This window comes from Somniosus microcephalus, chromosome 5, assembly GCF_052327205.1.
Source record: "Somniosus microcephalus isolate GS21.2 chromosome 5, FLI_Smic_1.0, whole genome shotgun sequence".
NCBI lineage: Eukaryota > Metazoa > Chordata > Chondrichthyes > Squaliformes > Somniosidae > Somniosus > Somniosus microcephalus.
In genome coordinates, this window is record NC_140991.1 from 57881219 (window position 1) to 57953307 (window position 72089).

The 72089-nt window shown below is 46.6% G+C and overlaps 1 long non-coding RNA gene across 1 annotated transcript; it reads left to right on the forward strand.

Annotated features, from left to right (window-relative positions):
• The first annotated feature begins 26630 nt into the window (after positions 1–26630).
• On the forward strand, positions 26631–32994 carry LOC147117054 (uncharacterized). The gene is made up of 2 exons (XR_015078353.1): positions 26631–27234; positions 29052–32994. It is a non-coding gene; the product is annotated as an uncharacterized LOC147117054 (long non-coding RNA).
• The last annotated feature ends 39095 nt before the right edge of the window (positions 32995–72089 follow it).

The following is a 72089-nucleotide window of genomic DNA, read 5'->3' on the forward strand; positions in this document are numbered from 1 at the left end:
CACCTCAGCTCAGCTCCCGCTCGGCAGTTTGAAGGCTTAGGCCCCGCCCACAAACACCATGAAACACCCCCCAATTGGTCAACCATCACATCACTCAACGCTAATGAGCGGTAGGATTGGTCAACCGCTAATGAGCGGATTTTGTCCGTTGTTTGAATGTTTTTTGTATACTGTCCGAACAATTTTTGTCTGACCAAAAAGTAAATACACCTATGAGACTCCCCTAATCATAAGCTTTCTTTTGATATAACATATGTGTAGTTACGCTCTATAACTTTTGAGTGATGCCCCGGACAGACAGACAGACAGACAGACAGACAGACACCACGATTCTTTTATACATATAGATGTTGCATTTCTTGTGAACTGTTCAAATATGTAACATCACCATAGAGTCATAGTCATAGAGTTATACAGCACAGAAAGAGGCCCTTCGGCCCATCGCGTCCGCGCCGGCCATCAAGCCCTGTCTAATCTAATCCCATTTTCCAGCATTTGGTCCGTAGCCTTGTATGCTATGGCATTTCAAGTGCTCATCCAAATGCTTCTTGAATGTTGTGAGGGTTCCTGCCTCTACCACCCTTTCAGGCAGTGAGTTCCAGATTCTAACCACCCTCTGGGTGAAAAAGTTTTTCCTCAAATCCCCTCTAAACCACCTGCCCCTTACCTTGAATCTATGCCCCCTTGTTATTGACCCCTCTACTAAGGGGAAAAGTTCCTTTTTATCTACCCTATCTATGCCCCTCATAATTTTGTACACCTCAATCAGGTCCCCCCTCAGCCTTCTCTGCTCCAAGGAAAACAACCCCAGCCTGTCCAGTCTTTCTTCATAGTTGAAGCGCACCAGCCCAGGTAACATCCTGGTAAATCTCCTCTGCACCCTCTCCAAAGCAATCATATCCTTCCAATATAATACTCATAATATTTTTTAAATAAAACTCATTTTAATAAGTTTATATTTTAATATATCTTACATTGCCACAGAGAGTATCAGAAATGTGGGTGTACACTAGTGGCATTGTGTGCCTGAATCTCTGATACATGCCCTTGGTGGGCAAGGCTCCCTGCTGGGAGTGTTAAATCCGAATATCACCACTATCATGATTTCACAATGAAATATGTTAATTTAGTGTCATTCTTGAAATGAGGTTTAATACAGGATCATAAGAAAATCTTTGCACATCACCATGAAAGTGCAGGAACAGCAAATGCATTAACCAAGATCTGCTATGAAAGAGCTGGTAGAATGGGAATGTGAGTGCATTATCTCCAATAACACAATCTCTATCAAATTCCAACAATACTTGTAAAACGTTTTCCATTGGATGCCAAATATGATGTATCTTTCCTATAAAGATAAGCTTTTACATTCTACATTTTGTGCTAAAATCATTATTAACACTAAAAGAGAATGACTTTGTTCAGTGAGTGAGTTTGTGGAGATGAGGAGAACTGGCCAGTGTTCATTGTCCAACCATATCTTGGCCCTTTATGTGAGACGGCAGATATATCCTTGGAAATACAGAGCCCCCTCTTGGGTAAGTTGGGATTTTCTCAATTTTTGTCGAGCGATTTCGCACTACAGTGTACACTTTTCAACTGGATTAATGAACTTTCCAACATTTATAACCTTCCAGTGGCTTGTTGCCAGCTTGAGCTGTGTTAAAGGCTCACTGTTACAGATACACGATGGGGCTGATTCTTTTCAATCCTGTTAATGAAATTATGTTCTCAGGAAGCGCGCATTTCAACATTGCCCATTCCTGTGATGTCATTAGCAGGTGCAAAATAACAAAGAAAAGTGTGTTTTGCTCCCATTTTTTATCAACAGTAGTAAACTTAAAATGACCATATCTCTCTGCTGTGATGATAACTAATTACAGGAAAGTTTAACAAACTGTTATGTATACTGAATACATGCTATGTGTGATTACACGGGGTCAAAATTTAATGAATAGTAGGGTAGCTTATCCAAACCTAAGGATAAAAACAGGTGCTGGGGAATAGGAAAATCTGGCTAAGATCCACATGTCTGGATCAGAACACTTTCATGCTGAATGCAATTTTCCAGCAGGCCCTTTAGGAGTTGAAAGAGCACTATATAGAATCATAGACTGGATACAGCACAGAATGCAGCCATTCGGCCCATCGAGCCCATGCTGGCTCTCTGCAAGATCACTTCAGCTGGTTCCACTCCCCCGCCTTTTCCCCGTAGCCCTGCAAATTTTTTTCAGGTACTTACCAATTCCATTTTGAAAGCCATGATTGAGTCTGCCTCCACCACCCTTTCAGGCATTGCATTCCAGATCCTAACCACACACTGCGTAAAAAAGTTTTTTCTTATGTCACCTTTGGTTATTTTGCCAACCACCTTAAATCTGTGTCCTCTGGTTCTCGACCCTTCCGTCAATGGGAACAGTTTCTCTCTATCTACTCTGTCCAGACCCCTCATGATTTTGAACACCTCTATCAAATCTCCTCTCAATCCTCTCTGCTGTAAGGAGAACAACCCCAGCTTCTCCAGTCTATCCACGTAACTGAAGTCCCTCATCCCTGGAATCATTCTCGTAAATCTTTTCTGCACCCTTGCTAAGGCCTTCACATCCTTCCTAAAGTGTAGTGCCCAGAATTGGACATAATACTCCAGTTGAGGCCAAACCAATGTTTTATACAGGTTTATCATAATTTCCATGCTTTTGCACTCTATTCATGAAGCCCAGGATCCGGTAAACTTTTTTAACTGCTTTCTCAACCTGCCCTGCCACCTTCAATGATTTATGCACACATACCCCCAGGTCTCTCTCTTCATGCACCCCCTTTAGGATTGTACCCTTTAGTTTATATTTCCTCTCCTCATTCTACCAAAATGTATCACTTTGCATTTTTCTGCGTTAAATTTCATCTGCCACGCGTCCGCCCATTACATAGAAACATAGAAGATAGGAGCAGGAGTAGGCCATTCGGCCCTTCGAGCCTGCTCCGCCATTCAATGAGATCATGGCTGATCATTCAAATTCAGTACCCTGTCCCTGCCTTCTCCCCATATCCCTTTAGCCTTAAGAAATATATCCAGCTCTTTCTTGAATATATTTAATGAACTGGACTCCACTGCCCTCTGTGGCAGAGAATTCCACAGGTTCACCACTCTTTGGGTGAAGAAATTCCTCCTCATTTCAGTCCTAACTGTCCTACCCCTTATCCTTAGACTATGACCCCTGGTTCTGGACTCCCCGACCATCGGGAACATCCTTCCAGCATCTAGTCTGTCCAGGCCTGACAGAATTTTATAGGTTTCAATGAGATCCCCTCTCAATCTTCTAAACTCCAGTGAGTATAAGCCCAATCGATGCAATCTCTCCTCATACGTCATTCCTGCCATCCCAGGTATCAGCCTGGTGAATCTTCGCTGCACTCCTTCCATGGCAAGAACGTCCTTCCTCAGATAAGACGACCAAAACTGCACACAATACTCAAGGTGCGGTCTCACCAAGGCCCTGTATAACTGTAGCAAGACATCCTTGTTCCTGTACTCGAACCCTCTTGCTACGAAGGCCAACATACCATTTGCCTTCTTAACCGCCTGCTGCACCTGCATGCTTACCTTCAGCGACTGCTGCACAAGAACACCCAGGTCTCTTTGCACTTCCCCTTCTCCCAATCTATTGCCATTCAAATAATAATCTGCCTTCCTGTTTTTGCCACCAAAGTAGATAACCTCACATTTATCCACATTGTAGTGCATTTGCCATGTTTCTGCCCAATCACCTAACCTGTCCAAATCGTACTGGAGTTTCATGACATCCTCCTCACAGCATACCCTCCCACCCAGCTTTGTGTCATCTGCAAATTTGGAGATATTACATCCAATTGTGGAACAGATCATCAGGCATCTCTTTCTGGCATGCGTACTGGGACCACATACCTGGTTTTGTTGTTCTCGCATCTTCACACTCTACCCTTGAGGGACTAGTGGAAGAATTCACAGTCTGACAGGCCATGATGTGAACGCTCCTGCCATGACTGTAATCATCTTTATAACCAGCCAATAGGGTCATTACTCCTATACGGTAGGAGGGTTTTAAGGGCTTCCACAACCCATATGATGAGGGGGCGGGGGCCACCCACACCCACAGGGCGCGTGCATCCTGCTGGATGTTCCCCCAGAATTCAGAGCTGGAGCTCCGGCCTCCACTCGACAGGATTGTCTAAAGCAGGATTTGAACCCTGGCTCAGAGGCAGAGCTGCTAACACTAAGCCAAAGGCTCGCTCGCTCTCTATATATATCTGGTAAATGATACTGTTGAGTAGTGTGACATTGGCAGCTTTCTTTAGCTGTGCCATTTTCCTGTGCGTCTGGTGTGCAGGTTATGTGGGCAGTGTACAGAGCACAGAGCTGGGCTTCCACATCCTCAAACCCTATGCAGCAGTGCCTCCCCATTGCCAGTCATCAAACACGAGGTTTGGGTGCTGAACTGTTTGCTTACTTGCCAGCAGATACCATTCTATGAGAAAAGTATGGGCAAACAATACAGATTTTTTTTTAAAGGCATTTTTTTAAAAATGCCCAAAAAAATGAATAATGTAACAAAGTACTAAAATGCATTACAAGAATGGAAGTTAAAAAAATACCTTAATAGTCTCTGCACTTGGTGAAGCTTTACTGTACCTGACTTGTACCTTCTGACTTCAAGGCGAGAGTGCCACCAATGAGATCTGCATGCATTTCCCGTCCACGGGCTCAAGTCAGGAGTGTGATTACTCACCACTTGTCTGAAAGGGGGCAGCCAAAACAACACTTGGAGGTTGACACCATTCAGGACAGAGCAGTTCACTTAATTGGTGCCCCTTCCCCTCGACTCAATATTCACCTCCTCTAGTACTGGCGCACTGTGCCCGCGATATGTATAATCTACAGGATGCAATGCAGCAACTCACCAAGGTTACTTCGACAGCACCTCTCTCCCCTGTAACCTCTACCACCGAGAAGGATAAGGACAGCAATGTCATGGGAACACCATCATCTCCAACTCAAATCTCCACTGTGTTGAAGTCATTGCACAGTATCCTACTCTAACTCATTGGGGGTGAAATTATACCTTGTTGCGTCCATTATCCGATTGGAAAATGGGGGCACAGAGGTCCAATTTAGGGGGCCAACCTCCCATATCCGAACAGCATTGGCAACACATTCGAGGCATATTGGTTCGGGTGCCGTGGCGGTGTCCCCGGTGACCGCCTAAAACAGGTATTACGGGCTAGAAATTCGTGGCCTTAGTGCCACTCTGTAAATGATGTCTGCCGCTCTTTCGCCAGCTGCTGGTGGTTCCCGCAGCAGCCGCCATTTTCATGCTTACCTTTGCACTGCCGGTAACTGGGAGCGCCATGCTGGAGTAAATAGCAGCGTTGTGACATAAATTGGTGTACAACGCTGACTTTACATCACAAACGTAAACTTTGACCCGAGCACTGAATTCAAGCAAGCTGACAGTGGCGATATCTGCACCTCTTAAAGGGACAGACACATCATTCATGGAGGGTTTTTTTGATTTTATTGAACAGGTGGCTTGCTGCAATAGATGTGAAAAGTTTTTTTAAGTGTGTAGGGAGTGCTGTTGGATGCTTGCAAGGGCTCGGGTGGTAAATGAAGGCCTTTGGGAAGACAGAACATGCTGCAAATACTCAGGAGGTCAGGCATCATCCGTGGAGAGAAAAACAGATTTCATGTCTCAGGTCGAGAAGCTGCCTGACCAGCTGAGTCTTTCCAGCATTTTATGCTGTCATTTCACATTTACAGCATCCGCTTGCAGAGAGAAGAGGAAGACACAGAAGAGGAGGAAGCAGAAGAGGAGGAATCAGATGGAAGGATGCATCCCAGACAGCCCCTTTGTGGCTGGGATATCCAGGATGGAATCGTCCGCCTGCGGTCCCAGGCCTAGAAATTCAGTAGCGTTCGCCAGCCGTTAACGCCTTAAGAGGGGTAGATTTCCAGCGCTAGGCACTTAGCGCCCGGGCGCAGTCCGATCTGCGCCTACGCCCAACTTCAGTTGACATTTAGCGCCGGCGCAAAGTGTTTGCGCCCGCTCAGCTGCGCGCGCAGCTTATGACGTCATTTCGTCGTGCAACGCTGTTTGTGCGCCCCAAACCGGAAATTCAGTGGCGCCCGCCCAATGTGGGCGTGGCGCTGTTAAGAACTGTGAACTGGAACGCAGCAGAGGCCCTGCGGGCCTCGGGGAGCGCTAATTAAAGGGCACTTAGACTGAACTATAAAGGCCAGCCATTTTGCTGCAATGACTTTAGTGCTTTGGATTTCTGGACAGAGACCAAGGAACAGACCTTACTGATTTGGGACAACATAGGAGAGGTATTTTTGGCTTTTGGCCAGAGCTTGGAAATTTGACTCATTGTGATTTCACTGTTTGCAAGTTTATTATGGGGGCTGCATGGGGTTCCAACCCTCAGTTCCAGCATTATGTGCGAAGGGCTCGCAGACGCTGTGTGAGAGGGCCAGCCATGCCTAGACGCAGAGGGGCCATCAGGCGTCGGCAACGTAGGTCTTACCCACTCAGGGAATACCGGCAGCAGGTGTCCTATCTCACCATGACTGCCGCGCATTGTGTTAAGAGGCTGCGCTTCAGAAGGGAGGTGGTTGCAGAGATCTGCCAGCTGCTTCACAGAGATCTGCGTCCACAGCTGATGTGCAGGACGTCTCTGTCGGTGGAAGTGAAGGTCACGGTGGCTTTGAACTTTTATGCAAGCGGCTCCTTCCAAGCCGCTGCTGGGGACATAGCGAACATCTCCCAGTTCGCCGTGCATCGCTGCATCCGGCAGGTCACCGATGCCCTTTTCGCAAGGAGACACCAATTCACCTCCTTCCCCATGACCCTAGAGAGGCAGGAGCAGCGTGCAGTCGGATTTGCCAGGATCGCCGACTTCCCCATGGTGCAGGGCGCCATTGACTGCACGCATGTGGCAATGCGGGCACCTATCGACAATGCCGAGGATTACCGCAACCGGAAGGGCTACCATTCCCTCAATGTACAGCTGGTGTGTGACCACAGGCAGCGCATCCTAGCTGTCAATGCCCGCTTTCCAGGAAGCAGCCACGATGCATTTATCCTGCGCCAGACTACTGTGGCTGACATGTTCGAGGCACAGCCTCCACCAAGGGGATGGCTTATTGGGGACAAGGGCTACCCTTTGTGTACATGGCTCATGACCCCGCTCCGCGCGCCCAGGACCCCTGCGGAGGAGGCATACAACGAAAGCCATCAAGCCACAAGGAACATCATAGAGCAAACGATTGGCGTCCTCAATCAACGGTTCCGCTGCCTGGATCGTTCCGGCGGATCTCTCCAGTATTCGCCGGATAGATTCTCCCAGTTCGTCGTCGTTTGCTGCATGCTGCACAACCTGGCTATCCGCAGGACTCAGGCACTGCCACCTCGCGTTGGACCACCACCTCAGGAGGACGAGCAGGAGGACCATGAGGAGGAGGAGGAGGAGTACCAGCCCAGGAGGGAGCCACAAGGTCCAAGGGCTGTCCGCCGGCGGCTTATTGAATGACACTTCTAGGCCCCCTGTCAGGGAATGGCTTGTGGCAATGAACGCACCTGAATGCAGCCGCTCCGCAAGCCCTCAGCCGGTTAACGCAACAACCACTTGAAACATGACACCTGGACAAGCTGAATAAATAAAAAGCTTTATTTAACAAACTCAGGGCCCTTCCCACATGAAACAGAAAAACAGACAAGACCCCCAAAAAACAGTCAAAAACATATCTCACTCCCACAACCTGGGGAGGAATAACAAAAATTGTCCTTCCAGTTGGCCTTCATCCTCGGCCTTACCAAAATAAGCTCCCCCCCTCCAGAACACAAACACCCCCATATAAAAAAACATTTGCCTTCATCTTCGGCCTTACCAAAATAAGCCCCCCTCCCTCCAGAGCACAAACACCCCCATATAAAAAAAACAGTTGGCAACACACTCTACTTGGTGTGCCGAGAGGGCGAGTCCTTGTGCAGGCTTCTCCGGCCCCTGCCCGACCTGTTGCTCCGCCTCAACCTGGGCCCTGTGGGTGTTGCAAGGCTGGGGGAAGGCTCCTGAGGGGCACAATGCGTGACGGCAGATGCCCTTGGGGGTCGGCCTAGACGAGGTCCGGCCCTGGAGGGGCAGGCTGCTGACTGCTGCAGCTGTGGCTGGCCAGCATCAGTCTCTCCAGCAGCTCGTCGCACCTTGGCTGGGGGAGTGGCAGTGGCAGCTGCAGCAATGGGGGCAAGCTGGCTGATGCCAGGCGCTCGCTGGTCGCCAGAGACACTGGCACTCGGCCGGCCTGGCACTGCAGCAAGCGCTGCAATCTGGTGAAGGCCAGACCGCTGTGCTGCAGCAGGGCGGCGGGTGCCCTGGCAATGCTTCCGTGACACAGCGAGTGTGGCAGAAGTGAGTGCGCGAACTGCCCTGGTCTGTGCCCGCATCAGATCAGCCAGTGTCTGGACAGCACCACTCATGAACTCGCGACTCGCGTCCTGTGCTGCCGCGAGTTGCTCGACACCCCTGGCCTGTGCTGCCGCGAGTTGCTCGACACCCCTGGCCTGTGAGTCCCCGAAATTGGCCACACTATGAGCCAGGGACTCAATGGCCTGAGGCAACTGTCCCACAACCCCCATGAACTCGTTGTGGCGCCGCTCCGAGGCCGCGGACATTTCATCAAGGAGGCGCACCTCCTGGGCGAGGACCGTCTCCGGACTGGAGGGCGGACTCTCCCTCTGGGGAGAAGGCCGCCGTGCTGCCCGACCCTTCCCGCGTGCCTGGACGCCACTGGGCCCAGCAACTGCCCTCCCCTGCAACACTTCCCCCCTCTGGGGAGAAGGCAGCCGTGCTGCCCGACCCTTCCCGCGTGCCTGGACGCCACTGGGCCCAGGAGCTACACCTCCCTGCAACACTTCCCCCTGGCTCTCCTCCAGGCAAGACGTGTCCCCTCCATTGCCATCCCCTGGCGCGGATGAGGGTTCCCCCGATGTGCCGCCTTCCTCTTGGTCCTCATCGTCCTCCTCTTCCGAGGGACTGACATTCGCAGCTTCAGGGACCTCCTCCTCACCAGCTGAAAGCAGGAAGGCACAAGAGTAGCTTTAGAGTGAGGACAGGGCGTCAGCGAGGGAGGCATGAGTGGTGCCATTATGCGCATTGGTGGGACAGTGGCAAAGGATGTAGATCTGAAGCGCAAGGGGAACCAGAGAGGTCCAAACGGTCATGTCCTTACCATTGGGTCCCAGCACAGGGTCGGCATCTCCAATAGCAACGGGGCCAGTCACCCGGCCACGCACGAGTCGAGCCACGCTCTCCTCCAGCTGACTGAGCTGCTGGAACTGGGGACGGCCTCCCCCGGTGACAGTCTAGCTCTTCAAATTCCGCGCCAGCTTGGCCTGCAAGAGAAAGGACGGCCTCTAAGTACAGTGTGGTGCCCTGTTGTTGTGTGCGCTGCCTCCCATGGTCGAATAGCTTGGCCAGTGTGTTAAGTGCAGAGAGTGCTATTGATGATCATGCCAGTGCCATAGCTGCGGGAGGAGGGCTGGCCATTAGGCCTTTGAGGTCCCTTTGCCCATAATGTGAGGTGCACATGCAAGGATGAGGAGGACACTGGAAAGGGTACTCACCCTGACCAACCGACTGAGGTCGTTGTACTTCTTGCGGCATTGGTCAGCAGTCCTGGGGACATCGCTGTTGGCTGACACCCTCAGGGCAATTTCCCTCCAGGCTCTCCTGTACTGCCTCCTGGGAGCCTTCTTGCCACTGTCCGGGCACAAGATCTCTCTGTTCTTTTCCAACCCCCTAAGCAGCACCCTCAAAGCATGCTCTGAGAAGCGCTGCGCTCGTTCACGGGCCTTCTGCATGGCTTCAGGCGCTATTTGGGTCCACCAGCAGTGTTCAGGCCTAGCTGCAGGGCTCCACTATCCAGGGCGTGGCTGCAGACAAAGTCGACCCTTCCCCCTTTAAGAGCTGGCCGGCGTCAGGGTGTCTGCTGTCAATCAAAACATGACCGCACCTGCGCTGCGCCCGGCCTTGGCGTTATCAGTCCGCACCGCCGGCTTAGCGCCTAAAGACAGGAGTGCAACGCCAGTTTCAGCGCTCGCCCAAACTCCTTGGCCAAAGCTACTGAATTTCGGCGAAGTGGCCTCCACTTTCCGGCGGGCGCTAACTTTAGCGCCCGCCCGACTTTACCGCCCCAAAAGTGGCTATACTGAATTTCTAGGCCCCAGTGTCCACAACCCCAATTCCCCTTTCAACAATAGTCCCACACCTTACCTTCCTTCTGTTACTGACCATCACAGTGTCCTCTTGCCCATGATGCTGAAATAAAAGCCGCCACAAAGCAAACTTTCCAATCCAACTTTATACGTCTATCCATCCAATGTGACACCAAGAAATCAACTCATCACCCGTATGCATTCCCATAGTGAGTGTCTTGTGTGTGCCTTTGCCTATCCTATTGATGTCACTCAGTGCTACCCCAGTGGCTGCAGCATGGCTGGTGGAAGGCTGCTGACTTTCAGTGGGGGACACTGCAAATGGCCTTGCTGGTTGACCTTGAGGAGCTGGTGGCTGGGTGTGGCAAATCAATCTTCTTCTTCTGGTTCTTCTTCACTCTCCTCTCCCTCTTTTTGTCACCCATTGGCTGGGCAGGCTGCATTTCTTGGTTGTGTGAAATGAGGAGGGCACAAGGGTGGAGTTGTGGTGATGGGAGGGCGGGATGAGGATAGCAGCATCTTGTATCCTTTCAGCCCTGCCGTTGGTCAAGGGCTCACCCGTGCCCCTGCCAAGAATGGCCTGCACTGTCTCCTCCAAGGGGGTGAGGTTCGGCTAGGAATGGGAGATGTGCCTCGTGATTGGTGCAGATTGTTGGTAGGTGAGTGATTGGGGGTGGAGGTCGTGCGCTGAGCAGTGTGAGAGGCTAGTAGTGCAGTTGGTAGGAGATGGCTTTTGAAGATGCATTCACTGATACTGACCAGTGGTCTGAGGTCATGAAGCTTCTTTGGGTACTGGAGCCAGGTGGTGGGGGGTGACCGTGTGCTGCGTGTGAGACCCTGGGTGCCCCTTCCCTGGCTTGCTGAGCCATTTGTTTTAGTGCTGAGGCATTTTTCCCATTTTCTGAGGTTAGGAAGGTAATTCAGCTTTAAGAGCTGAATATTCACATTTGGGACTTCTTTTTAATGTTAAATATTTTTGAAAGGGCTGAAAACTGCATTGTTTCACTTCATTTTAATTTGTATTGCTTCAGTGTGCGTGGCCCCTTTAATTCTCAGACCTCTTCATTGCCCACAATTCCTTGCGAGCTTCACAGCCTTGCTTCCAGAGGCTGTGCGAAGCTCCAACGCCGCTCCTGAACAGGAACTTCATCTCGGATGCCTCCAGTAACGCCACCGGGACAGCGTTGCATGGAAGGTAAGCACGGCGCCAACAATCTCCATCCCCCCAGATCAATTCTGCTCCGTTAGCGTTGCGGCCAATTTCAGCGGCCGTTAACTTTACTGGCTAATGTAAATTTCTCCCCCTATGCCTCTTACCTATGTAAATGAAGGGCCTAAGACCTGTTTTAGGACTCCTTTCCTGAAGTGTCAGGTGCTGAGCAGAGCAGGCGGTCGCTGTGGTTAAGCAGCAGCTGCCAACAAAAAAAAAACAACCTATTTTTCGAATGTTTGATGTGGATCCAGGAGGAGCAGGAGTGCACTCATGAGGGCCTGTGATCACCACCGGCTGTCTTTCCCTCCTACACCCCGGGATTTACCTGAGGGGCCCAGCCAATGAGGCAAGTGGTCTAGAATTGATGCATTTGGAATAGGTGAGCTGCCTCCAGAGGAGCGACAGGCAGCAGCAGGATGCCCAAATGATTGAAATGAGGCCTCAAGCCCAATTTCAGGTTAGCCTCTGTCCTCCCCAAAAATGGGCCACAACCAATTTCTGTTTTTTCCCTGGGACCTCAGATCTGCTGAATTCATCCACCCTCCCATCAGTAAAATAAAACTACTAGACATGAAAACATGTTGCTCCGAACGCTGGCAGGAGCTCGAATAATTTGGCTGAGGCTTTAAGTAGAATGTCTTTCTGTGATGAGGTGCCGGAGGCATCATTAGCACAGTGATGTCTGCACTAACCATTAGAGCAGTACAGAGTTCAGATAATGGAGGGTTTGAACATGCAATTGTGGGCTTTTCTGAAACCCAGTATAATTATTACATCGTCATTTGAAAGGAAATCTTTCCAAGAGCTTGCCAATATTCTGGGACATTTAAACACAGCAGATCTCAGGAAAAGCACTCTCAATCTACAATAAACACCGTGTCACAATTCATTTATAATTTCTCTTCCCCAGAGTAGAAATTGTACCTTTTCAATGTGAAATTCAGGGCTGGAAATCCACCATATCTCCCCACTAGAAATGATCCACTTGAGTGATGCAAGTGGTCGGCCCACCTTTGGCTGCCTCTTACTGAATATAAAATGGTCATCCTTCCCAGTGCTGGGATCCAAGGCAATAAAAAACAATTCAGTACTGTCTGGGACAAGTGTGAAATTCAACTGGATAATTGTTATTAAGACCAATGAATGTTCTTTATTTAAATCACTGCTTATCTGTAATTTTCACGCCAGTGGTTTGGCAGTTCTGCTAGCCGGCACCATTCTGGTCCCAAAGTTCAGAACCGTGCCCCACCTTCTCCTAGACTTTTGGCCGATTGTAAGGATGGTAACAACAGGCACTACTCTGTTCCCTTAAAAATAATTGGATTTTTAAAATTCATTCATAGGATGTGGGCATTGCAGGCAAGGCCAGCATTTATTGCCCATCCCTAATCCACCTGAGTGGCTTCCTAGATCATTTCAGAGGAGCAATTAAGAGTCAACCACATTGCTGTGGGTAGGCCAGACTGGGTAACAATGGCAGATTTCCTTCCTGAAAGGATACTAGTGAACTAAATGGGTTTTTTACAATCTGGTAGTTTTATGGTCACCATTACTGATACTAGCTTTCCTATTCCAGATTTATTTAATTAACTGAATTTAAATTCCCCAGCTGCCGTGGTGGGAGTTGAACTCACGTCTCCGGATCATTACTTTAGGCTAGTACCCTAACCACTATGCTACCATATCTCATTGTAGGGCACTGTCATGCACAGTGTCAAAAGGGCTAACAGGTGACTTGCTCCCAAGTCTCAGTTCTGAGTTCACGACCTGGGTTTGTGTGAGAGAGTGGAACCGGCTGAGTTTTCTACCAATATTTCCCTCCCAGTAGGAAAGCACCTGGTTCAGTGCTTCACAGAAAATCATTGCACATTCTTCTTCGAGGGCTAGATTATTATCAAGTATGTCAAAACCAGCCTTTATTACACCTTGGACTGTGGCCCTCAACACCTCACAGCATCTATAAAAGCATTCCTGGGGGATTTGCCAACTGTACTCATGACTTGCATGCCTGCCAAATGCTGTAACTGCTTCCAGCAGATGTCAATGATGCTATATGCTTCCCTCAGCAGATGTCAATGATGCTATATGCTTCTCTCTGCAGATGTCAATGATGCTATATGCTTCTCTCTGCAGATGTCAATGATGCTATATGCTTCTCTCTGCAGATGTCAATGATGCTATATGCTTCTCTCAGTAGATGTCAATGATGCTATATGCTTCTCTCAGCAGATGTCAATGATGCTATATGCTTCTCTCTGCAGATGTCAATGATGCTATATGCTTCCCTCAGCAGATGTCAATGATGCTATATGCTTCTCTCAGCAGATGTCAATGATGCTATATGCTTCTCTCAGTAGATGTCAATGATGCTATATGCTTCTCTCAGCAGATGTCAATGATGCTATATGCTTCTCTCTGCAGATGTCAATGATGCTATATGCTTCTCTCTGCAGATGTCAATGATGCTATATGCTTCTCTCTGCAGATGTCAATGATGCTATATGCTTCTCTCTGCAGATGTCAATGATGCTATATGCTTCTCTCTGCAGATGTCAATGATGCTATATGCTTCTCTCTGCAGATGTCAATGATGCTATATGCTTCTCTCTGCAGATGTCAATGATGCTATATGCTTCTCTCAGCAGATGTCAATGATGCTATATGCTTCTCTCAGCAGATGTCAATGATGCTATATGCTTCTCTCTGCAGATGTCAATGATGCTATATGCTTCTCTCTGCAGATGTCAATGATGCTATATGCTTCTCTCTGCAGATGCAATTGCAATGCTAGGGCTCCAGTCAGCAGAAGCCAGTCCTGTTTCAATCCCTACCTCTGCCCCCCCCCACACCCATTTGAAATGATTCACTCTGTGCTTCTTCTTCTAAATCATTTAATTCTCCCCCCCCCCCCCCCCCCACAAGAATGTGTTTCTGGGCTAATGCCTGCCGTAAGAGGTGACGCCATTGAGTGTTGCACTGGCGCTTGCTCCTAACTGATGTCCTGCTGGAAGAAGTAATGGTAAAGTTTCCTGAGAAGTCTGAAGAACGCCTGCTTGTGATTCAACTTGCTTGCTTACCTCTAGGTGCTGTTTACAGAGCTTGCCTTATTGAACCAGTGGCATATGTGTAACAAGAAGAAAGGTCACGTGACACTTATGGATACTAAGGCATGCACAGACAATATATTGCACATTTTGTCGCACACCATTGTTAAACTCCGGCAAAAAAACAACTGCACAGATATGATGTGCCGTTCCAATTCCACCAACTAGGAGCATGTTTCTCTCCTCCAACTTACCAGCTACCCACACCGTATATTGCCTCCGGCTGATGACTTCTAATAATGCCCTATTTGTAGGGGTGAAGGATATACCGTGATGGGTCCCCCTGCCCTTTGTTCCTTCTATTGCGTGCCCCCTTATTCTGCTACGAGGCAAGCATATGCATTGAATAAGGAGGGTATTTTGTGCTGTGCACTTTAAGCTGTAGCACAGTTTTATGCATTGCTTTTTATAAAGTACCTTGGCTGCAGAATGTCTTACAGAATGTTTACGAGCTGACTAAGTGCGTTTTATGTGAGAACAATTATAGTCAGTTTTCAATCTTCATCAGCTGCATCTCTCTTCATGATCCTTTTTTTGGCCTGCTGTGCTAATTCTCAACCATCTTCATTACTTCCCTTTGTGTTGCACTTATAGTAGGTTACTGGGTCAATAACGAAGTTAAAAACACTAAAGTACTCAAACAAACTCATATGATACTGGAACTTACTTTGATTTTATTAATGGATTCATACATTTATGGCGTCCGACATTTTTTTCACAGTCATCCTCATTTCTCATCGCGCCACTTTTTTTTTCCAATCCAGTCACCTTCTTGCCAATATCTGTCCAGCTTCTTCAGTTACGTGACCAGCTACAACAATGGTCTGCCACATCTGCTTGGCCCTCTGATTGTTGGTGGTTTGCCCCTCTGCACCTTATTGTTGACCTATGACCTGTAGAACTGTGTCTACAAATTGGGGTTTCAAGAAGTTATTATCTCCACTATGTGAACATCACAAAATCAAACTCAGTCTTTTCAGACACATAATACGGTAATGAACCAGGTGAGTGGCCAGTATTAGCATAAACTCAATAATCTAGTCAGATGTCTCACTCCCCTTGTAGCAACTGTTAATAACTATTAATCTCCATATGTCATATGCTGCAAAAAGATGTCTCTATTATGTTGTGCTTCTCCTCTAAATGAAAAGAATCAGGAAACATAGATCTTGGATATTGTGGGATGTGAGCACACTAAAGATATGACAGCATGATACAAGCAAGAGATACACCTATATACAAGAACAAAACTGTTTTTCAAATAGTAACAATAAAGGTTATTTACTTCTGTTTGGGGTTTAATTAATATTTTCTCTATATGCTCAGTGAGAGATTTGCCATCAGATGCTCTGTTCTTCTTGTCCTTAGATTTAGTTCCAGGGATTAAAAACTGATTTGGATCTGCTGACATCCTTCTTCTTCCACAGTCTCCATAGAGCCAGCGACTCTACATTAACAAATCCAAAGGTTAGTATGTTAGTTTGTCTTGACTGTAAACAGGAAGAAGTTTGTAAGCTAGTTACACAAAGCAACAATACCATGTGGAGACTGCTGTAAATATTCTCATCAAGTTTAGCTCATTGAACTTTATTGGCTTTTCGTTTGTTAAAGCATATTGGGCTTCCAAATGCATGAAAGCGTTAAGAGGAACGCCCTTGAATAACTTAACAAAGGATTCAAGCTTTGATGTGATTGTCAATCCAAAGAAAGAACTTTGTAGCTCATTTTGCTCTCTGGTTGTCTGTCTTTCGGATCTGGTTATGGTCTCTGGCCAATTTGTTGGAATGGAAAAGAGATGTGATGGGCTGCTTTGGGTTTCATTGATCTTGTATTATCTCATGAACCACTTCGTTTATCCTCAGTCCAACCATGGCATATATATGAAAATACAATGAATTGATTATCTCTTACCACCTGAGTGTCTAACTCCAGTATCCTTCATTTAGCTTCCATCAGATTCTCATTGCAGGAGCAATAATTGTTGTCAGTTTAATTCAAATCAATAAAATACCAAAAATATTGACTTCAAGAAAAATTGACTGTTTAAAGAATTCCATTCACATGGGAGAGATAACACCACACCAGAAATAGTCCTTACTTGTCTTTATCTTTACAATGACAGCACCATCATCAAATGATTTCCTCGATTGTGAAAGAACACTGAGATCTATACCATGATGAGAATATTCATCAAAGGTATCAGACGAATCCTTAACCCTTCACCTTAACACCTTGTCAAGGAACCATCTGAGGTTTATCACCCAGTCTATGCCGAGGAGTGAATGACACCTAAATTTGGCTCCCCGAACTGTCTTATATCAACCAGTTTGGATTATATCAGCACTTACACTACCAACCTCCCATCATGATCCACGCAAGCTACTGAGTAAATTAACTAACACTTTCTTGTCAATTATCAAAGAGGAAGTCAAGCAACAAATCATGAACTAACAATTGTTTATTAACCTTAGCATTATAGTTAGCGGCCCTTCAACTTAAACACTGAATATGAAAATAATTAGTAGATAGGGTTAATTGATGAAACAAACAACAGGTTACAAGGACAGAAAATGCTGGAAATACTCAGCAGGTCAGGCAGCATCTGTGGAGAGAGAAACAGAGTTAACATTTCTGGTCAATGACCTTTTGTCAGAGTATTTCCAGCATTTTCTGCTTTTATTTCAGATTTCCAGCATCAGCAGTATTTTTGTATTAAGGTTACAAGGACAGTTCAGTTATGTCATAGTAATTCAGCAGCAACTGCTTGCTGATTATACATTTACAGCTGACATCACTGTCTGGGATTGATATCAATTTGGTGAGATTAATATAGGATTAGATGCCTTAGATAGTTGACAGGATAACAGCATTAGCTAGCCAGTCTATTGAAAAGATTAAAATCTATATGCTTGCACTGTAGCAATATTTCTAGAATTTAAGCAACATAGTCCTTATGAGCTGGTGTGGATGATCTGATTGCCTTGACTTCCTCTGGCAGGGTGGTGTTAGCCTTCTGATAAATGCTGAACTTCCGTCCATTCCTCCTGGATCTTCTGCTCCTGGGTAAATTTGGCTTCTGCGCTCGCTGGTAGCTGTGTCTGGGCTAGGTGACTTAAATCTCATCTCAGGGAAACTTGTATATTTAAGTGAAACAATTATATCTGCTGTATCTGGCTGGTATAGCCATACAATCATAACTTCTGTAACCTTTCTCTGTCAGAGATGCACTTTCCAATTTTATAGAGACTTCTTTTGCATATACTAGGCAAAGACTCCTACACCTTCTACTACAAAGACTACCAAAAGAACTAGAATTAAACTAAGACCTAAGTTGGAGAACTAAAACTAAGGGCTATTTTATATATCCTTAATTTCCAAAGCAACCTCCTCAATTCTACTGATCCACCTGAGTGGTACATGTTTTAGAAGATTCAGTCCTTCTGATGCCAATCACCTCATACAGTGTTGGCACACTTGATGACCTCCAAATCAATGAAGCACTGTCATCTAGACATGTCAGGTCACTTGTTAATTTCCTAGCTTCCCAGGTCTTTGCTAACAAAGACGTCACACACAATTCCAGATAAGGCAAGACATCTATATCACGAGCCATCTCCTGGCCTTTGATCTTGATGGCTTGCTTTCTATTCCTGATTTGTATTTGTTTTTTTTGTATAGGCTTTCATGGTTTAATTAGTGTTAGCTCCTTCCTTTAAATCGTCTTTGCAGTAACTTCATGCATGTCATTTAAGAACATAAGAAGTAGGAGCTAGTGTAGGCCATTTGGCACTTCGAGCCTGCGCCACCATTCAACAAGATCATGGCTGATCTTCTACCTCAACTCCACCTTCCCACACTATCCCCATATCCCTTAATTCCCTTTGTTCCCAAAAATTTATCGACCTCTGTCTTGAATATACTCAATGACTGAGCATCCACAGCCCTCTAGGGTAGAGAATTCCAAAGGTTCACAACCCTTTGAGTGAAGACATTTCTCCTCATCTCAGTCCTAAATGGCCTACCCCTTATTCTATGACTGTGACCCCGTGTTCTAGATTCCCCAGCCAGGGGAAACATTTTCCCAGCTTTAACCCTGTCAAGCCCCTTAAGAATTTTATATGTTTCAATTAGATCACCACTCATGCTTCTGAACTCTAAGGAATATAGGCCTAGTTTACTCAATCTCTTCTCATAGGCAATCCCCTCATCCCAGGAACCAGTCTAGTGAATCTTCGCTGCACTCCCTCTAAGGCAAGTATGTCTTTCCTTAGGTAAGGAGACCAGAACTGTACACAGTACTCCAGGTGTGGCCTCACCAATGCCCTGTATAATTGTAGTAAGACTTCTTTACTCTTAGACTCTAATCCCTTTGTAATAAAAGCTAACATACCATTTGCGTATCTAATTGCTTGCTGTACCTGTATGTTAACTTTCTGTGATCCATGTACAAGGACACCCAGGTCCCTCTGAGTGCAAACATTTTCCAGTCTCCCACCATTCAAAAAATATTCTGCTTTTTTGTTTTTCCTACCAAAGTGGATAATTTCACACTTCCCCACATTTCTTCCGTCTTAGTGGTGTTTCCTTTATGCGCCCACATAAACTGAGCAAGGGTTGCTAGGCACTGAGCTAGATATAACAGTAATTTTAAAATGTGTAGCAAGAAAATTGACAAATTATCTGGCCATTTCTGAACCAGTCTTCTTGCCTTTATTTTCACTTAGGTTTTCAGTTGCATTTTGTGACAATTGTTGAAGCACTGCCTTTTTTTCCCAATAGTTCTACGATGGGATTTGTGCTTTTCGGAAAAAGAAGAGGGATGTCAGGTAGGTTGGACTGCACCAGAGGTGCTCTGCCCCAACTTGCTAGCATCCCCAAATCTAGAATCTATGGCTAGAGGTGTGCATAACCTCCATTTGCTGGAGGAGCACTGCCTGCGGCGACTGTGATGTACAAGTTTACAAGGGACACCATGACACAGAGTTATGCTGCAATCTCCAAACAGACCTGCAGCCAAACTCTTCTGCAGGCACAGAGCTGCTCGTGGCTGTCAAGGTCGCAACTGCCCTGAACTCTTATACTTTTCAGTTTTCCACTGGGGACATCAGCAACATAAGGAAATCAGCTGTCCATAGGTATGTAAAGCAAGTGATGAAGTCCTTATTAGCTTCAGCAAGCAAATTCATTTGGTTCTGCATGGACAACTGTTCGCAGGATGAGATAACTGCGCATTTTTTAGAATGGCAGGATTTCTGAAGATCGAGAGTGTTTTACATTGACCGCGTGCGATACTTGTCACAATTTTGGGCTTTGTACAAGGTATTCTCAGGCTTAGCATTATCGGTCACTCCCGTTAGTGGACACCATGACCTCTACAATCTGCAGTGCACCTCACAAGGCTGATCCCTGGGATGGCAGGAATGACGAATGAGGAGAGATTGGGTCGATTGGGATTATACTCGCTGGAGTTTAGAAGAATGAGAGGGGATCTCATCGAAACTTATAAAATTTTGACAGGTCTGGACAAACTAGATGCAGGTAGAATGTTCCCGATGGTCGGAGAGTCCAGAACCAGGGGTCATAGTCTAAGGATAAGGGGTAAGCCATTTAGAACAGAGACGAGGAAGAATTTCTTCACCCAGAGAGTGGTGAACCTGTGGAATTCTCTACCACAGAAGGCGGTTGAGGCCAAGTATTTAAATATATTCAAGAAGGAGTTAGATATATTTCTTAGAGCTAAAGGTATCGAGGGATATGGGGAGAAAGCAGGGACAGGGTACTGAGTTTGGATGATCAGCTATGATCACATCGAATGGCGGAGCAGGCTCGAGGGGCCGAATGGCCTACTCCTGCTCCTATCTTCTATGTCTATGTTTACTGTCTAATATCTGGTTACGTGACAGCATGACCCAGGGATCATAACAGAGAACTCTTGATCTGGAAGCCAGCTACAGAGGTTTTGCACATGCCGTCACATGCTGTTTTGTGGAAGAACGAACAAGAGCAGGAACACTGGCTGATTCCTCGCTCCCACCCACCCCCCAGCCTCTGGGTACTCCTGAACTAGTTTTGGTCGCTTAAGGGACCCGGAGAAGAATTTTCCAGATTTAAAAAAGAGAACTGGCCTGGGTTTTTTAATCTGTTTTATCGCCTCTCCCTGGAGTACTGTGTGCAGTTTTGGTCTCCTTACCTAAGAAAGGATATACTTGCCATAGAGGGAGTGCAACAAAGGTTCACCAGACTGATTCCTGGGATGGCAGGACTGTTGTATGAGGAGAGATTGGGTCGACCAGGCTTGTATTCACTAGAGTTTAGAAGAATGAGAGGGGGTCTCATTGAAACGTATAAAATTCTGACAGGGCTAAACAGACTGGATGCAGGGAGGATGTTTCCCCTGGCTGGGGGATCTAGAACGAGGGGTCACAGTCTCAGGATAAGGGGTAGGACATTTAGGACTGAGATGAGGAGAAATGTCTTCACTCAGAGGGTAGTGAACCTATGGAATTCTCTACCACAGACAGCTGTGGAGGCCAAGTCACTGAATATATTTAAGAAGGAGATAGATAGATTTCTAGACATAAAAGGCATCAAGGGGTATGGGGAGAGAGTGGGAATATGGTATTGAGATAGGGGATCAGCCATGATCATATTGAATGGCGGAGCAGGCTCGAAGGGCCGAATGGCCGACTCCTGCTCCTATTTTTCTATGTTTCTATGTTTCGGGTGGGGTGGGCAGTCTACGTATTGTGATGCACAAGGCATTGCAGTTGTGTGAGCCAGGCTGGATGCACCAGAGGGTCTACTCCTGTCGGTCATTGTGTGTATGGTCATACTGAGGCCGCTTATAACAGCCTCTACCTTCACCACAACTGAGATCACCTAACTCAACACAGAACAGGGATTGAGTCTGAGACTGTCCTGGTCTGTATAGCTCTGTTCCATATTAGGGCATGGAAGTTACTGAGCGAGCATCAGGGTAACCCCAATATGTATATTTCTGTATAATCATGGTAATAAATTTATCTTATCCATAGTATCCCTTATTGTGTAAATACTTGTTTGCTAAAGTGATGAATAATGTGATAATATTGTGTTTCTATGCATAAGTGAAATGTAAATATAAGGTGCGAATCAGGACTATATCATTACTCTAGCTGTCATACAAACCCCCTAAAGCACTGTAGCTGTGTAATACCCAATCCCTTATCATGTACTGTTGTTCCACATTAGGAACAATCCAATGGTACTACATGGAGCTGGGTCTGTGCCAAAATACAATGTAGAAGTTAGCCCCATGTTGTGTAACTACAAACAATCACATCTGCCAACACAGATTTTATTGTGACTGGCAAGCTGGAATTAATGAAGCAAAATTAAAAGGCAGACAAACTTGTTGTAGTCTGTTAATTTGTTAAACATAATTAAACATGATTAACAGACTTGCATAGAACAGTACTTTAATTCCAACTAATATTGGAGCCTTACTGTTTGCCACACTTTGTGCCTCCACCCTTAAAACAGAACCTTACAGCTCAGTGAGTCAGACCTTCAGGTTATTGTGCTTTGTGTAGCGGACTCACGTGCTAAGGCACTCACTTACTCATCATCCTATTCTCATGAGTGAAAGTTAAGTGATTTTGAGAATAGTTAGGATGTGGGGCTTGAAGTTCAGCTTAGGGTCGAACAGGACACCACGATTGTGAACTGGATGGGTCATGCTGAGCAAGCAGCTGGGAATAGTCAGACGTTTTTGGTGGGAACTGAAAAAAGATGGCTTCAGACTTCCCAAATGTTTAATTAGAGGAAGCTCTGGATCATCCACAACTTGATGTCGATAAGCAATGGACAACAATGGTTCCCTACATGACAACAGTGACTGCACTTCAAAAATACTTCAATGGCTGTAAAGCGCATTGGGACATCCTGAGATTATGAAAGGCAGGTTCGTTCTTTATTTTCAAAGAGCTGGTTGTGGAGTCGAGTATGGTAGTGGAAAGGTCGAGCTGAGTGTCATCAGCATACATATGGAAACTGACCCCAAGGTCATAATGTCACCGAGAGACAACATGTAAACAAGGAGAATGTGAGGCTAAGGATTTAACCTAGGGATAGTCTGGAGGCGACGATACAGGGGTGGGAGGAGAAGCCATTTCTGGAGATGCACTTGCTCTGTGGGATGGGTAGGAGTGGAACAAGGCGAGGGCAGTGGATCACGGAGGAGAGGTGATGAAGGAGGATAGAACGATTGACTGTAGCGAAGTCCACAAAGAGGATGAGCTGGACAAGGAAAGAAGTTTATTGTGCCAGGTCACAGCCACAAATAATGTTACTGATGACTTTGACCAGGGTAGCATCAGTGCTGTGATCAAAGTGGAATCCGGACTGGAGGGAATGTGGAAAGGCAAGCACTGAGCTGGCTGGTGATGGCACATTCAAAGCACCTGCAGAGGAAAGGCAGGTTAGATATAGAGTGGACCGGGGCAATGGAAGACGGCTGAGTGGTTGGCAGCTGGGTGGGGAAGGTTGCAAGGGAGCAGGAGGTGCTCCATAGAATTATCACACCCTGTTTTCAGCTCCGCTCTGATGGTAAAAATGCAAAATGACAAGCAAGGAGCAACAGACGAAACCACACCTCAGTCAAATGCAACTCTGCACACTTATCACTGATAAAATCACGTCAGCAGAAAACCTAAAGCTGTTACAGTGACCTTAAGTATTGAACAAGGAGCAAACTAGCACACTGCCAAAAGATCTAAATGACTTCACAGATTGATAAAAAAAATCTACCAGGACAATTATTGACAAGGCCAGTGAATATTGTTATGCAGATATTGTGAATGTGATGCAACTTCCTGCTCTGAATCTGGGGTAAATGATAGAATAGTTTCCATGTTGCCTCAATTATAAATATAAATAAATACAGGAAACTCTTTGGTATCCAGCACCGATGGGACCGGGATGGTGCCGGTTGATTAAAAATTCTGGATGACGGAGAGGGTTATCTACCGAGGCTATTTTTAACAAACAAAAATTAAAAAATCAAGAAATGTGCAGTATACAGTAATCGGGTTCTCACCTACAGAATCTTGTATTAAATGGATGGTGGAAGATGCTTGATTAAGTACAGTACTGCCAGTTGAGGGTAATCCATAACTCTTTAATTAAAAATGGCGGATCGGAAGAGACTACCGGCAACGCGGGAGACACACAGAAAAATGGCGGATCGGAAGAGATTCCTGGCAGCGCGGCAGAGTCAGACTCCTGTTACTGAGGTGTTCGGACTTCCAACAGCTCCAAGAAGCCGAGTAGTGGCAGTTTGGAGAACTACCCCCACTGACTAACTCGGCCACCGCGGGAAACTCGGCAACATTTCCGGTTATTGAGATGCTTTTTCCGGAATATGAATTTTTGCCGGTTAATAGAGAATTCCGGATATTTAGGTGCCGTTTAAACGAGAGTTTCCTGTAGTGAAACCTGATTATAATGCTCAATTTAGGAGAGCCCTCTGCATGATTATTGTATCTAGCTGATCATTACACGTGAATTGTCCAAACATTAGAAACATAGAAACATAGAAAATAGGAGCAGGAGTAGGCCATTCGGCCCTTCGAGCCTGCTCCGCCATTCAATATGATCACGGCTGATCCTCTATCTCAATACCATATTCCCGCCCTCTCCCCATACCCCTTGATGCCTTTTGTGTCTAGAAATCTATCTATCTCCTTCTTAAATATATTCAGTGACTTGGCCTCCACAGCCTTCTGTGGTAGAGAATTCCACAGGTTCACTACCCTCTGAGTGAAGACATTTCTCCTCATCTCAGTCCTAAATGTCCTACCCCGTATCCTGAGACTGTGACCCCTCGTTCTAGACCCCCCCAGCCAGGGGAAACATCCTCCCTGCCTCCAGTCTGTCTAGCCCTGTCAGAATTTTATACATTTCAATGAGATCCCCTCTCATTCTTCTAAACTCTAGTGAATACAGGCCTAGTTGACCCAATCTCTCCTCATACGACAGTCCTGCCATCCCAGGAATCAGTCTGGTGAACCTTCGCTGCACTCCCTCTATGGCAAGTATATTCTTTCTTAGGTAAGGAGACCAAAACTGCACACAGTACTCCACGTGTGGTCTCACCAAGGCCCTGTATAACTGTAGTAAGATATCCTTGCTCCTGTACTCAAATCCTCTTGCAATGAAGGCCAACATACCATTTGCCTTCCTAACTGCTTGCTGCACCTGCATGTTTGCTTTCAGTGACTGGTGTACAAGGACACCCAGGTCCCTTTGTACATCAACATTTCCCAATTCATCACCATTTAAATATGTTTTTCCTACCGAAGTGGATAACTTCACATTTATCCACATTATACTGCATCTGCCATGTATTTGCCCACTCACTCAACTTGTCTAAATCACCTTGAAGCCTCTTTGCATCCTCCACACAATTCACAATCCCACCTAGTTTCGTGTCGTCAGCAAACTTGGAAATATTACATTTGGTTCCCTCATCCAAATCATTGATTTATGCAGGAAACTCTCTTTTTACCGGCACCTAAATAACCGGAAATCTCTCTTAACCGGCAAAATTCAGGAGTAGGTTCAGGTAAGTTTTACTTCATATTAGTGGCTGTGTAACCGGGGTTCCTGCACCTGTTGCCGTGCAACAGGGACGCCTGGCTCTGTGGCCGTGTAACTGGGGTTCCTGCACCTGTTGGGACACCTGGATCTGTGGCCGTGTAACTGGGGTTCCTGCACCTGTTGGGACGCCTGGATCTGTGGCCGTGTACGGGGCTCTCGTAACTTAGTAAGTATACCTCTCTGTAATCCGGACTTTTTGATCAACTGGCACCACGCCGGTCCTGTCGGTGCCGGATAAAAAAAGAGTTTCCTGTATTGTGAATAGCTGGGGCCCAAGCACTGATCCCTGCGGTACACCACTAGTCACCGCCTGCCACCCCGAAGAAGACCCATTTATTCCTAATCTCTGTTTCCTGTCTGTTAACCATTAACAATTAATGGACTAATTGGACTAATGAAACAGTCAAGTGGAACTGATTTTATGAATTTTATTTACAGAAAAATAAAGGAAGTGTTTGTATTCATGTAGTGCCTTCCACGTCTTTACAACCAAATGCAGCCAATTTACACACATCAAGGTTCCACAAACCTGCAGTGAGACAAATGGTCAGATAATCTGGTTTTTTAGTGGTGTTCAGAGGGATAAATATTGGTCAGGACACTAGGAGAACTCCCCTGCTCTTCTTAAAATAGTGCCATGGAACCGTTTACGTCCACCTGAGAGGGCAAACAGGGCCTCAGTTTAATATCTCATCCAAAAAGATAGCGGCCCAGAAATTCCGGTCGGAGGCTTCCCGCGGGCGTAAGCCCCTGACCTGCACAAATGAACCGCGCCGACCGTAATGCTCTGGGCCAGCATAGAATTCCGTTGATGTGCCTCCTCAAACTGCCGGTGCGCAGTGCTTGCGTATCCCGGGGCGCAGGTAGTTCACAGCGTCCCTGGGATCACGTGGGCCATGGACAGGAAGACCCGTCAAATCTATGAATAGAGATCACCCTCAAAACATAAGGAAAATTTCAAATAATTTTTTTTTAAATCACATTTTTAAAATGACTATAAATTACATAAATTAACTATTTTAAACAAAAATTTAAATTTTTGAAAAATATAATTAAAGTTTTTAACGGGGCTAAAAATAAACTTAACTTTCTTTAAAGTATTTTAAAATGATAAATACGTGTTAAAAAAAAATCTTTTACTGATATCACCTCTTGTTAAAAGCAGGCCTTGCGCCTGCTTTTCCAAGCACAGCTGCTACCCACTTACCCACACTGCATCTACCTCGAAAAAAACGGAAGTTCCAGGTGTACGCGCTGCCTCTCCAGTGCAGGCGTTTGACCTGCGAACCCCTTTCTTCAGAGAACAGAAGTTCCGGTTTCCAGTGCATGCGCAGTGCATGCGTGAAACCAGCACTTCCGTTGGCCCTATGGGGAACGGAATTTCGGGGCCAGCACCTCCGACAGTGCAGCACTCCTGTTAGGGAATATATATATATATATATTTTAATAACATAGATTTTAATATGATTAAACTAATGATTTATAGAAATCTGATTATGCTTAAGCTGACCACATGCCAAAGGATGGTGTGATGTATCAGATCCAATCACAGCTGGTAACGTCACATCGGCTGACTTAAAAACTGAGAACAATGAAAATGCTGATTTAGCTTAAACTGTGAAAGTGCTGATCTTAGCTTAAAACTGAAAGTCATGATCCTGCTTAACTAGAGAACAAAGGAATGATTGATGTACCAGAGATCCAATCAGTGTGATGTAGTTGAACCAACCATAGCTCTGTATGCATGCTGCTGAGCCAATGGTAATAAAGGGGGCGGGTACATCCGCTGCTGTATAAAAACCAGCCATTTTGAATATGATGTTAGTTGCTGAAGGAAGTCAAACAGTGTAAATCAAGTGATGCAATAAATTGACTATTTAAAACTTACCACCGGACTCGCAAACTTTTATTTTAGTGTGTTGACCTCAAATCAGTGTGGTCCACTGAAATTAATTACCCAATCTAACAATTTGGCGCTGCGAGCAGGGTCGCTGAGGGAAGAGATTGGATCTGAGACACCAGACCTATATCGGAGGTAAGGACTCCTCGTTTTAAAAGTCCTCGGTTGGTTGTCTAGTCATCTCCCCTCCACGCGACTCCGCAAACCTCCTGGGTAGCGAACCCTCTGGGTGGTAAGATGGCTCGAGGTCCCATATAGAGCTCTAACTTACTGACTCGGCTGAAAAGCCTACGACTTGAGACCCCCAAGTAAAGAAATCGATATTATGACACCACTCGATAAACCTACAACTATTAAGGGTGGGCGGGCTCCACCTGAGATTTCAGAAGACGAAATTCTCCAGCAGTTGTATGACTATATAGAATTACAATTTGATTTACCTAAAACCTGGTTCAAAATCGAACAAAAGTACGGTACCTCCTCTGAACAGTGGTCTTTGGATGACATAAAAAGGGTCTGGGGAAAAACGATCCGTATGAAAGATAAAAGACGGATCAGATGGTCCATGGCAGTTATGAGTCAGATCCGACGGCAAAATGAGATTTAGACAACATGATCACGACTTGACCAATGCAAAAGAGCAGAAAGATTCGATTTATGAACAATTGAAAAAGAAAACAAATGAGCTTGAAAAGTCAGAAGTGGAAGTTAAAAAACTTAAAGATGAAGTTCAGGACTGTAAAAAAACAATTGGATAAACAACCGATAGTACCGGTAGTCCAAGAAAAGGGAAAATGTGTCGGGACCTGGAAGGGATACCCAGATCTAAATGAAATAAAGGAGGAAGGTCATGGGAGACAAAGACAAGAAGCAGGTCAAGAGACTGACTCGGAATCCTCTAGTAATGTCAGTGAAAGTGAAGAGGAGAAAACAGGACCCCATTTGGCCCCGTTGAGGCAGAAAAGGAAAAGAGTAGAAAAGGAGTATGAGAAGAAAGAAGATGGGGAAGAAAGGGCGAAGTACCAACTCCACCCGTGGGATGGAGTCCAAATTCTGATTGTAATGATACCCAGGAGAGAGGGAAATAAGTTACACAGCAAAGTAAAAGACTGGCCTGGGAAATGATGAGCAAGAATTAGATGCCGGATGGGATGCGATCCAACAGTGGTTACAAGTGTTTAGCCCTGCAAAAACGGATTGGGGAAAGATCATAGCCTGTCAACAGAAAGGGACGGAGGAAGTGTTAGAGTACGACGAGCGATTTAAAACTAACTGGTTGGAACACTCGGGGCTGAACACAGGAGAGATAAAGAAGGAAAAAGATCTAATTTGCAGGCTAGCCAATCTGAAAACTCAGCAAAGGAAGGAAAAAAATAGGGATTTGGAAGGTCGAAAAAAGCTACTGAGACACCGATGGAAAAAGAGGAAAAAAAAGAGAAACTTAAAGTTTTACTGACATGGAAGTTATTAACATCTGTGCTGAGACAAATAAAACACAAGATTTGCTGAGTGAAAGGAACCTTGAAAAATGACTATGAATGTTTAAGAAGTTACAGTATTTCTTTTGTCTGATTAGATGTTCTTTAAAAGAAAGATTCTGTTATGTGTGTTTTAGCTCCACCCACTTCTCTGTGTTAAAAGCGTTTAAATCTTTTGTCTTGTCTTGGATTTTGGAAGTTTTAAGAATGTGCGAATAAGATTGTGCCCCAAGAATTGAAAAAAAAACCTTTGAAATAATTTAAGTTGAGCTGGTGTGTAAAAACTGAGAAGAGCAACAAAAAGTTTGCTTAACAAAAGATTGCGATAGATTTTTGTACTTGCAGTGCAAACTGTACAATGTTACATTAAGTTTCAGTCTAAGATTTAACCTTGGAGTCCCGGTTGCTATGGTGAAATCTTCTAAAGCAGTTTGATTTGATTTGTTTAAATGTGAAAATCTAATTTTTCTCCAGTTATGTTTTTACAGTATTTTGGAAAGACATTTGAAGAAAGGACAATAAGAAATATGACGTAATTTACTGTTTTCTGCAAGAATGTGCTATTTTGTTTTGTTTTATCTGTTCTGTTCGTGTTTAGTTAGAGTGTGAAAACACAACTGTCTTTTTCGATCAGGAAAGTTTTTTAAAATTTACGTGAAATGACGAAATTACGCCTGATAATGTTTTGCTCCACCTTCTTAAAAACCTGCAAAGGAGTTAACCCTTTCCACTGACAGCTGTTTAAGTTCACCAAGCAACAACTTTAGTATGAAATTTAAAGATATGGGACATTATTAAATTTAAGTTTCTTAATTTTAAGTTAATATTTCCCCACAATGATAGAAGGAAAATTATGATTTGATAAATGGAAGTTATCTTGTAAACTAATTGCATGATAAGGTGCAACATGAACTTGTACTGGTAGTGCTAGATTTAACCTACGTGGTGTTCTAAGAAAACTCACTACTGAATGGGCTCCTAGGGTTGGTATTGGTAATACCGTAATGGCACCCCAAGCCCAAGGCACTACTGAATGGGCTCCTCGGGTTGGTATTGGTAATACCGTAATGGCACCCCAAGCCCAAGACACTACTGAATGGGCTCCTAGGGTTGGTATTGGTAATACCGTAATGGCACCCCAAGCCCAAGGACGAGAGGTGTACCGAATACAGAATATTGGGGTAGTGAAGGACGGAATGCACATATCCCACATGTAATTAAAGGAAAGTGATTGAGAGTGTAAGATTGAAACAGGAGAATTACACTACTGAATGAGAACTTGCAAAATGCTCTCAGGCAGTTTAAAAAAGCAGAAACAAAACTGGAAAAAAAAAATCAGTCTGAACTCGATGATCTGAAACAAGAAGAAAATAATTTGAACGACCGCTTACTAAATCTCCAGGTAGATTGCCAGACCAAGGAAGAACTGGTTTCAGACTTGGAGAATAAATTAATGAAGTCAAAGCAGAATGAAAATTCTCTTGCCTCCCTTCTAGCCGAGAAGGAAGATGCTTTACTTGAAAAAGTTGACAGGTTAAAGCAGTTTTCGGAAAACATTGAGAAAAGTCAGGCAACAATAGAGACCGTGGAAAAAGAAAAGTTGAATCTTGAGAATAACTTTAAGCAACAGATTATGCTTTTAGAGAGCCTAATAGCTGAGAAAACCGCATTAGTGAAAGCACAACTACAGGAAAGAGCACTTCAGGAGAAAGAAATGGAAGAGATTAATGTAGAGCTAGTTACTGCTAAAAATCAGCTTGAAATCAAGCAGGCTGAAGTGGCCAGATTACAGGCAGAGGGCCAAGAGCTCAGGTCAAAGCTTAAATAGCAGCAAGTAAGACCTTGAAGAAGTATTCGGCCATTAGACAACTACAATCTTTCGATAAGACACCTGAAAGCCCGAGAAAGGCTTGTATCGGATGGCATGGGTGGCATGATATTGAGATACCGGTATGAGTGTGCAAATGTGATTTGTTATGTATGAGGTAATTACCATCCAGGAATGTATGGTGAATTTGCACTGAAGAACGGGTCTCAGACATGCTCAGTTACTTGTCAACAGCAAAACATGAAATGGTTAATGTGGCTCAGGAGAGCGAGACAACTTTTAAAGCATTGACACATACTCCATCGAGAAACTATCTAATTTATGAAACAATCAGAATAGAGTTAAACACACTGGTACCTGTTAGAGGGATTGAAATTGAAGTTGAAGTAGAGAGTTACGTGGAATCTGGATTGGGACAATTGAGGGCCAAGGAGAAATCATGTTTAGTAAGAAGTATCCACAAGATGGATACAAGTAAAAGAGATCTGGAGGATCTTTTAAATCCATGATTTGTTGCTTAGATGTTAAACTGTAATGTCGCTTGAAATGATTGTAAGACTGAATTTAACTGTGTCTGTAATAATTGTGTTTTGTAGGTAACAGAGCGTGGGAAAACCAGTACGAATCCAGTATGAGGTGGTTTTGGTGATGCCTCCTGTATCACTACTACTGCAATTACCATGCTTTACAGGTCTAACAGGACCTGTCCCATCAACCAACACGTTTTTAAGTATGAGCTACACAATTATGTGGCACAATTCGGATACTCAGATATGACATTCCCCTGTTGTTTGTGGGTTTCAGTGAGCTCATGATGCGACTGAACTCCTCCCTAAAGCATTTTTATGTTTTGGAGCAAGACAACTCGAGAATAGATATTGAAATTGACAGCATAGGAGACAACTCACATTGATGGGATATTGGGCTTAATACATCAGCACACCCTTAGGTTCGTATTATTTCACATGCTCTGGTAGCTATCCAACTTGTAATGACAGTATATTTGATATATGTAACGTGTGTAGTAAGACTTTGATACATAAGCCAATTGGGTACTCATGCCCATGACTGACAAGCACTAACAAATTAATTGAGCACACCGAAAGAGAAGATTCGAAGTAATGTAGAGGAGACCCCAGGCGGGGTAACATCAGGAAAGATAGAAGAAACAGAGGAACCCCAGGCGGGGCAGAATTGGAACACCGGAACAGTGAATTGAATTTGAGTAAGGGGTCAGAGGTTGCTCCTCCCCCTCAAAGGAATGGACTGTAAGGAAGGGAGAAATCTTCAAGACTCCCTACTAACTAACGCCCAAGTTGAGAGAGCAATAAGAGCTAGCTAGATTAGTCAAGAGCTGATTGTGAGAAGTCAATAAGGATATTTCCTTCTCAAAGAAGGGAATTGTAAGAAATAGCTGTTAGATTCAAAGATGGGTTTTAATTCTTAGACCAGGGACTGACAACAGGCAAGCGGAAAAAGATAGCATAAATGCCAGCAAGGTCGAATATCAAGCATCAAAAGACAAATAGAAATGATAAGGGAATAGTAAAATGCAAGGAAACAGGGAGGATAGCACCTGCTAGATAACAAGCAGCCACGAAGCCATAAAATGCCCTTGAAGAATCTTGACAAAACACTACTCAGAAAGATAAGAGGGAGGCCTTGTACAATAGGATGGGGATCAAATTATGTGTTTCTGTTGATTAAATGTGCTTGCCACCAGGCGGCTGCTGCCCCGCGGGCAAGACACCTTGCAGGTCGCCGCAGACCATTTGTACATCTTAAAGGGACATGTTATATTTAGCTGCTAGATTGGTTTGTACCTTTTCTACTTTTTATAATTTTTCTACCTTTTTTACCTGAATGTATTTTTCAAAGCCATAAGCTGAGGGGAGCTCCTCCCACTTTTTAAGATGCACTAATTAATTTAAGATCATGAAATCAATTAACTTATTAAAACCAGGCTTTTACTGTGGCCACGTAAAATCCTGGTTGATGTAAATTTGTGCAGAGCCACTGAACCGGACAGTGGAAAAACACAGCAATGATTGATTATATTTTTAATCTGACTCTTTATTTTTATGATTCAATTTTTGAAAGAATCAAAGGGGGGAGTGTTAGGGAATATATATATATATATTTTAATAACATAGATTTTAATATGATTAAACTAATGATTTATAGAAATCTGATTGATTATGCTTAAGCTGACCACATGCCAAAGGATGGTGTGATGTATCAGATCTAATCACAGCTGGTAACGTCACATCGGCTGACTTAAAAACTGAGAACAATGAAAATGCTGATTTAGCTTAAACTGTGAAAGTGCTGATCTTAGCTTAAAACTGAAAGTGATGATTCTGCTTAACTAGAGAACAAAGGAATGATTGATGTACCAGAGATCCAATCAGTGTGATGTAGTTGAACCAACCATAGCTCTGCATGCATGCTGCTGAGCCAATGGTAATAAAGGGGGCAGGTACATCTGCTGCTGTATAAAAACCAGCCATTTTGAATATGATGTTAGTTGCTGAAGGAAGTCAAACAGTGTAAATCAAGTGATGCAATAAATCGACTATTTAAAACTTACCACCGGACTCGCAAACTTTTATTTTAGTGTGTTGACCTCAAATCAGTGTGGTCCACTGAAATTAATTACCCGATCTAACAATTCCCTCTCTACTGCATGAAGTGCCCGCTTGGATTATGTGTTCAAGTTACTGGAGTGGGGCTTGAACCTATGACCTATCAGACTCAGAGGGTAGAGTGCTACCACTGAGTCAAAGCAGACAGCTAATAATAGAACACCACTAAAAACAGCAATACATTAGTCGAAAGTGTCTAAAATATTAGCAGTATAGAAAAAGTCTAGAACTTCCCTCTGTTGTTTAGTTGATTTGAGTGAACCAAGAACTAGACTATCTAAGTGAGAAAATAAATGGCAGTCAATATCCCAAATGAGCTTTTTCTCCATTTCCAAGAGACTCAGCAGGCTTCATGGAATCATTACAGCACAAACATTATAAAAAGTATCGAAGGAGAAAGCTGGACATTTGGAGAAATTCCTGCAGCAATTGAAAATACCGTATTGTCCGCTACATCTAATTAACAAGGGTACTTTTAAAATAAGAGTAAGAAAACCAAGCATTTCACACTTGGTTCTGACCTGCAACAATTAAACTCTGACCTCCAGCAATTAAACTCCGACCTCACCCAGTGTTTACTTAATAACAATTAGACTTTGTAGCCTTAAATGACCACAGTTTCTTCTTAACAACAAAATAGTAAATTGTGCATTGCATAATGTTAGATCCCTGTCCTTATAAAACAGCCGACATACAGTGAGCAGCACCACAGCAGATCCACTCCTGTACCTGGACATTGAAGGCACACTGAGAAAACCAGCTCACTAACTGAAGTCAGTAATGTGGTTCAAGTTTCCAGCAGATAGAACTATTCTGCCATCTTGTGGCTGTCGCAGAAATTGCAACATGACAGAAAATTAACACAAATGTCATCAGATGTTGATTTTTAACTAACATTTATAAGAGCTGTCTCACAAAATTATATATATTTTTTACAAAGCAACAGATCACTTAATTGGCTATGTTTATATTAATTATATCTAGTTTTCTCTAAGGCTTTATTGATTATGTATGAGCACTTTAAACAAATGAACTGCTATGCACTTTTAGCAAAAAATAACAAATTGCTGTTTATTCCCTTGTGATGGGGAGCGATTTTGAATTATGCGCACTGTTTTCAAGAGTTAGAAATTCAGTGGGCTGCGCCACCCGTTAGCGCCCAAAGAGGGCACTTAGTGGGTTTTACGCCCCTGGCCACGCCTCCCGCTAAATTTAGCGGGACGCTAATGGCAGCGCTAGCCGTTAGCGCTGCGCCGCTACCAATGACATAATCGGTGTACACAGCGCCCCGCTACCGCCCCGATCGCAAAATTTGGTAGCGCCCCCTGCTTTAACGCCGGTCGCAATTTGCGACCGGTTCAGGGGGGCCTACCTGCGGCGGTAGAGGCGCTGAGGTGCGGGGCGGCCATTTTTTTTGCTGGCCGCCTGCCAGCATCTCGCCGTGCCGCCGTCCCCTGCCTCCTGAGCGCCCCCCGCGGAGTGCCGGCTGTGTCCCAAGAGCCCAGCACTTCTCCTCAGTGCCGGGCTCTTTGGCCAGCACTCGCGATCTCCGATCACGCTGCAGCAGGCCCCTCCCCTTTAAGAAGGGGAGGAAGGCCTGCAGTACGCGCTGCAGCACGTTGCGCTGCGAACTTCAGTTGCAGCGCCCCAAGAGGGATGCGGGGCGCCTCGAGTAGCGCCGCGCTTCCATCTGGGGCGCTGAAACTGAATTTCCGGCGGGCGGCCGCGACTCCTTCCGGGGCGGTACTTCCAGTGCCCTGGCGAGACGACGGGGCGCCAGTGAATTTCTAGGCCATAGAGTCCTATTTTCAAAAGTTTCCTGGTTTTAGAAAAGTTGTACTTTGCAATTTTCATCTATACATATATAGCCAAAACACACTGCTTTAATGTTCCGCAGACATACACAGCTGTTTTCTGTTTGTAATCTTTCCCCTTTTTCTTCCTTAACTTTCAATGAACATGTGCTTCCCTGCTTAACTGAGAGGGTGTATTAAAGAAGATTCCTTGGATTAATAGAGAGACTAAAACCAAACTGAAACTTAAAAGGGAGGAATATTGTAAAATTAGGGCTGACAATACTAAAGAAAATCATGAGATACATAAGTGTAGTGGGGAGGTGAAAAAGTTGATTAGAAGAGTTAAAAGGAAATATTAAAAAAGGCTAGCAGATAATAGAAAAGGAAATAGCAAGGGGCTTCCATACAAATAGAGAGAGTAAAATAATAGTTAATGAGAGGGTAGGGCTCCTCAGGAATGGAGGAGGCGGGAGTGTAATTGTTGAGGATGGCAGATATTAAACAAACATTTTGCATCAGTTTTTACAAAGGATGGTGGAAGTGAGTGTGTACTAGAAAATGATGTGGAATGATTGTTAGAGATAGTTGTCGAAAAATAGTTGGTTCTGAAAAGAAATGAGCAGAGTTCGCAGTGGATAAATCACCAGGCCCCGATAGCATGTACTGTAGGCTGTTAAAAGAAGTCAGGCAGGAGATAGTAGAAGCGCTGGCTACAATTTTTCAATCTCCTTAAATAAGCAAATTAGCTGGTGGGACTGGAGAGTGGACAATGTAACAGGGAGAGGAAGATAAACTGGGTAACTGTAAACCAGTAAATGTTACATTCATTAAAATTAGCGAGCATTTAGAAACACAACAACAACAACAACTTGTATTTATATAGCACCTTTAACATAGTAAAACATCCCAAGGTGCTTCACAGGGGCGTTATCAAAAAAATTTGACACTGAGCCACATAAGGAGATATTAGGACAGATGAAAGAGGTAGGTTTTAAGGAGTGTCTTAAAGGAGGTGTAATGTATACAACATTGAAGGGACTACTTTGTTTTGCGGATGTACATCCTTAGTTGCGAGCGTATATAACAGACGCGTATCGATTTGTATAGTCAGTGCCGAAGTTCCAGTTACCTAGTAAAGATCACTTGAAGTTACTCTCAGTCTCTGCTATTTTATTATTTTATGTAGTTGTGTATAGCAGTACAAACACAACAAATTGGCGATGAGAATTATGAACCTACGTCTTCCTATTCTGGCATCGCATCCAGAGGACATCGAAATTTGGAAGAAAGGAGTGAGAAGGTAGAGAAAACGGAGCACGCTTGCTCAGCTAGGCAGGGGATACGTAAGTCGTGAAAAGTGCAAAGGACTTGCATGACGCTAGCTAACTAGTAAAGAAAGAAAAACGGGTTTGGAAAAAAAAATGGCGATGATTGGCACGATTGCAGCATTTGATAGCAGCATTGAAGATTGGGCAACTTACATTGAAAGAGTGGAGTTGTACTGTGAGGCTAACGGAGTGGAGGTAGAAAAGAAAGCCACTGTTTTGCTGAGTGTTATGGGCGCAAAGACATACAGGCTGCTACGTAGTTTATTAACCCCTGAAAAGCCAGCAAACAAAACATTCAAACAAATAGTGGACACACTCCAAGACCATTTAAGCCCCAAGCCACTGCTCATAGCTGAAAGATTTAAATTCCATAAACGGAACCAGAGCAAAAATGAAAGCATTTCTGAATATTTGGCAAAGTTGCGCAAATTATCAGAACATTGCCAATTTGGAGTGGGCTTATCAGACGCATTGAGGGACAGATTTGTGTGTGGTATGCAAAGTGAAAGCACACAAAAGAAGCTCCTGTCTGAAAAAGACCACACATTGGAGAAGGCTCTGAGTATTGCAATATCAATGGAAGCAGCAGCACGTGGCGCTTTAGAAATTCAACAAAAATCCCTGGAATATTCAACTAATAAAATGTCACTGAAACAAGAAAAGAAGTGCTATTGCTGTGGCAAAATGTCACATGACCACTGTAGTGTATGTACCTTTAAGAGGAACTATGTTTTTGAAGCCCCTGTATACTGTAGTACCAGTAGTGACCACTCGGGTATATAAGCCTGTGTAGCGTCTTGTGTTGTTAGTTCACCTCCAGACTTTGTTCAGTAAACACTTGTTAAATCAACTCCTGCATTCCGTGTCTCCATTAACACACGGATCTAACAGTGGTGACGAGTTAGAAACGAACTTACCTGCAATTCGGCAGCACCTCAAGGGGATCGATTCCTCAGACGAAGGTCGAAGCCAGAAGCAAGAAAAAAAAATAACTCGAAGAAACTCAAAAACGAGGGCCAGGCTTGGTCTCCAGTCTGTGGTTTCCCCAGCTAAACGGGCTGGTGGCAGGTAGTGCACTGATCCTTCCTGGGCTGCGGCGGGCTAGATCTCGATTGGGTGGCTCTGCAACGGGGCCGGGCAGCGAGTCGGGAAGCAGAGGCAAAGAGAGAGAGAGGGTGGAGCACCCAGGGCGCGGCCGGTGCTGCAAAGCAGGTCGGCGTTCGGACCGAGCAGAGGGAGGGGAAAGACCCAGAGGGTCCGCTCCACGACGGGAACGGTTCTCCAAGTAATGGAGAAACTATTGAAGCGATATATAAAAAAAAAAAGAAATACCGCGAAAAGCTGCAGGTCGCAACGTGAACCGCGGAGAACAGCATTGGCGGCAGCGGCAGCGGCGGGAAAGCGCGGGAGGCGCCATCTTAACTCGGCAGGGAAGAAAGAAAAGCGCGGGAAGCGCCATTTTAGATTTTCAAGATGCCGAAGACTGGCAATATTACTGCTTTCGATAGTGATATAGAAGATTGGACCACATATGTGGAAAGAATGGAGGTATATTGCAAGGCGAATGAAGTAGCAGATGATAAAAAGGCATTGGTACTTCTAAATCTGATGGGCGCAAGGACATACGGGCTGTTACGAAACTTGATCACTCCAGCCAAACCGATGGACAAGAATTTTAAGGAGATTGTTGATACCTTACAGGAGCACTTAAACCCAACACCGCTGCTGATAGTGGAACGATTCAAATTCTTCAGGAGGAATCAGCACAAGAATGAAAGTAACACTGATTAACTCACCGAATTACGAAAGCTGTCAAAGCACTGCCAATTCGGGGCAGGACTGGCAGATTCTCTAGAGACAAATTCGTCTGCGGTCTCCTAAGCGAAGGAACACAGAAAAGATTACTTTCTGAGAAAGATTTGATACTGGACAAGGCTTTCAGTGTGGCTGTATCATACGAAGCAGCAGCAAGAGGAGCTGCAGGAATACAGCAAAAGCCACAGGACTTCGGCACCCATGAAATGACACGGGGTTTCGAGAGATGTTATCGCTGCGGCAGATCCACCCATGACCAGAAGGACTGCTGGTTCAAGGACAAAGCATGCAGGCAATGCGGAAAGATGGGACACATTGCACGTGTATGCAGATCTGGAAAGAAATCCGCTGACAGTAAAAAGGTCAATAAGGAAAAGTACAGAAAGGTACAAATGATGACGGACAGTAGCTCCGAAGACCAGAAGAGCAATAGCAACTCCGGAAACAAGAGACTAAGCTGTCTCAAATACATAATGTAATTGCCAAAGAAGATTACCAGACCATTTGGGTTACCCCCACGATAGCGGGGTCCCCAGTCAAAATGGTGCTAGATACAGGATCAGCTCTGACCGTCATGAGTCGACGGGATCACGAGCGGCTATTTCCGCATATACCTTTGAAAGACACATCCATTGTCTTGAAGACATATACGGGGCAGAAAGTATACCCCAGAGGGAAAATAAGGGTGCCTTGTTGTATACAACGGCAAGGAAATACAGAAGTTGTATTTATACGTTCTGCAAGATGGTGGTCCGCCGTTGTTGGGACGTGAATGGATCAGAAAGATACGTTTAGACTGGCACTCCATTCAGGCACTGACAGTGACCAGTAAGAAAAAAAACGATGATGACGTCATACCTGGACGATTAAAAGAAATCTTGGCTAACGCCAAAGAAGTGTTTCAACAGGAACTAGGAACCCTGAAAGGCACCACCGCCTCAATAAAAGTGGAAGATGCGGCAATTCCCAAGTTTTTTAAGGCAAGGCAATTAACGTAATTCGTCCAGCCGTCGAGGCAGAGCTGGAGAATTTGGAAAAAGCAGGCGTGTTATCCAAGGTAGATTGGAGCGAGTGGGCAACACCCATCGTCCCGGTCATGAAGAAAACGTTGAATAATAATAAATCTGAAGAACAGAGAAAAGTTCGCATCTGTGGGGACTTCAAGGTGACTGTAAACCCGGTTCTTCACATGGTACAGTATCCTCTTCCGAGGATAGAAGATATTTTTGCCTCACTATCCGGAGGGAAACGTTTCACCAAAATTGACTTAGCACAGGCATATCTACAGATGGAGGTTGAGGAGGCCTCTAAAAAGTATCTCACGATAAACACACACAAAGGCCTGTACCAGTACAATCGACTGGTTTTCGGAGTGGCATCAGCTCCGGCTATCTGGCAAAGAGCTATGGAGCAAGTCCTGCAAGGGATTCCGGGGACTCAATGCTACCTAGACGACATCCTTGTAACAGGAGAAAATGACAACGAGCACCTTGCCAACTTGGAGCAGGTGCTCACGAGGCTGAGAGAACGGGGCCTACGAGCAAATCGCCCCAAATGCGAATTTTTCCAGAAACAAATATCATATTGTGGCCATGTCATTAACGAAGAAGGGTTGCATAAGTCACCTGAAAAAATTGAAGCGGTCGTAAAGGCCCCAGCGCCTGAAAATGTCTCACAATTAAGGTCGTTCCTGGGATTAGTAAATTACTATCATAAATTTTTACCAAACTTGTCGACAGTTCTGCACCCGCTTAACGCACTGCTACGAATGGGAGTAGTTTGGAAATGGAGCGAAGACTGTAAACGTGCCTTCCATAAATGCAAAGGCTTGATCATGTCCAGGGAAGTGTTGGCTCATTACAACCCATCACTGCCAATCAGACTGGCGTGCGATGAATCCCCTTACGGCGTGGGAGCGGTATTATCGCATAGATTCCCTGATGGCTCGGAGCGACCGATAGCTTTTGCGTCACACTTATTGAACTCAGCTGAGCGTAACTATGCCCAGATCGACAGGGAGGCACTCAGCCTGGTGTGGGGGGTGAAGAAATTCAACCATTACCTACACGGACAAAAGTTTACCTTGTTGACTGACCATCAACCCCTCGTCTCCATATTCAACCCTAAAAAGGGCGTTCCCATTATGACAGCGCAAAGGCTACAGAGGTGGTCCCTTTTCCTAGGGGCACACCAATATGACATAGAGTACAAAGGAACAAAACAGCATGGGAATGCTGACGGGTTATCGCGCCTACCGTTGCCAACGGTGGAAGAGGCACCTACAGTGTACCCAGTGGAGATATTCCACTCGATCATAGTGGAATGTCTACCGGTGACAAATTCTACCATTGAAAAGGAAACGCGAAATGACCCGACTCTCTCTCGAGTCTACGATTTAACGGTGAAGGGATGGCCAGCACATGGCGAACCACTGTTGCCAGCATTCTCGCAAAGAAGAGAACAGCTGTCAGTGTGCCGAGGAACCTTGATGTGTGGATCCAGAGTGGTGATTCCACCCAAACTCAAGGATAGAGTGCTAAAGGAGCTTCACGAGGGGCATCTGGGTGGAGTGAAAATGAAGAACTTAGCCAGAACGTTTGTGTGGTGGCCAGTTATCGATGGAGACATCGAAGAAATGACCAAGAGCTGTCTAGGATGCCAGAAGGTCCAAAACGCCCCACCACAAGCCCCTCTACATCCATGGGAGTGGCCCTCATCTCCATGGCAAAGGGTACATATCGACTTTGCTGGTCCATTTATGGACTCAATGTTCTTAATCGCGGTGGATGCACACTCCAAGTGGCCGGAGGTAATAAAGATGTCCTCCACCACCACGGAAAAAACCATCACAGTATTAAGGACCATATTCATCAGGAATGGGCTGCCTGAACAGATCTGTTCTGATAATGGACCGCAATTTGTATCCGAAGAATTCAGGAAGTTCTTAAAAAAAACAATGGGGTTAAGCACTACACGTCTGCCCCATACCATCCCGCCACCAATGGATTGGCTGAAAGGTTTGTCCAGACCTTCAAGAAGGCCATAAAGGCCATGGGTAATGAAGACATAAATCTACAACATAAGGTAGATAACTTCTTGTTTGCGTACAGGAATGCAACACATGTGGTTACAAACCAAACCCCCGCCATGATGTTTTTCAATAGAAGACTAAGATGCCGGCTGGATTTGGTCAAGCCAAACGTCAGAAGGGACGTAGAGAACCGGCAATTTCAAAGCTTGAATGAAAGGCCAACTAGAACCTTCCAGATAGGTTAACCAGTTTTGGCCCGGGACTACCGTACCGAGAAATGTCAGCCTGGAACTATTTGCACACGACTAGGACCGCTGATGTATACCGTGGACATTGGAGAAAGCATAATAAGGCACCATGCTGACCAGATCATAGAGTCATCTGAAAAAGGACAACCTACACCACAACTCTATACGCCTAGTGATGAAGCAGAGATACCCATAGTATCTACCTCCGATCCGGTGATACTGGAACCAGATGAACCCGACACTAGCATTGAAGCCGAATCGACCTTGCCAAAAGAACCTACTACACCACCGAGGTGTTATCCGGACCGAGTCAGGAAGCCTCCAGAGAGACTGAATTTGTAATTGATTAACTTCAGCAAATGTGTATATTATTGTTCTTGTAAAAATGTTATTTAATGATTACTTAAAATGTTATGTACTATTTATCTAAAAGGGGAGGAATTGTAGTGTATGTACCTTTAAGAGGAACTATGTTTTTGAAGCCCCTGTATACTGTAGTACCAGTAGTGACCACTCGGGTATATAAGCCTGTGTAGCGTCTTGTGTTGTTAGTTCACCTCCAGACTTTGTTCAGTAAACACTTGTTAAATCAACTCCTGCATTCCGTGTCTCCACTACCACACGGATCTAACAACCACAATGACTGTTGGTTTAAAGATAAAGACTGCAGACAATGTGGCAGAAGAGGGCACATTGAAAGAGTCTGCAAAGCAAATAAGAAGCCGAAAACTGATACAATACAGAGTAACAAAAAGGTACATCAAGTGGCTGAAAACAAGAAACCTTTCAAAGATAGATACAAGAAGGTACACTACGTGACTGGAGACAGTATAGATAAAGGAAAAAGTGACACAGACTCAGAGGAAGAGGATCTGGCTTGTCTAAAACTACACAGTGTGAAAGAGACAGGGGATCACAGAATAATATGGGTTACTCCAGAAGTGGCAGGAGTTAGGCTGAAAATGGAGTTGGACACAGGCTCAGCTTTAACAGTGATCCCTGTACATGACTACAAACGACTGTTTTCACACATACCGCTAAGGCCAACTAAAGTACTGTTAAAGACATACACAGGACAAAGAGTGTGCCCCAAAGGTAAAATAAAAGTGACAGTGACATACAAAGACAAAAAAATACCGCAATTGAACTTCTATGTACTGAAAAATGGAGGACCACCATTGCTGGGACGTGAATGGCTCAGGAAAATACAGTTGGATTGGCACACCATCCAAGCACTGTTTGTGTCAGCAAAGGAGGACAGCAACGCCACTCCTGAGAGACTGTCACAAATACTCTCTGACTCTCAGGAAGTGTTCAAGAAGGGAATAGGAACACTTAAGGGCATGAAAGCAAAAATTAAGATTGAGGAGAACGCAAATCCAAAGTTCCACAAGGCCAGACCAGTGCCTTATGCAATTCGCCCTTCAGTAGAAGCAGAGCTGGAGAACTTGGAGCAGTTAGGGGTCCTGTCCAAGGTGGATTGGAGTGAATGGGCCACACCTATAGTTCCAGTGATGAAGAAAACCTCCAGCACAAAACCAGGAAAGCCAAGAAAAGTGCGCATCTGTGGAGACTTTAAAGTGACTGTTAACCCAGTCCTCCACACAGTACAGTACCCATTGCCTCGCATTGAGGACATCTTTGCTTCCCTGTCAAGAGGGGAATGCTTCACAAAGATTGACTTGGCCCAGGCCTATCTCCAAATGGAAATTGATGATGCATCAAAGAAGTACCTGACAATAAATACGCACAAAGGCCTTTACCAGTACAACCGGCTGGTATTCGGAATAGCATCAGCTCCTGCAATCTGGCAAAGGGCAATGGACCAAGTCCTGCAGGGGATCCCAGGTACTCAGTGTTATCTTGATGACATCATCATTACTGGCAAGAATGACAACGACCACCTTTCCAACCTTGAACAGGTGCTCATCAGGTTACGGGAGTATGGGGTCCGAGCAAACCGAGACAAGTGTGAGTTTTTCAAAAAGGAAATCTCATACTGTGGACATGTGATTGACAAGGACGGTTTACACAAATCTCCAGACAAGATTGAAGCTGTGATTAATGCACCAACACCTGAAAATGTGTCACAGTTGAGATCATATCTTGGACTGGTGAACTACTATCACAAGTTCTTGCCCAACCTATCCACAGTGTTACATCCACTAAATGCACTGCTACAGACAGGGTCACAATGGAAGTGGAGTGACGGCTGTGAACAAGCTTTTGAAGAGAGTAAAAGACTCATTACTTCAGAAGAGGTGCTAGCTCACTTTGACCCATCCTTACCTATTCGACTGGCATGTGAAGCTTCACCCCATGGCATTGGTGCCGTGTTGTCACATAAGTTCCCAGACGGCTCAGAAAGACCAATAGCCTTTGCATCAAGATCATTGACTATAGCTGAACGCAATTATGCACAGATTGACCGAGAAGCCCTCAGCCTTGTGTGGGGAGTCAAGAAATTCAACCACTACTTGTATGGTCAACAGTTTACACTGTTAACTGACCACCAGCCTCTCGTTTCAATCTTCAACCCAAGGAAGGGCATTCCAGTGATGACGGCACAACGGCTACAGCGATGGTCACTCTTCCTAGGGGCTCACCTGTATGACATTGAATACAAGGGGACCAAGCAACATGGCAACGCCAATGGTTTGTCACGTTTACCACTGCCGACCTCAGAGAGAACTACAACAGTTGACTCAGCAGATGTATTTCACACAACAATAGTTGAGCAGCTACCAGTGACAAACTCCCTCATTGAAAGAGAAACACGTAATGACCCTACATTGTGAAAAGTTTATGACATCGCTATGAAGGGATGGCCAGTGCATGGTGACTCATTGTTTCCAGCATTCTCAGCTAGGAGGGAGCAGTTATCAGTGTGTCGGGGAACACTGATGTGCAGCTCACGAGTTGTGATTCCTCCCAAGCTTTGTAACCGAGTGCTAGATGAACTGCATGAAGGCCACTTAGGTACGGTAAAGATGAAAAGCCTTGCCCGTGGTTACGTGTGGTGGCCGGGAATTGACAAACAGATCGAGGACCTGACAAAGAGCTGCTCAGGATGTCAAAAGGTCCAGAACGCACCACCACAAGCCCCTCTCCATCCATGGGAATGGCCCTCATCACCATGGCAACGTGTGCACATCGACTTTGCTGGACCGTTCATGGACTCCATGTCCTTGATTGCAGTCGATGCACATTCCAAATGGCCCGAGGTCATTAAAATGAAATTAACCAAATCTGAAAAGACCATTTCAGTTCTGAGGACCATCTTCGCTAGGAATGGCCTACCAGAACAAATCTGCACAGACAATGGATGACAATTTGTCTCTGACGAATTCCAAGGTTTCAAGAGGAAAAATGGAATCAAGCACTGCACATCTGCTCCGTACCATCCAGCTACAAATGGCTTGGCAGAAAGATTCGTACAGATTTTCAAGAAGGCCATCAAAGCAATGTACAGCGAGAATCTACCACTGCAACACAAGATAGACAATTTCCTCTTTGCTTATCGGAACGCAGCACACGCAGCCACTAATCAGACTCCAGCGATGATGTTTCTGAACAGGAACCTGAGATCTCGCATGAACCTTCTTAAACCGAATGTACGTCGTGATGTAGAGAACAAACAGTTCAAACATTTGAATGCTAAGCCAACAAGAAGCTTCAGTGTGGGACAGTCAGTTCTTGCTCGTGATTTCCGGACGGAAAAGTGGCAACCAGGGACAATATCCACAAGAGAGGGACCACTGATGTATACTGTGGATGTGGGAGAGAACGTTTTGAGACGCCATGTGGACCAAATTCTGGATGTTCAGGTGGAAAACACCCCTATACCTCGCCCAGACTCACCTGACATGGAAACAGACACTCCTGATTCATCAGCATCAGCACCAGCCTCATCCACAGCTGAGAGCTCTACCTGTGCCGATAGCTCACCTGATGAATCTGTACCTGTACAGTCTCATTCCCCAAAGCAAAAGAGTCTGGAGAGACGTTACCCAGAGAGGCAGAGGAGGCCTCCCCAGAGACTTGACTTGTAAAAGGGCTGTTGACAAAATAAAATGTTATGTTGGAATTTGAATTTTGTTACTTTTAAGAAAACAAAAAGGTTACTGTAAAGACAGGCTCTGTATGTTAATTATAGAAATTTTGCGTTAATATACTATTAAACTAAAGGGGGAGGAAGTGTAATGTATACAACATTGAAGGGACTACTTTGTTTTGCGGATGTACATCCTTAGTTGCGAGCGTATATAACAGACGCGTATCGATTTGTATAGTCAGTGCCGAAGTTCCAGTTACCCAGTAAAGATCACTTGAAGTTACTCTCAGTCTCTGCTGCTTTATTATTTTATGTAGTTGTGTATAGCGGTACAAACACAACAGGTTGGGAGGCGAAGAGGTTTAGGGAGGGAATTCCAGAGTTTAGGGCCTTGACAGCTGAAGGCATGGCCACCAATGGTGGAGCAATTAAAATTGGGGATGCTCAAGAGGCCAGAATTGGTGGAGAGCGGAGATCTTGGAAGGTTGTGTGGCTGGAGAAGATTACAGAGATAGGGAGGAAAAGGCCATGGAGGGATTTGAAAACAAGGATGAGAATTTTAAAATTGAGGCGTTACCGGAACGGGAGTCAATGTAGGTCAGCGAGCACAGGGGAGATGGGTGAACAGGACTTGGTGCGAGTTAGGACATGGGCAGCAGAGTTTTGGATGACCTCCAGTTTACAGATGGTGAAACGTGGGAGGCCAACCAGGAGCGTGTTGGAATAGTCAAGTCTAGAGGTAACAAATGTTAATCAAAGAAAACCAATGTGGACTTGCAAATAGCAAGGCATGTTTTACAAATTTAGTAGAATTTTTTGAAGCGACCAATTGGATAGATAAAGGAAATGTAGAAGATGCACTTCCTGATCAACAGCAGGAAGATGCACTGGATGGATGGATAAGGGGTGGATAGGGGGAACAAGTGGATGTGGTGTATTTGGATTTTCAAAAAGCATTCGGTAAGGTGCCACACAAGAGGTTATTACACAAAATTAGGACTCATGGGATTGGGGTAATATAGTAGCATGGATTGAGGATTGGTTAATGGATAGAAAGCAGAGAGTAGGAATAAATGGGACTTTTTCAGGTTGGCAGGCTGTGACTAGCAGGGTACCGCAAGGATCAGTGCTTGGGCCTCAGCTATTTACAATCTATATTAATGACTTGGATGAAGGGACCGAGTGCAATGTATCCAAGTTTGCTGATGATACAAAGTTAGGTGGGAAAGTAAGCTGTGAGGAGGATGCAAAGAGGCTGCAGAGAGATATAGACAAGTTGACTGAGTGGACAAGAACATGGCAAATGGAATACAATGTGGGGAAGTGTGAAGTTATCCACTTTGGTAGGAAAAATAAAAAAGCAGAATATTTTTTGAATGGTGAGAGACTGGGAAATGTTTGCACTTGGGTGTCCTTGTACATGAATCACAGAAAGTTAACCTGCAGGTACAGCAAGCAATTAGGAAAGCAAATGGTATGTTAGCTTTTGTTACAAAGGGATTAGAGTCTAAGAGTAAAAAGTCTTACTACAATTATACAGGGCTTTGGTGAGGCCACATCTGGAGTACTGTGTACAGTTCTGGTCTCCTTACCTAAGGAAAGACATACTTGATATAGTAATCTGGGATGTTATGATTAAGGTTATCCACCAGGTGGTGTTGTAGCCAATGCTACTGCTAAGGTCAGAGGTTTGCTTCCTGTTAAGGTCAGAGGTTTGCTTCCTGTCAAGGTCAGCAAAGGTGCAATGCCTGGATGTAAGCCTGCCTGGTTGTTTCGCAGTCGTTTAATAAAGTACTCGTATTAATCCTAATACCTCGCCTCTTCGAGTCCTTGTCTCACTACATGGATTTATCACATTGGTGACGAGGTAACTAAAGGACCCTGAATAAAGAAGAAAAGTCTGCCAGGACGTTTAAACAACAAAATTACGAGCTACGGTTAGCTACCAGCTGGAAGAGAGCATGGCTGCCACGGTAGGAACAGTTTCTGCTTTTGATAGTCGAGCACAAACCTGGGAGGAATACTGTGAAGTGTTGGGTTACTTTTTTTGAAGCAAATGAAATAAATGATGCCGGAAAAAGGAAAGCCATTCTGCTTAGTTCAGTGGGAAGCCAAACCTACAGTTTGATGAAGAATCTGCTCAGTCCTGAAAAGCCTGGAGACAAATCATTTTTTGAATTAGTGGCCTTGCTAAAAGAACATTTCAACCCTAAGCCTAGTGAGATTGTACAGCGGTTCAAGTTTAATTCAAGGAACAGGAAAGAGGAAGAGAGTTTAATGGACTATGCAGCAGTGTTGCGTAAATTAGCACAAGATTGCAAATATGGGAACGACCTGAAGGAAATGCTGAGAGATAGGCTAGTTTGCGGAATAATGGACGACCGAATGCAACGCAGATTATTATCCGAGACTGGGCTTACTTATGAAAAAGCATTGGAACTTGCTCAAGCCATAGAGACAGCGAACCGAGATGTAAAAGAAATATAGGGTTCAGACAGGGCTAATGCTATGCAAGTTGCAGGTCAGGTTGTTGTGCACAAGTTGAACATGCGTCGGAAACCACAATGTGAGCATGTGAAGGCATGTTATAGATGCAAGGGTGATCACCTGGCGAGTGAATGCCGGTTTCTGGAGGAAAAGTGCTACAAGTGTGGGAAACAAGGACACATAAAACGAGCTTGCAGGGCGAAATCACCTGTGGAGGAATCCAAACCAAAAGGGGGAGGACAGCAAAACCAAGGGAGAGAAGTGAAAAAGCATGGAGCACACCACATCAGCGGGGAAGCTGAGGAAGAAGAGGACATGTTCATAATGTATAGCATGTTAGAGAACATTCCAAAAGTGGCTCCTATCACATTGCAACTGACAGTAAATGACTCTAAGGTGAACTTTGAAGTGGATACAGGGTGCGGCGTGACCATAATGAACAAGGCAGAGTACTCAAAATTGTGGAACCGTGCAAAAGTTCCAGAGTTAAAGCCTTGCTCCATGCATCTTATAACATATACAGGTGAATGAGTAGCGACATTAGGTACAGCTAATGTAACTGTGCAACACAGGGACACAGTGGAACAGCTACCTGTAGTTATAGTATCGGGTACCGGACCAAACCTGTTAGGTCGGGGCTGGATAAAAGAACTTAAATTAGACTGGGGAGCAGTACATCAAATAGATGTGAGCAAACAGTTGACTTTGCAAGAAGTGTTGAGTGAACATGAGAATGTGTTCAAGGAGGAACTTGGCACATTTAATGGCCCCCCAGCTAAGATTTATGTAAACAAGGAGGCACCGCCAAGGTTTTTTAAACAACGACCTGTGCCTTATGCCATGAAGCCAAAGGTAGAGGCTGAGCTTGACCGTCGATTGAGAGAGAACATACTGGAGCAAGTGAAATGTTCGGAATGGGCAGCTCCCATAGTACCTGTTTTAAAACCGGACAATTCGGTAAGACTCTGTGGAGACTATAAATTGACAGTCAATCGGGTGACCAAACTAGAGCAGTATCCGATTCCCAAAACAGAGGATCTCTTTGCAAACCTGGCTGGAGGAAAGAAATTCACAAAGTTGGATATGAGTCATGCCTACTTGCAGATTACACTGGATGACGAATCAAAGAAGTATGTCACCATAAATACACACAAGGGCTTGTTTACATATAACCGCTTACCGTTTGGTGTCTCATCTAGTCCAGCTATCTTCCAGAGGACAATCGAAGGTGTACTGCAAGGGATTCCACATGTTTCCATCTATCCTGATGACATTCTGGTGATGGGAAGAACTGACCAGGAGCATCTGAGCACTCAGAGAAGTACTACATTGATTGGAGAGGGCAGGGTTCCGGCTCAAGAGGTGTAAGTGCACTTTCCTGGGGAATGAGGCAGTGTTCCTGGGACACAGAGTGGATGCCACCGGGCTCCATCCACTCAAGGAGAAGGTACAAGCACTGCAGGACGCCCCTGCTCCTACAAATGTGGCTGAGTTAAAAGCTTACCTGGGACTGCTGAACTATTATAACAGGTTTTTACCAAACTTGTAAACTGTGTTAGCACCTCTTCACAAACGACTGCACAAGGAGACACAGTGGCAGTGGGGAGAGGAGCAGAGGGTTTCATTTGAACAGTCCAAGAAACTGATGCTGTCGTCGGATGTGCTGGTTCACTACAATGCAGAGAAAGACATCATTCTCTCTTGTGACACTTCACCTTACGGGGCGGGGGCAGTTCTTTCACACTGCATGGAAGATGGAACTGAAAGACCAATAGGGTTTATGTCCTAAACTCTAACACCAGCAGAAAAAAACTATTCACAGTTAGACAAAGAGGGGTTAGCAGTAATGTTTGGGTTACAGAGGTTCCACAAGTATGGCAGGAAGTTCACCATATGCACCGATCATAAACCTCCTCTCTCTCTTTTCAATGAAATGAAAGCAGTTCCACAGATGGTGTCACCCCGGATCCAGAGGTGGGCTGTGACGTTGAGGGCATATGAGTATGTCATCGTCTACAAGGCGGGCAAGTACCATGGGAACGCAGATGCCTTGAGCCGTCTTCCACTGCCAGGCACACCTATCCGTGCAGCTCCAGAGTGTTATGTATTGTGTGTTCTCCTCCCACCTGTGGTGGCGCTGTCACAGGAGATAAATGGTTGGGTGTTTTCTGTTAAGTTTTAGCTCTCTTTGTTTGGAACTTTCCAGAACTTCCTTTCCTTCCAATAAAGCACTTCATGTTTGAATCTCTGAGTTCTGAGTCCTAAATTGTGTCTAGGTAGAAAGGTACCGACACAACAAGTGGCAATGAGGAGCGGATGAATCTGCGTACGTTACGGGTGCAGCGAGTAAACAGAAAATTTAATTTGAAACGTGAGATGGCTACTATATTAGGAAACATCGGTGATTTTGATGAAAGTGTGGAGCAATGGAGTGCATATACGGAACGTTTTGACTATTTTGTATTGGCGAATGCGGTGGCAAATGAAAAGGTCGTGCCTACCTATTTGAGTGTAATCGGGCCAAAGACTTTCAATTTACTTCGCAGCCTCATGCAGCCAGATAAGCCAGGAACTAAAACATATAAGCAACTAGTGGAAATTCTTGGAGCACATTTTTCACCAAAACCTCTGGTTATTGCTGAGAGATTTAGATTTCACAAACGGAATCAAGAGGAGGGGGAATCAGTGACGATGTTTATTGCTGCTTTAAAAAGGTTGTCAGAACACTGCCAGTTCAAGGAGGTGCTGAATGACACCATTAGAGACAGACTTGTGTGTGGTCTGCAAAATGCAGCCACACAGAAGCGCCTTCTTACTGAGGACAACCTTACTCTTGAAAAGGCCATTGAAGTTAGTGTCTCCATGGAGATGGCGGAAAAGGAGGCTCACCAGTTGAGTTCAACAGGGAGAGTTCACAAGGTGTCGTCTGAGCCTAAAGGTGCGCGGAATGGCACATGTTACCGTTGTGGGAAAACGGGCCATCACGCTAATGACTGCTGGTGTACGGAGCTAGAATGCCGAAATTGTGGCAAAAAGGGTCACATTGAACGTGCCTGTAGAGGTAAAAAAAAGAACAGACAGAGCTGGGAAGCATGGAAGCAAAATGTCTGTATTTGGACAAGAGAGGAAAAAGAGTGTTCATTCAGTGCAGTATGATGGAACAAGCAAAACAGAGGGGAGCGACACCTCTGAGGAGGAAGAGGTGCACATACTGACGGTTGCAGGTGGTTCAAATGGCTACTGGGTGTCACCACTAGTGGAGGGACAATCAGTGCGGATGGAGGTGGACACAGGCGCGGCTATGTCCCTTGTTTCAGACACTGGCCTAGAAATTCAGTATAGCCACTTTTGGGGCGGTAAAGTCGGGCGGCCGCTAAAGTTTGCGCCCGGCGCAAAGTCGCGCCCCCTTCGCCGATATTCAGTCGCATCGTCCCAAGAGGTTGCTGCTGCGCAAAAACAGGCGATGCACGACTATCTTTAGGCGCTAAGCCGGCGGTGCTGAGCGGTAGCCCTGAGGCCGGGCGCAGCGCAGGTGCGGCGAGTTCTTGATTGACGGCAGACACTCTGGCGCCGGTCATCTCTTAAAGGGGGAGGGTGTATTTGTTTGCCTGCCACGCCTTGCACACTGAAGCCCTCAACCTAGGCCTGACCACATCAGCTTCACCTGTACAACGCCCAGGACTATGGAGAAGGCCAGGGAGAGAGCGCAGCGCTTCAGTGACGGTGACCTGAGGCTGCTGGTTGGCGGAGTGCAGCGCAGGCGCCATGTTTTGTACCCAGAAGGTGGCAAGAGGCCGCTGCCCAGCGCCTACCGGAAAGCCTGGAGGGAGGTGTCCAACAGGGTGTCTTCCAACAGCGTGGTTGCCAGGACTCCTGTACAATGCCGGAAGAAGTTCAACGACCTCACTCGGATTGTCAGGGTGAGTACCCTTTCCAGTGTCCTCCTCATCCTTGCATGTGCACCTCACATTATGGGCAAAGGGACCTGAAAGCCCTAATGGCCAGCCGTCATCCAGCAGCTATGGGCCTGGCATGAAAATCAATTGCACATTTAGCACTTTACACACTGTCCAAGCTATTCGACCATGGGAGGCATTGCAGACAAGATCAGGGCTACACACTGTCCAAGCTATTCGACCATGGGAGGCAGTGCAGACAAGATCAGGGCTACACACTGTCCAAGCTATTCGACCATGGGAGGCAGTGCAGACAAGATCAGGGCTACAAACTGTCCAAGCTATTCGACCATGGGAGGCAGTGCAGACAAGATCAGGGCTACACACTGTCCAAGCTATTTGACCATGGGAGGCAGTGCAGACAAGATCAGGGCTACACACTGTCCAAGCTATTCGACCATGGGAGGCAGTGCAGACAAGATCAGGGCTACACACTGTACTTAGAGGCCGTCCTTTCTCTTGCAGGCCAAGGTTGCGCACAACCGGCGCAACCAAACTGAGACCGGGGGAGGCCGTCCTGACCTCAAAGAGCTCTCCGACCTCGACCAGCATGTGGAGCGCATTATGGGAGGCCGGCTGATTGGCCCCGTCGCCACTGGAGATGCCAACCCTGTTCTGGGCACCAATGGTAAGGGCATGACCTTGTGGACCTCTCTCATTCCACTTGCGCATCAGATCAGCATCCTTTGCCACTGTCCGACCAATGCGGTGAATGGCACCACTCATGCCTCCCTCGCTGCCGCCCTGTCCTCACTCTAAAGCTACTCTTGTGCCTTCCTGCTTTCAGATGGTGAATCGCCAGGTGAGGAGGCGGGCCCTCAAGCTGCCACTGTCAGCCCTTCGGAAGACGAGGAGGAGGAAGAGGAAGCCGGCCCATCAGTGCCACCCTCAGCCGTGCCAGCCCATGGCGATGTAGGGAACACGTCTTCCCTGGAGGGGAGCCGGGGGGAAGGGTCGGAGGAGAGTGAAGCTCCGGGGCCCAGCGGCCTGCAGCAACGCGGGAGGGGTGGGGAAGCTCGGCGGACTTCTCCCCAGAGGGTGAGTGCGGCCTCCAGTCCTATGACGGTCAGCGCAGAGGAGGTGCGCCTCCTAGAGGAAATGGCCGTCCAGGCTGAGCGCAGGCACACTGAGCTCATGGCTGCAGTGGCAAGGATGCCTGACTCCATAGAGTCACTGGCAAGGAGTGTGCAGGAATTCGGGGCAGCACAGGCCAGGAGTCTGCAACAATTCAGTGCAGCACAGGCCAGGAGTCTGGAACAGTTCAATGCAGCACAGGCCAGGAGTCTGCAGGACATCAATGCAGCACAGGCCAGGAGTCTGCAGGACATCAATGCAGCACAGGCCAGCAGTCTGCAGGACATCGCGGCAGCACAGGCCAGGAGTCTGCAGGACTTCGCGGCAGCACAGTCGGCTTCTAGCCAAGTGCTCAGTCGTGCCGTCCATTCACTGGCTGGTGTGATGCGGACACAGACCAGGGCCACACGGGCACTAACTGCTGCCACCCTCGCTGGATCAGCCAGGCATCGCCAGGGCACTCACCGCGCAGCAGCAGCCCAGCAGTCTGTCCTTCAGCTGTTTGCTGCGCATGCTGCAGTGCTGGCCCGTGCGAGTGCCAATGTGTCAGGCGACCAGCGAGCACCTGCGATCTGCCAGGTTGCCACCATTCCTGCAGCCGACACTGCCACTCCGCCACTGCAGCTGCCAGGAGCTGCTGGACACACAGCTGCCGCCCAGCCAGAGTTGGAGCAGTCAGCAGCCGGCCACTCCAAGGCCAGAGCTGGTGCAGGCCGACCCCCAAGGGCATCTGCCGTCTCGCCATCTGCCCCTCAGCAGCCTTCCCCCAGCCTTGCTGCAGCCACTGGGCTCCCATTGAGGAGGAGTAGCAGGGCGGGCAGGGGCCAGCCAAGGATGCGCAAGGCATCGCCCTCGCAGGGCAAAAAGTAGAGGTATGCACAAATGCCTGGTGCTTGTTGGAAGGCCGACACTAGTGCAGTTGTTTTTGTGTAAGGCCGAGACTGGTGTCTATCTTTATTTGTGTAAGGCCGAGACTGGTGTCTATCTTTATTTGTGTAAGGCCGAGACTGGTGTCTATCTTTATTTGTGTAAGGCCGAGACTGGTGTCTATCTTTATTTGTGTAAGGCCGAGACTGGTGTCTATCTTTATTTGTGTAAAGCCGAGACTGGTGTCAATCTTTATTTGTGTAAGGCCGAGACTGGTGTCTATCTTTATTTGTGTAAGGCTGAGACTGGTGTCTTTCTTTCTTTTTGTAAGGCCGAGACTGGTAGTTTTGTGTTTTTGGAGGGGGCTTCTCCACATGAGCATGTAATGTGGGAAGGGCAGAGGTTTTCAATAAATTTTTGTTATTAAATTGCAGTGTGCATGGTTTTTTGGTTAAGTCCTGGTTGCCCTGCTCAGCTGAGGGCTTGTGGAGCGGCTACATTCATCTGCTGACATTGGCACAAGCCAGTCCCTGAAAGGGGGCCTAGAACCGACGTTCAATAAGCCGGCGACGGGCGGCCCTTGCACTTTGTGCCTCCCTCCTGTGCTGGTCCTCCTCCTCCTCCTCCTGCTCCTCCTCCTGAGGTGGTCCTCCAATCTGTGGTGGCAGTGGCTGAGTCCTGCGGATAGCCAGGTTGTGCAGCATGCAGCAAACGACCACGAAATGGGAGACTCGCTCCGGAGAATACTGCAGGGCTCCACCGGAACGATCGAGACAGCGGAACCGTTGCTTCAGGACGCCGATTGTTTGTTCGATGATGTTCCTGGTCGCTTGATGGCTCTCGTTGTATCGCTCTTCAGCAGGGGTGCTGGGCGCACGGAGCGGGGTCATCAGCCAGGTACACAAAGGATAGCCTTTGTCCCCGATAAGCCTTCCTCGTGGGCGAGGCTGTGCCTGGAACATGTCTGCCACAGAAGTCTGTCGCAGGATGAAGGCATCGTGGCTGCTGCCTGGAAATCGGGCATTGACAGCTAGGATGAGCTGCCTGTGGTCACACACCAGCTGTACGTTCAGCGAATGGTAGCCCTTCCGGTTGCGGTAATCCTCGGCATTCTCCAGAGGTGCCCGCAAAGCCACATGCGTGCAGTCAATGGCGCCCTGCACCATGGGGAAGCCCGCGAATGCTGCAAAGCCCATTGCACGCTGTTGCTGCTTGTCAAGGGCCATGGAGAAGGAGATGAACTGACGTCTCCTTTTGAAAAGGGCATTGGTCACCTGGCGGATGCAGAAATGCACGGCGAACTGGGAGATGTTGGCAATGTCCCCAGTAGCGGATTGGAAGGAGCCGGTGGCATAAAAGTTGAGAGCTACCTTCACTGCCACCGACAGAGACGTCCTGCTCCTCAGCTGTGGCTGCAGATCAACGGCAAGCAGCTGGCAGATCTCTGTGACCACCTCCCTTCTGAATTGCATCCTCCGAACACACTGCTCCTCAGACGTGTTGAGATAGGAGAAATGCTGGTGGTATACCCTGGGTGGGTAAGGCCTCCTTTGCCGACGCCTGATGCCCCCTCTCCATCTAATCAGGGCTGCCACTCTCTCACGGCGTCTGTGAGCCCTTTGGATGTAATTGAGAAAGCCAGCGTTGACACCCATTGCAGCCCCCATAATATGCTGGCAAACAGTGAGATGTCAATGAAGGCAAAAACTTTTTGAAAGCTGTGGCCTGAAGCCAGAAGTACCTGTCCGAGTGTTGGGCCAAAGCAGAAAGCTATCTACCTTGGTCTCTCTCCAAAGATCCATTTCGCAAGAAGGTGTGCTGCAAAATGGCAGCCTTTTATATTGCAGGATGAGTGCCCTTTAATTTGCGCCCCCCGCGCCCCGCATCGGCTGAGCACTGTTCCACTTAACAGTCGCTAGGGGCGCCAGGCGCACAATGGGGCGGCGCGACTGAAGTTCCGGTTGGGGGCGCACAAAGGGCGTTGCACGAGGAAATGACGTCATGATCTGCGCGCGCAGCTGAGCGCGCGCAAAGACTTTGCGCCGGCACTAAATCTCTAGTGAAGTTGGGGCGAGGCGCAGTTCGCGCTGCGCCCGGGCGCTACCCGCCTAGCGCCCGACATCTACTCCTCCTAAGGCGCTAACGGCTGGCGCAGCCAACTGAATTTCTAGGCCACTGTCTACAACAAAATGCTAAAGCATCTTACCCTTCAGCCAACAAACATTGTGCTAAAGACGTATACCGGCGAACCTGTGGCCATGAGAGGCGTCATTGAGGTGACAGTTAAATTGAACGGACAGACTGCAAAACTGCCACTATATGTGGTAAAGGGAAATTACCCATCGCTACTGGGACGTGCGTGGCTAGAGAAAATCACACTGGACTGGCCTGCAGTCCGCATGATGTCAAAAGGGGAGTCAGGTCTGATTGCAGTGTTAAAAAACATGCAGAACTCTTCAATGGGGAACTTGGGAGCATGAAAAAGATCAGCGTGAGACTGGACATTAAACCTGACAGCAAGCCGAAGTTTCACAAAGCCCGACCTGTACCTTATGCAATTAGGCCAAAAGTTGAGGCTAACTTGGAGGCCTTAGTCGAGAATGGAGTCCTGGAGCCTGTGAGCGTGAGCAAATGGGCCACACCCATTGTTCCTGTCCTGAAAAAGGATGGATCTGTTCGAATCTGCGGGGATTTTAAAGTGACTATTAACCCGGTGCTGTCTGTGGAACAGTACCCTCTTCCCCTCATTGATGATCTTTTTACGGGCCTGGCCGGAGGGCAAAAGTTCAGCAAAATAGACTTATGCCAGGCTTATCTACAAATGCATGTCGATGACAAATCAAAGGAGCTGCTGACAATTGTGACACACAAGGGGCTATACAGGTACTGCCGCCTTCTGTTTGGAATTACGTCGGCCCCTGCTCTATTCCAAAGGGCAATGGGTCAGATTTTGAGTGGACTGCCAGGAGTCCAGTGCTACCTGGACTGTTGTGTATGTAACCTGTTCCACCTTAAGAGAGCTTAAGCCTGTTCCACCTTAAGAGATGTACTACTTTCTCAGGCTGCTGTAGACGTAATACCGGGGGTGAACACACCGGTATATAAGCACTGTGCAGTAATCTTGTATTCAGTATAGTCCCTACCTCCAACCAGTAAAGACCTGTTTTTATTGTTACTCATTAGTCTGTGTCTTAATTAACTAAATAATTCACAGACTTAACACTGGCGACGAGTCAGGTTCTTACCCTGCGGCAGTTATTCCAAGGCGGCTTCGTCCACAGACAGGACGTTGAAGAGAGGTTTCAAACCGCACCACCCCACTGGAAGCGACAGGCATTAAGACCCTGAAGCCTCCATCAGCGACTGAAAACTGGAGGACAGAAGACATCCTGCAGCTTCTTTTTCAACCTCGGTGGTGGGTAAGCCGAGCAGCGTTGGCTGCAAAGGCAGGGCTGGGGGAAGTCGGAGGAACAAGGGCGATCGCGATCGGGAGATAAGGGCCATCGATCGCAATCCCTGATAAGGGCCGCACTCGGGCTGAAAGGCGCAGCGTCGGCAGACACTGAAGGTGCGAGAGCCGCGGTGAAAAGCACGGGCCATCGATCGCGGCGGAGATAAGGGCCGCACTCGGGGCTGAAGGGAGACGGCGTCGGGGGATGGGTGAAGACCGCCAAGCGCGGGAAAACCGCCATTTTGTGGGCGGAGGACGACGGCAAGAGCGGGAAGCCGCCATCTTTGATAACAAGTAAAGAAAATAAAATCTCAGAAATTGCAAATCTACAATGCCTAAACACGGGAATATTAGCACCTTTGATAGTGACCTCGAAGATTGGGCCATATATGTTGAAAGAGTAAAAAATTATTGTAAGGCCAATAAAATTCGTGACCAAGATAAAGCTCTAACATTATTAAATTTAATGGGTGCGAAGACATACAGGCAATTGAAACACCTGTTATCACCAGATGAACCGGCGGATAAGACGTTCGATGAGATTGTTACTGTCCTGAAAGATCATCTAAACCCCACGCCGCTGATGCTAGCGGAACGATTTAAATTTTATGACAGAAGGCAGCTACAGCATGAAAGCAATGCTGAATATTTGCTGGAATTGCGTAAATTAGCGAAATATTGTCAGTTTGGAACGGGACTGACAGATGCACTACGAGACAAATTTGTGTGTGGTTTATTTAAACAAGATACACAAAAGCGACTGCTCGAGGAGAATGAGCTGACACTTGAGAAGGCGGTCACTATGGCAGCAGCACACGAAGCCGCAGCGAGAGGCACGGCAGTAATGCAGCTACGGTCACCGGAGCTCAGTGCACACAAATTGGGTGTGAGTTCTGGCAAATGTTATCGTTGTGGAAAGACAACGCATGATCAGAACCAGTGTTGGTTTAAAAACCAAGAATGTAGAACTTGTGGTAGGCTTGGACATATAGCTAGAGTATGCAGGTCAGCGAAGAAGACCAGCAACAAGAAGTCACCGCAAGGGAAATACGCAAAGGTACACAAGGTGGCCGAACAGGAGTCCGATTCAGATGCAAGCAGTATTGAACTGGCTAGCTTAAGGGTACTCAACGTTGGTAAGGGTGCAGACCTCCAGACAATTTGGGTTACTCTTCAGATAGAAGGAGTCCAAGTAAAAATGGAATTGGACACTGGATCGGCATTGTCGGTCATGAATAAGAAAGATTACAGAAGGTTATTCCAACATATTCCCCTACAGGATACGGAGATTATATTGACAACCTACACGGGGCAGAGAGTGTACCCCATCGGGACAATAAAGGTTGCAGTGGCCAACAAGGGCGAAGGAAGCCAAATAATGGACTTATATGTGCTACCGGAGGGAGGTCCACCACTACTAGGCCGGGAGTGGTTTAGAAACATAAATATGGACTGGCATTCGCTAAAAGCCATAAAGAGTGAGAACTCGGTGCAGATAATCAGCCCAGACTCTAGAACTGATGATGGTAAGACCAACCCATGTGCAAAAGACAAAGTTTCAGCACAGAATTCCACTGAGCAACAACAACATAGTTTAACAGAGAATTCTGAGTCTGTCAAGTCTACTGATATGCACATTTTTGAGGGACACTGGGCTCGAACTCAACTCCATTTCAAACTACAACAGCAATTAGAACAAATGATTCGCCGTTTTGAGCAAGAGATGAATGAAATAAAAAAGTTCTTTGTTACAGAGTGGGAGAATCTGGAAAGGCAACAGAAGCAACTGATGGAGAAAATGGAGCAGGAGCACACCAACCATCTGCGCAAGGAGGCCGAACGAATCAAAGCTGATTCAGGTTCTGAAGGTGCGTGCCATAATCTGGTGTCAGAAGAGTTAACGGTCAGCCAACTCCTTCATATGCTGAGGGACAAGACTCTGAAATGGGAAAAACTTGAACACGAGCTGCGATCTTCAAAGGAAAAGGGTTCGGAGCTCTCAAAAGTCATTGAGATGGCTGATGTGACGACACAGACTGAAACGACTGCAACAGAGCAGCCATTGGATGCCAAAAGTACGCTGACTCACGTCAATGTAGAACAACAGACCGCTGAAACAGCTGCTCCGGTAGAGGGATTGCATAGTCCGATCAATCAATCTCCAAAGGAAGTTGAAGTATTAAAATCACAAATGAGGTCACTAGTAAACGACTTGCTGAAAGCCCAGAAAAAGCTGGATGCAGAGGTACACATGAAGAAGTCTCTTCAGGAAAGATGTCTGGATTTGGAACAAGAGCTGGCTAACGTCCAGCTGGGTATGGAGGAAATAGACGACCCTCTCGCTGACCTGTCGGACGACTCCGAATATTACTATGTCCTGTCCTGCCCAACTTGTAACTTCGACTCCCACCATACAGAAATCATGGAGGAGCACCGAAAGTCTACGGAACATCGGGAGAAGGTGGCTCTACTACGAAAAAAGGAGGAAGAGAAGGAGGAACTGCGCATGCAGCTGGCAGCTGTGGCAGCTGACAATGGAGCCCAGAGAGTCTCCAAGAAGCAGAAAAGGAAAAGTAAAAACAGAAGATGACCCATCTGAACCATTATCACCTCTACCAGATCACACACGTGGTCCCTCCGAACGGAGCCAAATCAGTTCGGAAGTTCAAGCTGTTAAATCCATGAAAGGACTATTGAATGAGTAACGTGAACCGACTACACCACAGAGATTGAATCTGTGAACTGTTTTCCGCAGAGACTGAATCTGTGATATGTTACGTTAAACATGAAGTTATATATGTATATATGTTATTACGTTATGTTAAATGGGGGGGATGACTATAAAGCTAAGAAGGGAGGAGTGTTGTGTATGTAACCTGTTCCACCTTAAGAGAGCTTAAGCCTGTTCCACCTTAAGAGATGTACTACTTTCTCAGGCTGCCGTAGACGTAATACCGGGGGTGAACACACCGGTATATAAGCACTGTGCAGTAATCTTGTATTCAGTATAGTTCCTACCTCCAACCAGTAAAGACCTGTTTTTATTGTTACTCATTAGTCTGTGTCTTAATTAACTAAATAATTCACAGACTTAACATGGACGACATCCTTGTCACTGGGACAAATGAGGAGGATCATCTTCTGAACTTGGATGCGACACTACAACGACTGAAAGAGTAAGGACTCAGAGTTCGTAAAGACAAATGTGAATTCTTTCAGTCTTCAGTTGAGTACCTGGGGCATGTGATTGACGCTACTGGCCTGCATAAGGCGCCGCCAAAGGTCAAGGCGATCGTGGAGGCCCCAGCACCCCAGAATGTGAGCAAGTTACGTTCATTTCTGGGGCTACTTAACTACTATGGGAAGTTTATTCCAGACTTAGCAACATTGCTGAAGCCGTTACATCAGTTGCTATGTCAAGGCAAAACATGGAAATGGACTGAACTGTGCAACGAAGCTTTCGCCCAAGCAAAGAAAGCATTGCTGAATTCGGAGGTCCTGACACACTTCGATCCAAAGCTACCCGTGCAGCTAGCATGTGATGCATCACCATATGGTGTGGGAGCAGTCATATCCCACATCATGCCTTCGGGTGAAGAGAAACCTATCGCCTTCGCATCACGCACCTTGAACAAGGCCGAGAGTAACTATGCGCAGATCGAGCGCGAGGCCTTGGGAATCGTTTTTGGAATTCGAAAATTTCATCAGTACCTGTTTGGGAGAAGGTTCACACTCCTGACGGACCACCGTCCATTGACTTCAATCTTCAGGCCCCACACCGGAATTCCGTCTCTCGCTGCAAGCAGGGTGCAAAGGTGGGCTTTACTGTTGTCAGGACACACATACGACATCAAATATCGCAAATCAGACTTGCACGGCAACGCAGACGGTCTGTCGAGGCTTCCCTTGCCTGTTACTCCCCCAGAGCCTCGTCAGATAGACATCTTCTACTTTAGACAAGTGGAGGGAGCACCTGTCACTGCAGTTCAGGTGCGAAGGTACACCCGCAACGATCCAGTCCTGTCTGAGGTAATGGACAATGTCATTCGAGGGAGAGCGATAGGAGATTCTCCTAGTTTGAAACCTTACGTTTCAAAAAGAAATGAGCTCTCCGTCCAGGCAGGTTGTCTTTTTGGGGACGCCGTGTCATCATTCCGCCACCTCTGAGGGAACCTATACTGCAACAACTTCATACAGGCCACAGTGGGATGGTTCGGATGAAGGAAATGGCAAGAAGCTACTTCTGGTGGCCAGGTCTCGATGGGAATATTGAGGAGAAAGCCAAAACATGTTCCCCATGTCAAAGGGTCCGGAATGTTCCACAGCTGGCAACCCTACACCCCTGGGATTGGCCTGCAGAAGTGTGGCAGTGAGTACATGTGGACTTCGCCAGTCCTTTCGAAGGGAAGATGTTTATGGTGGTTGTGGACGCTCGTAGAAAGTGGCCGGAGGTCGCTGTGATGAGGTCTACCACGGCAGAGAAAACAATTGAGAAACTTGGTGAGATGTTCAGCCGTTATGTCTCACCAGAACAACTCGTAAGTGACAACGTTCCACAATTTGTATCACAGGAGTTTGCAACCTTCCTGCATGTGAATGGTGTCCAACACATCAGGTCTGCGCCCTATCATCCCTCTACTAACGGCCAGGCAGAAAGGTTTGTGCAAACTTTGAAGCACGCCTTGAAGGCATCGCAAGGCCAGGGCTCAATCCACCAACGTCTGAACAGCTTCCTGTTGTCCTACAGGAACGAGCCGCATGCCACAACCAAAACTTCCCCCGCTTCGCTCATGATGAAGAGGCAGTTGCGGACAAGTTTTGACTTACTCAAACCTCCAAGGGCAGAACAGGTTGTCCATTGTCAACAACAAGCTCAAGTTGAAAAGAGAGAGAAAAGAGCCAAGGAGAGACGGTTTCATCCGGGAGAGCACATCCTAGCTCGAAACTACAACACTGGACCGAAATGGGTTCCTGCTACGGTGATCGCGCAGACGGGCCCTGTGTCTTACACGGTTGAGACTGCTGAGGACGTTGTCTGGAGAAGACACACAGATCAACTGTTGCTAGGAGCAGAGACAGCCACAGAGGCTCCAACGGCTGGTTGGCCTGAACTGTTTCCGGATGATACCGCAAACCAGCATCCTTTGCCACAGTGCTCTTCTCCAACACAGGAATTCAAAGAGACTGTTCCACCTGTGCAAACTCCTGACTTTCGACTGACACAGGCACCTTCTCCATCCAGGCCTGTGTCAATGCCTACTGCTGTGGAAGCCAGCGATGACCGCCGGTATCCTGTCAGAGAGCGGCGGCCTCCAAGACGCTTGGATCTGTAGGCTTAGTGATTTACCCACAAGACTGGGGCAGAATAAACCCCAGGGTAAAGTCAGGGTTTGAGGCAGTCTACCTCTACCCTAGGTTCGTTGAGTGCATTGAAAGTAACTTACCTGTTGAGGAATAATGTGGACCTTCCATTTAAGAGGGGAGGAAATGTTATGTATTGTGTGTTCTCCTCCCACCTGTGGTGGCGCTGTCACAGGAGATAAATGGTTGGGTGTTCTCTGTTAAGTTTTAGCTCTCTTTGTTCGGAACTTTCCAGAACTTCCTTTCCTTCCAATAAAGCACTTCATGTTTGAATCTCTGAGTTCTGAGTCCTAAATTGTGTCTAGGTAGAAAGGTACCGACACAACACAGAGGACAGAGTGTTGATGTTGGAGGACACTGACACAGCACTTGTGACTGCAGAGCAAGTAAGATCATGGACAGGTAAAGATCCAGTACTGTCTAGAGTTTGAGAATATGTGGTGAGGGGATGGCCACAGCATCTGGAAGGGGCTGACTTCGCACCCTACAGTGTCAGGAAAACAGAGCTGACTGTGCAGGATGGTTGCGTGTTGTGGGGAGCACGAGTGATTATTCCACAGCCAGCACGACAGTCTATCCTAGAGCAACTACATCACTGTCATCCTGGGGTCTTGTGTATGAAAGCCTTGGCTAGGAGTTACTTGTGTTGGCCAAAGCTAGATGAGGAGATAGAAAATCTAGTCAAGACATGCAGCACTTGTCAGGAACACCGGAAGGCACCAGCAGCGGCTCCTCTCCACCCCTGGGAGTGGCCTGATAAACCATGGAGAAGATTGCACTTAGATTATGCGGGTCCATTCATGGGGAAGATGTTCCTCATAATCATTGATGCACATTCCAAATGGATGGATGTTTATCCTGTAAATTCTGCTTCCGCCACTACTACTATAGACTGCCTGCGTCGGAGCTTCAGTAATCAAGGACTACCAGAGATCGTGGTGAGTGACAATGCCACTTGTTTTGTGAGTACAGAGACAAAAGAGTTCTTGAGAAAAAATGGCATAGTGCAGGTGACCTCGGCTCCATATCATCCGTCCTCGAATGGACTTGCGGAGAGAGCCGTACAAACATTTAAGGAGATGTGGTCCTTACCAGGAATTTCAGTTATGGACCAAAGTGGATTCCTGGCTTCATAGACTCAATGACAGGTCCAGAATTGTAGTGTATGTACCTTTAAGAGCCCCTGTGTACTGTAATACCGGTAGTGACCACTCGGGTATATAAGCCTGTATAGTGTCTTGTATCTTTTAGTTCACCTCCAGACTTTGTTCAGTAAACACCTGTTAAACCAATTCCTGCATTCCGTGTCTTCATTAACACACAGATACAACAGTGGCGACGAATTGGAAACGGACTTACCTGCAATTCGGCAGCACCTCAAGGAGATCGATTCCTCAGACAAGAGTCGGAAAGAAAAAAAAAAAACTGTGGTTTCACCAGCTAGCCGGGCTGGTGGCAGGTACTGCACTAATCCTTCCAGGGCGGCGGGCTGGGGCTCGATCGGGTGGCTCTGCAGCGCGGCCGAGCAGCGAGTCGGAAGGCGGAGACAAACAGAGACAGAGGGTGGAGCACTCGGGAGACGGCCGGCGCTGCAAAGCAGGTCGGCATTCGGACCAAGCAGAGGGAGGGAAAAGTCTCAAAGAGCCCGGCGGGAACAAGTCTCCAACTATTAAAAATATCTGTGTAAATAAAAACGGCGGAGAACAGCGTTGTCAGCAGCGGCAGCGGCGGGAAAGCGCGGGAGGCGCCATTTTTTCTCGGCAGGGAAGAAAAGAAAGCGCGGTAGGCGCCATTTTTGATTTTCAGGATGCCTAAGACTGGCAATATTACTGCTTTCGATAGTGATATAGAGGATTGGACCACATATGTCGAAAGAGTGGAGGTATATTGCACAGCGAATGAAATAGAGGATGATAAAAAGGCATCGGTACTTCTAAATCTGATGGGCGCAAGGACATATGGGCTGTTATGAAACTTAATCACTCCAGCCAAACCGATGGACAAGAATTTTAAGGAGATTGTTGATACCCTACAGGAGCACTTAAACCCAACACCGCTGCTAATAGCGGAACGATTCAAATTCTTCAAGAGGAATCAGCACAAGAATGAAAGTAACGCTGATTACCTCACCGAATTAAGAAAGCTATCAAAGCACTGCCAATTCAGGGCAGGACTGGCAGATTCTCTACGAGACAAATTCGTCTGCGGTCTCCTAAGTGAAGGAACACAGAAAAGGCTACTTTCTGAGAAAGATTTGACACTGGACAAGGCTTTCAGTATGGCTGTATCATACGAAGCAGCAGCAAGAGGAGCTGCAGAGATACAGCAAAAGCCACAGGACTTTGGCACCCATGAAATGACACGGGGTCTCGAGATGTTATCGCTGCGGCAGATCCACCCATGACCAGAGGGACTGCTGGTTCAAGGACAAAGCATGCAGGCAATGCGGAAAGATGGGACACATTGCACGTGTATGCCGATCTGGAAAAAAAAAATCCACTGACAGAAAAAAAATCAATAAGGAAAAGTACAGAAAGGTACAAATGATGACGGACAGTAGCTCCGAAGACCAGAAGAGCGATAGCGACTCCGGAAACAAGAGACTAAGCTGTCTCAAATTACATAATGTAATTGCCAAAGAAGATTACCAGACCATTTGGGTTAGCCTCACGATAGCGGGGTCCCCAGTTAAAATGGAGCTAGATACAGGATCAGCTCTGACCGTCATAAGTCGACGGGATTACGAGCGGCTATTTCCGCATATACCTTTGAAAGACACATCCATTATCTTGAAGACATATACGGGGCAGAAAGTATACCCCAGAGGGAAAATAAAGGTGCCTGTTGTATACAACGGCAAGGAAATACCGAAGTTTTATTTATACGTTCTGCAAGATGGTGGTCCACCGTTGTTGGGACGTGAATGGATCAGGAAGATACGTTTAGACTGGCACTCCATTCAGGCACTGACGGTGACCAGTAAGAAAAAAAATGATGATGACATCATACCTGAACGATTAAAAGACATCTTGGCTAACGCCAAAGAAGTGTTTCAACAGGAACTAGGAACCCTGAAAGGCGTCACCACCTCAATAAAAGTGGAAGATGCGGCAATTCCCAAGTTTTTTAAGGCAAGGCCGGTGCCATACGCAATTCATCCAGCAGTCGAGGCAGAGCTGGAGAATTTGGAAAAAGCAGGCGTGTTATCCAAGGTAGATTGGAGCGAGTGGGCAACACCCATCGTCCCGGTCATGAAGAAAACGTTGAATAATGATAACTCTGAAGAACAGAGAAAAGTTCGCATCTGTGGGGACTTCAAGGTGACTGTAAACCCGGTCCTTCACACAATACAGTATCCTCTTCCAAGGATAGAAGATATTTTCACCTCACTATCCGGAGGGAAACGTTTCACCAAAATTGACTTGGCACAGGCATATCTACAGATGGAGGTTGAGGAGGCCTCTAAAAAGTATCTCACGATAAACACACACAAAGGCCTGTACCGGTACAATCGACTGGTTTTCGGAGTAGCATCAGCTCCAGCTATCTGGCAAAGAGCTATGGAGCAAGTCCTGCAAGGGATTCTGGGAACTCAATGCTACCTAGACGACATCCTTGTAACAGGAGAAAACAACAATGAGCACCTTGCCAATTTGGAGCAGGTGCTCACTAGCCTGAGAGAACGGGGCCTATGAGCAAATCGCCCCAAGTGCGAATTTTTCCAGAAACAAATATCATATTGTGGCCATATAATTAACGAAGAAGGGTTGCATAAGTCACCTGAAAAAATTGAAGCGGTCATAAAAGCCCCAGCACCTGAAAATGTCTCACAATTAAGGTCGTTCCTGGGATTGATAAATTACTATCATAAATTTTTACTGAACTTGTCAACTGTTCTGCACCCTCTTAACGCACTGCTACAAACGGGAGTAATTTGGGAATGGAGCGAAGACTGTAAACGTGCCTTCCATAAATGCAAAGGCTTGATCACGTCCAAGGAAGTGTTGGCTCATTACAACCATTCACTGCCAATCAGACTGGCGTGCGATGCATCCCCTTACGGCGTAGGAGCGGTATTATCGCATAGATTCCCTGATGGCTCGGAGCGGCCGATAGCTTTTGCGTCATGCTCATTGAACTCAGCTGAGCGTAACTATGCCCAGATCGACAGGGAAGCACTCAGCCTGGTGTGGGGAGTGAAGAAATTCAACCATTACCTACACGGACAAAAATTTACCTTGTTGACTGACCACCAACCCCTCGTCTCCATATTCAACCCTAAAAAGGGCATTCCCATTATGACCGCGCAAAGGCTACAGAGGTGGTCCCTTTTCCTAGGGGCACACCAATATGACATAGAATACAAAGGATCAAAACAGCATGGGAATGCTGACGGTTTATCTCGCCTACCATTGCCAACGGTAGAAGAGGCACCTACAGTGGACCCAGTGGAGATGTTCCACTCAACCATAGTAGAATGTCTACCAGTAACAAACTCTACCATTGAAAAGGAAACGAGAAATGACCCGACTCTCTCACGAGTCTACGATTTAACGGTGAAGGGATGGCCAGCACATGGCGAACCACTGTTGCCAGCATTCTCGCAAAGAAGAGAACAGCTGTCAGTGTGCCGAGGAACCTTGATGTGTGGATCCAGAGTGGTGATTCCACCCAAACTCCAGGATAAAGTGCTAAAGGAGCTTCACGAGGGGCATCTGGGTGGAGTGAAAATGAAGAACCTAGCCAGAGCGTTTGTGTGGTGGCCAGGTATCGATGGAGACATCGAAGAAATGACCAAGAGCTGTCTAGGATGCCAGAAGGTCCAAAACGCCCCACCACAAGCCCCTCTACATCCATGGGAGTGGCCCTCATCTCCATGGCAAAGGGTACATATCGACTTTGCTGGTCCATTTATGGACTCAATGTTCTTACTCGCGGTTGATGCACACTCCAAGTGGCCGGAGGTAATAAAGATGTCCTCCACCACCACGGAAAAAACCATCACAGTATTAAGGACCATATTTGCCAGGAATGGGCTGCCTGAACAGATCTGTTCTGATAATGGACCGCAATTTGTGTCAGAAGAATTCAGGAAGTTCTTAAAAAACAATGGGGTTGAGCATTACACGTCTGCCCCATACCATCCCGCCACCAATGGATTAGTTGAAAGGTTTGTCCAGACCTTCAAGAAGGCCATAAAGGCCATGGGTAATGAAGACATAAATCTACAACATAAGGTAGATAACTTCTTGTTTGCATACAGGAATGCAACACATGTGGTTACAAACCAAACTCCCGCCATGATGTTTTTCAATAGAAGACTAAGATGCCGGCTGGATTTGATCAAGCCAAACATCAGAAGGGACGTAGAGAACCAGCAATTTCAAGGCATGAATGAAAGGCCAACTAGAACCTTCCAGATAGGTCAACAAGTTTTGGCCTGGGACTACCGTACCGAGAAATGGCAGCCTGGAACTATTTGCACACGACTAGGACCGCTGATGTAAAGCGTGGACATTGGTGAAAGCATAATAAGGCGCCGTGCTGACCAGATCATAGAGTCATCCGAAAAGGGACAACCTACACCACAACTCTATACGCCTAATGATGAAGCAGAGATACCCATAGTATCTACCTCCGATCCGGTGATACTGGAACCAGATGAACCCGACACTGGCATTCAAGCCAAATCGACCTTGCCAAAAGAACCTACTACACCACCGAAAACTACTACACCACCGAGGCGTTATCCGGACCGAGTCAGGAAGCCTCCAGAGAGACTGACTTATAATTGATTAACTGCAGCAAATGTGTAGATTATTGTTCTTGTAAACATGTTAATTAATGATTACTCAAAATGTTATGTACTAATTATCTAAAAGGGGAGGAATTGTAGTGTATGTACCTTTAAGAGCCCCTGTGTACTGTAATACCGGTAGTGACCACTCGGGTATATAAGCCTGTATAGCGTCTTGTATCTTTTAGTTCACCTCCAGACTTTGTTCAGTAAACACCTGTTAACCAACTCCTGCATTCCGTGTCTTCATTAACACACGGATACAAGTATCATACAAGGTCATGTTGGGAGATGGTAGGGTAGTATGCAGACATGTAGATCAGATACTTCCCAGACAAGGGGAAATTGAAATGAAGGTTCCAGATGCAATGACTGAAGACAGGGTTGCCCCCAGTTATCCAAGTGCATCTGTGGTGCCATCACCAGGGACAGAGACAATTCCACAGGAACCTATTCGTCAAGAGGAAACCATCATTGCAGAGTCAGATACTCTGAGCGCTGCTCAGGAGCAGCTGGTGACTTCATCACAAACAATCAGGGACTTTACTGTTAGACGTTCACAAAGGCCTCGCAAGCCACCAGAGAGATTGATACTGAACTGTTAGATTCGTCAAGTATGGAACAGGATGAATGGAGACTCCTTATGTGACCCTCAGGAATGGTTGTTTGTTAAGAAATTCATACTGAAATCTTAAGGGAGGAGGGATATAGTAATCTGGGATGTTATGATTAAGGTTATCCACCAGGTGGTGCTGTAGCCAATGCTGCTGCTAAGGTCAGAGGTTTGCTTCCTGTTAAGGTCAGAGGTTTGCTTCCTGTCAAGGTCAGCAAAGGTGCAATGCCTGGATGCAAGCCTGCCTGGTTGTTTCACAGTCGTTTAATAAAGTACTCGTATTAATCCTAATACCTCGCCTCTTCGAGCCCTTGTCTCACTACATGGATTTATCACACTTGCCTTAGAGGGAGTGCAATGAAGGTTCACTAGACTGGTTCCTGGGATGGGGGGATTGTCCTATGAGGAGAGATTGAGTAGACTAGGCCTAGAGTTTAGAAGAATGAGAGGTGATCTAATTGAAACATATAAAATTCTTAAGGGGCTTGACAGGGTTAATGCTGAGAAAATGTTTCCCCTGGCTGGGGAATCTAGGACACGGAGTCACAGTCTCAGAATAAGGGGTCGACCATTTAGGACTGAGATGAGGAGAAATGTCTTCAATCAAAGGGTTGTGAATCTTTAGAATTCTCTACCCCAGAGGGCTGTGGATGCTCAGTCGTTGAGCATATTCAAGAGAGAGGTCGATAAGTTTTTGGGAATCAAGGGATATATAAATAGTGCACGAAGGTGGAGATGAGGTAGAAGATCTGCCATGATGTCATTGAATGACGGAACAGACTAGAAGGGCAAAATGGCCTATTCCAGCTCCTATTTCTTAGGTTCTTATGTTCCTAATCACAGCAGGAAGATACACTTCCCGATCACAGCAGGAAGATACACTTCCCGATCACAGCAGGAACCCTGGCTGATTTTCCCTTCCCTACTCCAGGAGCACTGAGGTTAATTGGAACCCCAGCCGAGATCAGCTAACCCAGCACGACCCGGGAATCTAACCTGGGACCTTCCTTGTCTGTGTGTCTCAAATATACAGTGCCTTAACCAGCTGACCCGTTGGGGGCGCGCATTAAGAAATCTTCGCCACTTTCATCAACGAAATACTGGGAGGCAGGAATAAAAACAAAACCTTTTCACAGAAAGCAGTGTTAAAGGCTGTTTTGGTTAAATCTGGCTCAGTTCTAAAATCGTCCATCCTATTTATAATATATTACGCACAATGTCACTCAGCATCAATCATAGTTTCTAATTTTATATGCAAAACATTACTAACTTTTCTCAGGAGGATTCTCTTGATAACTTCCTTGCATGACATGGAACGTCAATACAAGGGGATTATTGAATCACAGAAGCGTACAGCCATTCGGCCTACCATGCCTGTGCCAGCTCATTCAAAGAGCTATCCAATTAGTCCCACCCCCCTGCCCCATCGCTCTGCAAATGTTTCCATTTCCATTTATATATTGCATTGTAGGAGTCGCTGGAAATCAACAGACTGCGAGACTTTCGTAGCAGCAAAGAAAAATGCGTGTTAGCTTTATTAACTCTCCGCATGGACTGAGGGACTCGGCCTCATCGCAGGGCTAAGACGTCATCACACAATCGACGACTCTTAAAGGGACCCTGCCCCGATAACCCAACCAAGTTCCGTACATAACGTGGAGTGATAACAGCATTGGCTAAACATAGTGAATTATGTTACTGTCCCTATGTGGTCTCCGCCACATACGTCGCCCCAGAATTCACTAGAACTGGCAATGTCAGTCATTGAGGGGCCTGGATCACATGGCCGAAACGGCTCCTTATGTCCGGGGCGGGGACCAGGGAGTCGCCGGAGGGTCCCCGGGCACTCGGTGGTGGACTGAGGGTGCAGAAGCAGGAGGTCGGCCCTGCCGCGGGGGCTGAGCCAACCCAACGGTTTGGTCTAGATCCAGGTGGGCCGGCTTAAGACGGCCCATGGAAATGTAGTCCGGCTTACCGTCGACATCCACCACGAAGGCCTTGTCCCCGGCTTCCAGGAAGCGGAATGGTCCGTCGTAGGGTGGGTGAAGAAGTCCCCGGTGGGCGTCGTGGCAGACAAAAACGTACTCCGCCGCATGAAGGTCGGGCGGAACGTGGGACTGAGGGAGACCGTGCTGCGACGTGGGCACTGGCGCGAAAACCTTGGCGTTGTCCAGGAGGGTGGACCGCTGACGGGCTGCGGACCAAGGGTCCGTGGCGTTGGGGACGAACTCCCCGGGAACCCGCAGCGGCTGCCCGTAGACGAGCTCGGTGGACAAGGACGGGAGGTCCTCCTTGGGGGCGGTCCTGAGTCCCAGCATGACCCACGGGAGTCTGTCGATCCAGCTGTCGTCCCGGATGCTGGCCCGGAGCGCGGTCTTCATGGAGCGATGAAACCGTTCGCACAGTCCGTTAGCCTGAGGGCGGTATGCTGTGGTGCGGTGGAGTCTCAACCCGAGGCCTTGGGCGACAGCGTTCCAGAGCTCCGACGTGAACTGGGGCCCCCGGTCGGAGGAGACGTCAGATGGGGCGCCGAACCGGGCGACCCAAGTGTTGATGAATGCCCGAGCCACATCGGCGGACGTTGTTGACAACAGCGGGACAGCTTCCGGCCATCGGGTGTTTCTGTCAACCATCGTAAGGAGGTGGGTGAACCCGCGGGAGGGCGGCAGGGGCCCCACCAGGTCCACGTTAACATGGTCGAACCGCCTCTCGGGCACCGCGAAAGGCGCCAACGGGGCCTTAGTATGGCGATGTACTTTTGAGCGTTGGCATACCACGCAGGTATTGGCCCAGTCGCGAACGTCCTTCTTGAGCCCGTGCCAGACAAACTTAGCCGCCACCAGCTTCTGTGACGGCTTCCTGCCTGGGTGGGAAAGGCTATGGACGGCGTCGAAAACCTGCCGTCTCCACCCGCCGGGCACGACGGGGCGTGGCTGCCCAGCGGAGACGTTGCACAGGAGCGTGGTGCCGGCATCGTCAAATGCGACATCCGCTAACTGAAGGCCCGTGACAGCCGTCCTGTAGGGCCTGGACGTCCGGGTCAGAGGCCTGGTCGGCCGCCATGCGGGTGTAGTCGATGCCGAGGTGTACGGCGCTGGCGACAGCCCGGGAGAGACAGTCAGCGATGGGGTTGTCTTTCCCAGCCACAGGCTGGATGTCCG